Source organism: Micromesistius poutassou (assembly GCF_964030765.1).
Source record: "Micromesistius poutassou genome assembly, contig: SCAFFOLD_2330, whole genome shotgun sequence".
NCBI lineage: Eukaryota > Metazoa > Chordata > Actinopteri > Gadiformes > Gadidae > Micromesistius > Micromesistius poutassou.
This window is the reverse complement of record NW_028178305.1, coordinates 1-54223: the sequence shown is the minus strand read 5'-3', so window position 1 is coordinate 54223 and position 54223 is coordinate 1. Positions and strand designations below refer to the sequence as shown.

At 45.6% G+C, this 54223-nt stretch overlaps 4 protein-coding genes across 4 annotated transcripts; 2 read left to right on the top strand and 2 right to left on the bottom strand.

Annotated features, from left to right (window-relative positions):
• Positions 1–9321: 9321 nt before the first annotated feature.
• LOC311372723 (progesterone receptor-like) lies at positions 9322–21315 on the bottom strand. Its single transcript, XM_084489680.1, has 9 exons — positions 20164–21315; positions 19061–19203; positions 18302–18418; positions 16753–16866; positions 15981–16196; positions 14581–14725; positions 12971–13101; positions 12492–12643; positions 9322–11265 (listed from the first exon to the last, which is right to left on the bottom strand). The coding sequence occupies exons 1-9, from the start codon at positions 21000–21002 to the stop codon at positions 11101–11103; spliced, it is 2022 nt and encodes a 673-aa protein (XP_084345806.1). The 5' UTR covers positions 21003–21315; the 3' UTR covers positions 9322–11100.
• Positions 21316–21417: 102 nt separating this feature from the next.
• Positions 21418–27896, bottom strand: LOC311372724 (moesin-like). Its single transcript, XM_084489681.1, has 14 exons — positions 27725–27896; positions 27439–27522; positions 27225–27320; positions 26938–27060; positions 26496–26647; positions 26282–26365; positions 26021–26167; positions 25825–25921; positions 25466–25629; positions 25218–25348; positions 24749–24909; positions 24365–24457; positions 23560–23793; positions 21418–22407 (listed from the first exon to the last, which is right to left on the bottom strand). The coding sequence occupies exons 1-14, from the start codon at positions 27746–27748 to the stop codon at positions 22243–22245; spliced, it is 1755 nt and encodes a 584-aa protein (XP_084345807.1). The 5' UTR covers positions 27749–27896; the 3' UTR covers positions 21418–22242.
• Positions 27897–29996: 2100 nt separating this feature from the next.
• Positions 29997–40972, top strand: LOC311372727 (zinc finger C4H2 domain-containing protein). The gene is made up of 5 exons (XM_084489684.1): positions 29997–30150; positions 30868–31039; positions 33598–33770; positions 39664–39826; positions 40275–40972. Exons 1-5 carry the CDS (start codon positions 30098–30100, stop codon positions 40386–40388), a joined length of 675 nt encoding a protein of 224 aa, XP_084345810.1. The 5' UTR covers positions 29997–30097; the 3' UTR covers positions 40389–40972.
• A 2285-nt stretch (positions 40973–43257) lies between these two features.
• LOC311372715 (ankyrin repeat and SOCS box protein 12-like) lies at positions 43258–46200 on the top strand. The gene is made up of 4 exons (XM_084489673.1): positions 43258–43433; positions 44062–44438; positions 44892–45420; positions 45552–46200. The coding sequence occupies exons 2-4, from the start codon at positions 44172–44174 to the stop codon at positions 45692–45694; spliced, it is 939 nt and encodes a 312-aa protein (XP_084345799.1). The 5' UTR covers positions 43258–43433; positions 44062–44171; the 3' UTR covers positions 45695–46200.
• Positions 46201–54223: the final 8023 nt, after the last annotated feature.

Below are 54223 nucleotides of genomic sequence, written 5' to 3'. Positions count from 1 at the left end.
TTCAAGCGCACACACACACAAACAAATACACAAACAAATACACACACACACTAAAAACACAAATGGTTGCATTGCGGGTGAGGTCTGTGTGCCGCTCGCTGAGAGAGTTAACACGGCATTATACGACCCATGAGCCACCAGTGTGTGTGTGTGTGTGTACGAGAGTGAGGACAACTGCTGGGAGATGTCTCAGTGTATGTGCACCACAGGAATGTGTAAGTGAGTCTATAACTGCAGTTGTGCCCTTGTACGTGTGTGTGTGTGTGCTCATGTGTGTGAATTAACATGTTATTGCGTCTCTATGTATTTATGTGTGTGTGTGTGTGTATATTTATGTATGAGTGTGTGTATATGTGTGTGTGTATTTATGTGTGTGTGTATATTTATGTGTGAGTGTGTGTGTATATTTATGTGTGTGTGTGTGTGTGTGTGTGTATGTATATATTTATATGTGTGTGTGTGTGTGTGTGTGTATACGTGTGTGTGTGTGTGTGTGTATTTATGTGTGTGTGTGTGTGTGTGTGTGTGTGTGTGTGTATACGTGTGTGTGTGTGTGTGTGTGTGTGTGTATACGTGTGTGTGTGTGTATTTATGTATGAGTGTGTGTGTGTGTGTGTGTGTGTGTGTGTGTGTGTGTGTGTGTGTGTGTGTGTGGGAGACAGTACGTATGCAAGGGGATCCGTCCTCCAGGAGCCTCTACGGCCGTACTTTAATAAGAGTGTGTTGGATTATGTGCTGTGGGGCTGTAATATCACGCCGCCGGGGCCAGATCCCAAACACGTCGTCTGTGTGCTGGCCCTTAGCGGGGAAGAGAAAACAGACGCGCCCAAACATTGTTTTCAGTCCTGCAGCACTTGTGAAAATGTGAACTCCCACATGAATCCAGTTCAAAGGTACGCCTGTACCGTTCTGTCTGTCTCAGCAGGCTGCTCTCCTTCACCATCGCTCTCTGTATTTCGCTCCGTCTCTGTTTCCCCTCCCTCTCTCCTTCCCTCTCTCTCCCCCTCTCTCTACTCTCTGTATTTCGTTCCCTCCCTCCCTCTCTCGCTCTCTCCATCTCTCTTTCCCTCCCTATCTCTACCGACTACAGTGAACAGTGCTCCAGGTTTAATAGCCTTTTAAGTAACGCAGCCCTTCCACTGCCTTTGAAGAGCAAAGGCTCCAGCTCTATCACACACACACACACGCACACACACAGAAATCTCCCATACATGCACATTCTCACGATAACACACACACACACACACACACATAAATTCACACCATTACTTTAACATACTGAAAAACACACACACACACACACACACAAACGCACATACACAAATACACGTGCACACACACACACACGAATACACACATACACACACACTTTGCTGTGTGAGCAAAATCAAAAAATCAAAAAATGGGAACAGAGGGCCGGTTCTCTCTCTCTCACACATCAAACGAGGAGCTGAGGGAAGGATTGTGTGGAATGATGTGTGTGTGTGTGTGTGTGTGTGTGTGTGTGTGTGTGTGTGTGTGTGTGTGTGTGTGTGTGTGTGTGTTTGCGCACAACCAAGGCCAAGATGCAGTGTGTGCTCGTAGCGTTGTGGTTTTACGTGTACTGCCAGAGGAGTGGTGGGGGCCGGGGGGGGGGGGGGGGGATACTGTACGGCAGACCCTGATCCAGCTCGAGAGCGGTGATGAAGAGCTGCTATTTTACAATTTGCCGTGAAGTGTTAGTCATACGGCCGCCGTTATTACTCCTGCTAGGCTTTACTGCCGCTCCGCTGAACAACATCCAGGGAACGCAGCGTCCCCAAGAGTGTCACGGCAGTGGCTGCTATCAGCCCCTGGTTAGAGAGACCTCATTCAGCTTCATTATTATCATCGCTGTGTGTATATACAGTCGTCGGGACCATAAACAACATGGGGGGAGTAGCATATGGTTCCAATGAGAAACGGACGAAGAGGGAAATTTAGAAGGAGGAAAAAAAATGAAAGAAACGACAGGGGTGGGTTTGTACGCGGCGTAGGCCTACGTTGTGTTTGGGTAGCGGGTGTGTGTGTGCACGCAGTCGTGTGTGTGTGTGTGTGTGTGTGTGTGTGTGTGTGTGTGCGTGCGTGTGCGTGTGTGCGTGTGTGTGCGTGCTTGGCGGTATCTGCGTGGCTGTGAGCTATCACGTAACACGGGCACTGAAGGAGAAAGAAGAAAGTTACAATTAGCCGTCCGCTGGGAGCGTAGCCTCGAACACACGGAGCTTATGTTTATGTTTTGAGTCAGGCGGTAATTACATGTGTCGGCATTTGTTTTTCCGTCTTCCGCGGAGCAAAAAAAATAAAGGGAACGATGGACGCACGTAATGAAGTCGGAGCAACTTAAGACGCACGCACACACACACACACGCAACAAAACACAACACAACAGCCCATCTCTCGCCACGGTCATATCTGCTGCTCTGGCGATGTTCTAACGAGCTTTAACAAACGGCGGGGAGGCAGAGAGGCGAGCTGGAACGTGGCGCTGAGGCCCGTGGCGCTAGGGCCTGTCAGGGGGACTCCGCTATCCCCAGATGGAAAACTTCTGTTGGGGGCGGTAATAAGCGTGCATAATGACGTAGAGCAGCTTGATAGAGCTCCACGCCGGAGCCCCGCGTTCACAGAGGAAATCGGAAACCGAAAGCTATTATAACGTCTTTTTTTTTTTCTTTCTTCCTTCGACCCCTCTTTTTTTTTTGTTTTCATATCCACCCTGATATCCATTTCCGAGACCTAAACATAGTGAAGGAATGTCGGCATTAAATGTTTCAACAAACATGTTTCACTGTTTTTAATCCTGTAATCCTGCGTCTCCCACCGGGGACTGGAGGAAAAGGCTCGTACAAATGATAAAATAACAAAAGGGTTTGCAGCCGTTTCAGGCAGCTGCATTAACAGGCAGCAGGCCCGCCACAGCCCCCCTCCACGCAGCCCCTCCGCTCAGCGCCCACTTCGCTATATTTTGGGATGTCGAGGAAACCCGAAAAAAGGGGTTTGTGCTCTCTGGCACCCGGCGGTGATAAATGCTAAAGGGTGACCTTATGTCTCCGTCTGTGTGTTGCTCTACGGAACATTCTCAAAACATACCCAGAACCCGGGGTCGGGACTCAGTCAGTCAGCGGGGCTTTAACGATAATATATCTGAACATACCGACGACGTGAGAAAAGGGCCCGGAGCTGCAGTGAAGTCCGGGTCTGGTCACCTTCAGTAACACAAGCTGACCTAGATGTTTGACTTTCATTGCAGCCCTCCTTCTAAAAGGTACGGACCTCCACGTGTACATCAGCCAGCGCTGCTCCCCGCATTAAGCAAATGAGGGATGTTGTTTAATTTCTATGTGAACCCTGAATACATTTTGGATTTACCTGGTCGATTTCCAGTTATGGGTCGGAAAAACTAAATCCATATCTGGCAAGGTAAACGCGAGCGGGGATTATAGTTTTGTTTGGAATGATTGAACCGACACATATGCATGCACACACATGCATGCACGCACGCACGCACGCACACACACACACACACAGACTTCATCAAACACAAACACACACACACACACAGAATCCATCAAACACACACACACACACACACACTCAAAAACATACACACACACACACACACTCACAAATACATACACAAACACGCACACACACAAACACACACACACACACACTGCTATAGATTAGTTTATTGCGAAAGTGTCCTGTGATTGTGATTTAGTTTCTCATGAACATTCTGATGAAAACCTACTGCTGCGTCCTTGGGGCTGGGCTGAGCAGTCGATACGGCTCGCTAATATCATCCATTGTGAGGCTGCGAGCGTCTGGTAGCTCACAGATGAAACAATAGAGGAGGAGGAGGAGGAGGAGAAACAATATTTTGCAGAGTCGACGTTATTGGATTTGGATTGTAACATGGTAGTATCAAGTTAGGCTTAAATGGGCCAGAGAGTATCACGTCGGAATCACAATAGACATGACCAGATTGTTATTGCACTGCAGCTTCCATTAATAATTCAATCATTTGACCTGTGACATGAATTCCCGTAAAACAATCAGACCCTCTAAGGGCTGTCACGGATATTATTTGAAAATTGTGTAAAGGAGCGAGAGAGAGAGGAAGAGAGAGTGTGTCTGTGTGTGTGTGGTTGTGTGTGTGTGTGTGTGTGTGCTCTGTGTCTATTCACAAGTGTGCGTGTGTTGACCTTTGCGGTGTGTCACAAAAACCGAAGCCGGGAGCTATGGCTACAAGGACAATATTTAGAAAGGCGGAGAGGAGGGATGGCTGGAGAGGAGAGGAGATCAGATGAGGAGAGGAGGGATGGCTGGAGAGGAGAGGAGAGAGGAGACGATGGGAGATCAGATGAGGAGAGCGCAGATGAGGAGATAAGGAATAGGGGAAGAGGAGATGAGGGGAACAAAGAGGAGTAGCCATGCGCGAGGGGGAGTTTATGGAAGGGAAAAAGGAATGGAAAATACTGGATATTAGTGGTGAGGTGAGACAGGCCAGGGAAGAGAGACACGCAGCTGGCTTGACTTCTCCAGCAGTGTTTCTCTGAGTGTGTGTGCGTGCCCCGGCAGGGTTGCCCCCGACACGCAAGAAACACAACGATTGGACGGCGTTGCGCAAAGCATGCACTCAGAGAACTTAAGCAGCACTGGGGAGGAGGTACAAGGAGTGAAGCAGCGCCGTGTATGCAAAATGCATTAAGCAGGCGGAGCGGATAGGCCGGTAATCACATAACACATTGTTTCAAGGATCACTTCTGGCACCGAATAGAACCACGCTGTTCCTCATCTGAAGCCCTGCCCATCAGGGAGATACACAGGCCAACACATGCAGACACATACACACATACACACACACACACACAGTGATGCGCACATGCACACACACACACACACACACACACACACACACATCCGCATGCATGCACACAATCACACACACACACACACACACACACAGTGATGCGCACACACACACACACACACATCCGCATGCATGCACACAATCACACACACACACACACACACACACACACACAGTGATGCACACAATCACACACACGCAAACAAAACCACACAAACCATCTCCCATACATGTATATCCACACACAACAATGCAACAATCCCCCCCCCCACACACACACACACACACACACACACACAATCACAAAACAAGCACGCACGCACACACACAAGACCATGGGCGCCGTGTATCAGGCTGCAGACTGGACCCTGCGCTGGGGAAATCTGCCCTGCGATGGCTGTAAATGAGAGCTGTGGCTGGGCTGTCACATCGGGTTTGGCGGGCCCACAGAGGCTGGCGGGGTTAGGGACATGCCTCTTGCCATGGATATAATGAACTGGCCCATATCTGGAGGGAGGGTGGGGGGGTGGGGTTTGGTGGGGGGCGGGGGGGACAGGGGGGAGGGTTGTACCCCAATGAGCAGAACAACTCACAAAGGGAGCGGGGGAGACAGGCAGAGAGGAGAGAGAGGTGTGGGGGCGGTGGGGGGTGGGGGGTGGGGGGGGGGGGTGGAGAAAGAAACAAGAGTGGAAATTAGAGTAGAAAAGTAAGCAGAGAAAAAGACAAAGGTTGTGGTCAGCGTCAGGGGGCGGGAGAGGACAGAGAGAGAGAGAGAGAGAGAGAGAGAGAGAGAGAGAGAGAGAGAGAGAGAATGAAGCAGAGAGAGAGAAGAGAGAGAGGCAGTGAGAGAGAGACAGAGAGATAGTGAGTGAGAGAGAGAGAGAGAGAATGAAGCAGAGAGAGAGAAGAGAGAGAGAGGCAGAGTGAGAGAGAGAAGCAGGGAGAGAGAGAGAGAGAGAGAGAAAGAGAGAAAGGGTAACAGAGAACAATAGAGCGGGAGGGAGAGAGAGAAGAGAGAGAGAAAGAAAGCTAATCGCAGCTGTTTTCCGCAGTTCTGTTGACAGAGAGGAGAGCCGCTCTAATTAGAGCTGGCTAATGTGTCTCCAGGTATCCACAACCTAGCGGCTAGCTTACTGCAGAGTAATTGGGAGGGCAGAGAACAGGGAACTCACGCGTCGTCCACGGGAGCGCTGGGAACGCCTCGCTCTATTCCTTTGTACATCATTAAGTGGCGGACATCAAAAAGCTGAATTAATCGAACGCAATGTGGTGTCATCGCCCAGTAGTGTGTTCAAACGGCCATTAGTTCTGATGCCGAAAAAATTCTTTCAACCTCAAACACTCGCCTACTCACTTCCCTCCCATCCTTCCCCCTCCTCCCCTCGACTCTCTCCTCCTACCTCCGGATTTTTGGGGGTTCCGTCATTCTTTTTTTTCTCCCGCACTCTCTGTCTCCCGCTCTCTCTCTCTCTCTGTCTCTCTGGCTCTCTCTCTCTCTGTCCTCTCCCTCGCTCTCTCGGTCTCCTCTCTACCCCGGAGAAGGCCACGTCAACACTGTCCTACATAAACAGGATTCCGCAACGCAAGGCAATCATCAGTCTTCATAAAACACGCACACGCGTTCTTCCCTAAAATAATGAATGGCCTCTCTGAGACTAAGGCAAACGTATAGATTTACAATTCACCACTTTACCCCCCCCCCCCCACCTCCTCTCCCCCCCCATCCCCCCATCCCCCCACCTCCAACACACACACACCCCCCTCCCCCCCCCCCCCTGAGTTTTAATGCATCATAAACACTTGGTGTTTTTTGGTCTCAGTTCCAATAAAAACAGAGAGTGGCGGGGGTGTAATATCTGGAGCTGGGGGAAATTAAATTCTGAAGTTCCTCTCCTCCTCACTGCGCCCTGTGTGCCTGCATGCACACACACACGCATGGTAACACACATAACTGCACACACGCATGGCATGCATGCACACACACACACACACACACACACACACACACATACTCTCAGGCGAACATATATACAGGCATGCAGACATACACGCACAGGCAGACACACACAGGCACGCACGCAAACACACACACACGCAGGCATGCATGTACACACACACACACACACACACACAGGCATACACACACAAACAGGTAGAGACACATACCAACACAGAAACACAGGAATGCATGCACACACATAAAAGCATACAAATGTGCATGTGGAATACGCACGCACACATACAAGCGCTCTTTCACACACACACACACACACACACACACACACACACACACACACACACACACACACACACACACACACCAGTTAATCAGCAGCCCTGGGAGAAATCTAAGACCACATCTACACCCAGTGGAAGGAACTGGATATAACCGGCTTTTTTTTCTCCCCTTTTCTCTTAATCACCACCGCCACACACACGCGTGTTGATAAATTAGAGCAAATGTTTAGAGAGCTTATGATTCTACAAAAGTTAATAAATACTGAAATCGATCTTATACAAGGAGGCTGGGGGGGGGGGGGGGGGGGGGGGGGGGGGGCGACGACGACGACGACGACTGTATTAGAAAATCTCCAAGTGCCGCTTTTTTCCTTATTATTCTACTTTCACACACCGCTTTTCTGCCTCTGCTGCTGTTTTCAAGAGTCCTTTCCGTGTGCGGTGACAAACATAACCCTTCTGCCTGGTGGAAATATAAATCATACTTTAGAGTGAAGACAAATGCCTTATCCGTTGGGAGCAGCTCCGGGCTAGTCGTAATGGCCTCTCTCTCCGACTCCCCCCCAAGTCCTTCTCCCTTTCTCTCCCTCTCTCATGGCAGGGAGTTTCCCCCGGTCCGAGGTTTAAGTGTCCACCCAGCCGGGAACCGTTCGACAAACACCGCCAGACAGCTCAGAACATAACTACAGCCCGAACGGACATTCCTCTTCTAAGCCCTGTTCCATATTTATGTGACGAGCATGTAACTTAGAGGCAGGAGAGTCGAGGCCCAAAAAGGCCGACTGACATTAAACCTCCATTTTGGGTCAACAAAAAAAAAATCCTAATTATTCCCTGAGTCAGGGCCTTCTGCATACTGCAACGTGTGTCGAAACACAGAGCACATGGCTCGTATTCGTGTCAAGTCTTGTGACTGAGCTGTGTAACATGGATTTCCTAAATACAGCATACCATTTTACCTCGTCTACTTGGCCCAACTTGCCAAGGCTGGCTTAGCACGAAGCGGGCCAGCTGCAAAAGTCTGTCTCTCTCCCCCCCCCTCTCTCTCCTCCCTTTGCTTTCAGTCCTATCATGTTGCCACTCCTTCTCCTCCAGCCCATTACACAGACCTCTTTATGCTACGCTAAAAGCCGCTCATGTTCAAACACTCCTGGGAAAAGCCCCTTAAAACACGTCAGGATGAGGGCCCCCTGTCTGGTAAAATATTAATAGGGAGTTAATTGGTTGTTAATGGACTGCTTGGGTTAGGAGTCGTCGGCCATTAGACTGGCCACGGGAACAACCCATTCAACGAGTGTCAACTTACCACCACCTACGGTCTTAATTGTTTCCCGGTCACTGTAAGACATGCGTTATGCAAACGGGAGTGTTGGACTAATTATTGTCACTTGGCTTTTATATAACGTCCTGCGCGGCTGTATTGGCAGCATGCACCCACCCCCCACCCTGCCCTCTGCCCATATGCCAGCCCCTGTTCCATGTGAGGCTGGCCCGGTCGGTGTTCGGTTACCTCATTGAGAAAACCCATTGGAGGCGTGGACAATCAACGTCTGTGTCCCATTTCCCCCTTTGTGCGTCAAGGAAGTCTTGCGTATTGTTTACACAGAGAAGAAAACAGTTGTACTGTTTTGTTTGTGGGGACTGGAACTACAATTGAGTGTTTAGAAGCTCGGTGAGGTTTGTCGTTAGTTGCTACCCAACAGGGACCAAAAAAAGAAAAAAGTATTCTGGGCTAGCTGAATGTAATATTAATGCAGGAACGACAGAGAAATCAAATGGAATCTAAACCGAGTTCAAATGTTGACATCAACGCATACATTTTTGATTATTGCAAAGCTACCATGCCATTCCTTCTAAAAAAAACGGATAGACATGTGATGCAGAGTATTTTTAGAATAAGAAATATTTCATCCAGCCGCTCGCTTCATCTACAATTCCTTTATGAAAAGCGCAAATACTTCGTTTGGTCGGGAAATGGTACTTGAAATGGCCCTTGAAGTTAGCCAGACTGCCTTTGCCAGTTCAGGCTTTCATCACTATTCATAAAATAGCCATGGTTACAAACTGGCAGAGCACTGCTGTGTAAAAATACAAATGTCAACTTTTGTCAGTCGCTACAGAAGGTTGAATTTATTAGATCATTTGAGTTACGTTTTTTTTTTTTCAAATTAGTAATAATTAGTCATTACCATGTCCACGGTAGAACTCTCAGTTTAATGATGCATACAATTAAGTATTAACTTGGATGGCAGGACTTTATAGCAGGAAATATATTATATTATGCAATTATACCCCTGTACACCAATAATGAAATGGGGATTGTGTTCAGATGCTGTTTATTTGTCCAATTACATTAGGTGGCAAATGTCAGCAAACCCCACAGATGCTCGATTTTGATTTAAGTGTCAGTTTCAATAGCACCGCTAGATGGCAGTAAAACACAGGGAGACATTTAGAACCGGCAAGCAAGTCTTTGTCATGGACGTGACAAGGAAATCGATAAGATATGCTGGCTCTAGAGCCTAGGGTGTGATCGCAGGCTCTGAGGTCGTGGCCGGGCCTCCAGTGGAAACTATTTCATGGATCCTGCAGTTCTTATTTAATAGTCTACGGAGGAGTGTTTAAAGCACATCACTCCGCTACATCCGAAATACATTTTTAAAAAAAAGAGACGGGGTTCGTGGACATTGACTGTATTGACATTAGAAAGCATTCAAAAGATCTGCGAAGAATTTTGGAAAATTCTCGCTCCCACTCTACGGACAATTAACACTCATGCATCACATCGTGGTAGAACATAAAGCTGTACATAATCGGAACCATTTCGCAGTCAGGCGTCCGGTGAAGCCTTCGCCAAGGCGCGGTAACAAGACGGCACTGGTGACGGGGTCGTCCACCAGCAGTTGCAATATTTGCAAGCGTATACAGAATATTAGTAACACTTTTGTGAAAATGTAGAAAAATTAAAACCGTGACAAAAATGTCCATTCACATTAAGGGCAAGGCGTGCTGTAGTTGGCGATGACACCGTCATCAAAATACCACAAGCAGTACTAAACAAAGATAGCAAACCAATAATCCCCCTCCCTCAAGTCATTATGGATGACATTGGGATAAAGTGAGTGAGCGATTTTTTTTTTCTTTTATCATGATTAAAATTACAAATAGATTATCGACAGTATTTTGTAACAGTCAGTCAGCTTGACCCATGGAAAGCCTTCTGCATCGACCTTGCCCAGGGAGATTAATGAATTAAGAAATTCTGTTCTTGGGTAAGCGTCGATATTTGGGGGACCGGAGACATCCCCGTACAATCATCTACAAAATATGAGTTCTAAGAAAGTAGCCTAGGATGCGTCATACCTGGCTGGTGTGAAATGTATTCTCAGCATGCATAAATATTACAAGCTCTGTTCACCCTCCCCAGAGTCAACCACTATGTTTTCAATGGCCTAATAAAGTTATTTCCTCCAATGCTGTCTATCAATATCAAGAAGAGAAACGCTGTATGCCTGTTGCAAATACAGAGGAACATAAGTTAGACAGACGCAGGTGGAATGTGCTCCAAAAAGTTAAAGTTCTGCTTGTTACTGTAGGCCTACCATATTATTGTCAGTGTTTGTCTGTTTAAGAAACCTTTTCACGTGTGTATGAGTGACTAGGTAGCGAAAGTAATTAAGAGCATGTATCCGTTAGGTTATTGGTGTCCTTTTCTCATGGACCACACATAGCACGTAGTGATGGGTTGTCATAACACCATGAAAGCCAATGTCGTCATGTGAATTAAAAAATTCAAAGTTAAAGTTTTTTTTTTTTTTTTTAAACCCCTTACTACATTTTGTGCTGAATGGATTCATGGTCAGCAGTCTCAGAGCTTGTGTGAACCGTGTTTGCAAGGTTGAAGCCTGAGACTGTGGTGGGGTTGGTGGGGGTGGTGGGGTTGGTGGTGGGGGTTGGTGGGTTGGCTCAGGGTCCTAGCCCGCTTTATGGAACAGAATGGGCTTGACCATGCCCGTGAGGATCTTGGGCACATGGACGCTCACGATCTCCGAGATCATCTCGGGGAAGCTGACGCGGTTCTGCAGCGACTGCGCTTGCACGAAGAGGTCGTAGGTGAACTGGTGGAGCTTCCTGATGATCTGGAAGGACAAAGAACACAGCACACCAGAAGTGGCGCCATGAACGTCGTGTCGTAAGGGACCGCAGTATGCGTGATGAGATGTAATCGAGGAGTTAAATATTAATAAACTACCAGCGCGACTATGGAAGTATTCGCCGCACAAAGAACGATTTGATATATGAGCCGTCATGCATTTGGCAGCCAAATAAAAGTAGAGACTGACTCTCCCCAGCCTTCCCCTAAACGGGCTCTAGGGTTTATGGTGCCTGAAGCGCCATGAGGGGAGTGTGTGTATGTGTATGTGTGTGTGTGTGCATGCGTGCGTGTGCGCGTGTGTGTGTGTGTTCTCCTGTGATGTTCTCTTTAGAGGCAGTCTCCAACGGCACCCAAGGGTGCCCTGCCAGAAAACGCCCCCCCCCTTGGAACAGGAGCCACGATCCAAAACATTTAGGGATTACATTTTCATAAGATGTACTTACAACCTTTAGAAACTAAATCGGCCATATCTTCAATGGCGATCGCGCGGGTAAACAAGACGCAGGGCGGGTAATCTGACCCCGGGTGCTGTGTGTCCGTGAGGACTGGACCCGTGCCGACTTATTTTCAACACGGTGACGCAAGTACGCGTTTGTCAGCCAATCCTCCTGGACAGAGGGGTTTGCTAAACATTGACTTTCGAGTACGTCTCATCCTCGCAGACACATCCACTGTGGATGTGTGGATGTGCTTTCTCTATGTGGATGATCCACACAGAGAAAGCACACCACACACACTGCCCAAATAGAAGGGTATAAGATGACACACTTTTTTTTTTTACCACGGGGACGGGGCGGGAATGGGAAACCATGAGGGGCGGCAGTAGCTCAGGAGGTAGAGCGGGGTTGGCTGGCAACCGCAAGGTTGCTGGTTCGATCCCCGGCTCCTCCTAGCTGAGTGTGGAGGTGTCCCTGAGCGAGACGCCTCACCTGACTGCTCCTGACCCGCTGGCTGGCTGTCGCCCTGCGTGGCTGACTCCGCCGTCGGTGTGTGAATGTGTGCATGAATGGGTGAATGTCAGTCAACACTGTAAAGTGCTTTGGATAAAAGCGCTCTATAAATGAGGACCATTTACCGTTTACCATGACATCCTGGTGGGGCTGGCCCAGGCACAGTGTGACGACGGGGGATTTAAACAGAGGATAGGTGGGGTTGTGGTGGGGGGGGTGGTGGTGGTGGAGGGCGGCGTGGCTTTGAGCGATTCCTTACCGGGTGCAGATAGTCCAGCAGCTGGGTGAGTTGAAAGAGTCTCTGTGTGCGGGTGGTCTCGCCGTGGTGGCTGGCCAAGCGGTCCAGCTCGTTGATGTAGGCCGTCCGCAGCTTGTCAAAGCCCCGCTGGTTCTTCAGGCCCTCCACGGGTACTGGGGTGGCAGGGGAGGCAGAAACAGGACATTTATTCCCCCAACCAAACCCAAAACTCACTTTTTGGTTTTTAAAAAATTCACCCCACTCTGCTTTGGTCCTTCTCAGCACGGCTGGTCACTTATCCAGAGCAGTGAACCGTGAATTCTGATACGGATACATCATGAAGGTGCAGGTGTCTTGTTCAGGTGAGCCTACAGGTGCGGCGATTGCGAAAGACGGTTTAAGCGGTTAGGGGGAAACCCCCCCCCCACTCTCCAGCCAACAGCCGACCGCCGCGAGGTGTGTGCCGAGTGGCTGTGGAGACAACGGCGGTCGGGACTCACTGATGCTGAAGAGGAGCAGGGCCTTCATGCAGAGGTACTCCTCCTGGGTGACCCGCAGCATGCTGAAGCGCTGCGACAGGAGCTGCATCCTCACACAGTGCTCGTACATGCTGGACACCTGCATCCGCTGCCTGGGGGGGGGGGGCGGAGATGCATGGTGAGGGGGAGAGGGGGGATGGGAGGCAGGATGGGGGGGGGGGGGGGGGGGGTGACAGACGAAGACATCAGAACCGTGTGATGGGCAGTGGGAGATGGATGATGTGGTGTGTGTGTGTGTGTGTGTGTGTGTGTGTGTGTGTGTGTGTATGTGTGTGTGTGATGTGCACCCGATGGTCGTACAGAGAGGAGGGGGAGAGGGAAAGGAAAAATAAGAAAAAGAAGTAGCGGTATTGGTGAGAAAAATAAGCGAAGATGGATAATGGAAAATGAGAACGAGACGGAGAGGCAGAGAAAAATGAGGGTCAGATGCAAGGGCACGCGTATCCATTACCATTCAGGTCGGCTGCAGCCAGCTAGAGTGACAGAGGTCTAATGCAGACTGAATGAGCACTTTGCTGGCTGCATGAAACATCAGACAGACACGGGCAGCTCCAGGGGACCCTGGGCTCGCTTTAGGATTCCACACACACAGGCTGCCTCGCCGCCGCCGCCGCCGTGCCGACTCAACCCAGCTCTCTCATGGAGAGGAGGGCCAGGGTAGGGGGAACCCACCGTCTCCGTGTCACATTACGGCTGCTTCTCGTCTACACAATCACACTCTTCTTGCTATTTACTTGTTTCTCTTCCTGTTTATGTGTTCCTTTGTTTGACTCTAAACGAAACGCTCATGAGCTAATTCCGCCAACAGAATCGTCATTTCTGTTAATATATACACCGCTTATTAAATGTCAGTGTTTTTCCATGATATTTCTATAATGACAATAATGACATTGTCACAACTGAGGAGGCACCGATGATTCAAGTTCATAACAAAAAAAGAATTGGGATGACCAAAATCGTTTTTTTTTTAAATAGTATATATAGGTTTTGCATGGCTGATTTTATTTTAGTAATTCTGGATTCACGTACGGGAAATAATTCAAAATAAAAGCGTGCTTATGTGTCTCGATACCACCCCAAGATCTAAGACAGAGAGACAGTGTGAACAGTTAGAACGGGAGCTTTATGAAGGGAACTTAATAAAAGTGAAAGTTTTAAGATGAAAGCAAAAATAACTGATACATAGACAGAAGCTCTCTTCTTGGCTAAATTGACGAGGATGTTTAAATCTTGAAATGGAATAAATGATGAATTTGGGCGATTCCTCTCGGGGCTACGTGTATAGCAGGTGCAAGGGGGGAAAGGAGGGAAATAAAAAATATATACTTGTTTACTCCGCAATGAGTAAGTGGGCCCACTTTGGGAGTGTGTGCTCAGTTTGTGTTCCCAGTGACAGTTCAAACCCCCCGATGCATAAACAAACTATAATGGCAAATTTTTATGTGGGGGTGAGCAGACAGGCAATAGTTTATTCAATAGAGAGAACAAACTTAATAACGGAATAGGGAAACTTTTTCAGAACTCTTAAGGGAAACAGCTTCAGGTAATGCAATGTTTAGCGTTTGACATACTCATCAAAGATCAGGTCTGGAGCAAAGTACAGCCTGGAGCCATTAGTGAGGGTGTAAGACCGCCACCCAAGGGCAAACACCATCACCCCCATCCATGAAGACTGGATCACAAACATCTGGTCGTCCACGTGCATGTCGCGGAAACCTGCCCAGGTGAGGGGGAAACAGTCACCTGACCACTCTTTTCATGTGTATTACTACATTACTACATTCAATGAAAAACAATTCTTCATTCTTTAAACAAAGACATGGTTGGTGTGTATAGCGTGAGCTGGTGTTGCTTCTGTTATACACGTGAACAGATCGCCCTCTTGTGGTAGATATCAGAAATATGCCAATTCTGTTGGATTTTTCCTCAAATGTATTTCCAATCTTTGCTCTGCCACGGTATGCATTTAATAGAAAAATGAACGTGTATGACTGTATGTTAACCTTTATGGAAATATTAAATCTGGAAGAAGATTTTTGCCAGGTCTTGTTTAGCGTTTAACATTTGGCCTGGGCGACTTGACTTTGTAGGCATTGTATTTATTTGCATGTATTGCATCTATTTGTTAATTCTTCCAACATAATACACACACACACAGAAAGATGAACAAGAGACAGAAAGATAGAGATGGATAAGAGACAGAAAGATAGAGATAGACAAGAGACAGAACGAGAAAGTGACAAATTATAAAGATAAAGAGACATACAGAGAGAATCAGAAAGATAGAAATACAGATAGAGAGAGATATATACACAGAGAAAGATAGAGACACAGACAGACATACAGCAAGATAGAGAGAGATAGACATACATATATAAAGATAGAGACACATACAGACATACAGCAAGATAGAGAGATAGACATACACAGAGAAAGATAGAGACACAGACAGACATACAGCAAGATAGAGAGAGAGATAGACATACATATATAAAGATAGAGACACAGGGAAAGAGCTACAGTGAGATAGAAAGACAGGGTGCTAGATTTACACAAAGCAAGCAAGAGCAAGAGATGGATATACAGAGACTGAGATAGAGAGACAGAGCGATAGACAAGAGACAGATAGACAAGAGACAGAGGCAAGAGATGGATACACACACACACACACACACACACACTCACACACACACACAGATAGACAGTTAGGCCCCGTCCCAATACCTCCCCTAACCCTAGATTTTTGCCCTAACCCTAGATTTTGCGTGTTCTCGTATAGGGGTAGGGTGTCCCATTACTGTAGGGAGCAAGGGGGAGTGCTATTTTGCCCTTATAATCAACCCTCAAAAACGTAGTGAGGTCCGATGCAGGCTTAAAACAAAGTGGAAGATTTACTGTTGAGGGCACTCCAAACCAAAGTGGAAGTTTTAAGGGGTGGGGGGGGGGGGGGAGAAATGGGACAGAAGTGTACCTGGTATGGCTTTGGCCCAGTGCACCACGGTCACCAGCTGCCTCTCGCCCAGCTCGTTGAGGCTGGTGAGCAGCGAGCTGGAGCTGTCGGGCAGCGCGGGGTCATGGCCCGCGTTCACCACCGTGGGCTCAATGGTCTGCAGCTGGCTGAGCAGGGACAGACAGGAGTCCAGGCTTGGAGAGGGGCCGGGGGCCAGGCTCTGGGTGTAGGCTGCAGCTGGGGGGGGTGAAGACAAGGAGCAGAGCCTTAGCCGAAGCAGACAGGGGCGGAGGAGAGAGCGGGCCGGTGGATATACGGTGTGGCAGGATGGACGGGTCGATGTTAAGCGCAACCGCATAGCATTAGACAAGGAAGTGACCTGCCCCCCCCCCCAAACGTGCATACACACACACACACACACACACACACACACACACACACACACACACACTTTCCACCCGGTGATGACCCTCAGACATCTCTCTACACTCTAAATAATATTGATTATAATATGATAAGCCATTTCTTCAAACATAAAAAAAGTTTGATATAAATATTTGAACGAATTGCCCCCCTCGTGTTTTTTTTCCCGTACTGAAAGGCATTGCTGTGGAGGGACCGCGTCAGTAACACTGACGATATCCCTGCTGCTGCTGTCGAGTCGGCCTCGAGTCACTGTGGACAGAAACTAGGAACACTGACTGAATGTGAGGCACAGGGGAAGCACCTGGAGACGGACAGAATACCGATGGCTACAGAGCGACAGGACACAGACAGACAGCCTGAGCCTCACCTGCGTGGCTTGTGGGGGAGATCCCGCCGGCTTCCAACACTCCATCGCTCCCCAACGCCCGGGGCATCTCCTCATCCCTGCTTCGCGTTTGACTGGCGACCTTTAGCCTCCGACCTGAGAGGAAGGGTACAGAAGAGACCAGGATACAATAACACGGCCGATCGGAAAGGAAAGGACACTTCTCAAAATTCCAAAAACAACACTTTATTCAATAAAAAAATTGTACACAGCTATAAACAGAGTCAATTAAAGAGAACAGAACAAAGGAAACCGGTAAATAGTTCCAAATGCTTTGTGTCAAGCCAACCGTTTTATTTGCCATGCTTATTACACAAAAAAGGACAGGGCCAATAAAGGAAAACAGCTTGAGGAATGAGCCAACCTCCAATAAGAAAATTATGACAATAATATTGTTATTAATTTCCTTAAGGTTGTGGGCGAGCGCTTTTGTTTGGCTCTGTCCTCCTGGATTGAGACGTTGGCCTGCTCTGAAATCAAATGGTTACAGTATATCTGGGCCGAAGGACCATTTGAGGATAATTTAGACGTGTTAGAAGTGTCCACACGTCTTTGACTAAATTCTGCTGATATTTAGCACTCGTAACGAAAAGTCAAACTCAGTTCACTCACGGTGTGTTCCCGGAGACAGGGAGAGGGGGAGACAGGGAGAGGGGGAGACAGGGAGACAGGGAGAGAGGGAGACAGAGAGAGAGGGAGACAGGGAGAGAGGGAGAGAAGGAGAGAGAGAGACAGGGAGACGGAGACAGGGAGAGAGGGAGACGGAGACAGGGAGAGAGGGAGACAGGGAGAGAGGGAGACAGAGAGAGAGGGAGAGAAGGAGAGAGGGAGACAGGGAGAGAGGGAGACAGGGAGAGAGGGAGAGAAGGAGAGAGGGAGACAGGGAGAGAGGGAGACAGAGAGAGAGGGAGACAGGGAGAGAGGGAAAAAGGGAGACAGGGAGAGAGGGAGACAGGGAGACAGGGAGAGAGGGAGACAGGGAGAGAGGGAGACAGAGAGAGAGGGAGACAGGGAGAGAGGGAGAGAAGGAGACAGGGAGAGAGGGAGACAGGGAGACAGGGAGAGAGGGAGACAGGGAGAGAGGGAGACAGGGAGAAAGGGAGAGAGGGAGACAGGGAGAGAGGGAGAGAAGGAGAGAGGGAGAGAAGGAGAGAGGGAGACAGGGAGAGAGGGAGACAGGGAGAGAGGGAGAAAGGGAGACATGGCGAGAGGGAGACATGGCGAGAGGGAGACAGGGAGAGAGGGAGACAGGGAGAGAGGGAGAGAGGGAGACAGGGAGAGAGGGAGAGAGGGAGACAGGGAGAGAGGGAGAGAGGGAGACATGGAGTAAGGGAGAGAGGGAGACAGGGAGAGAGAGAGAGGGACAGAGGGAGAGAGGGAGACAGGGAGACAGGGAGAGGGAGACAGGGAAAGAGAGAGAGAGGGACAGAGGGAGAGAGGGAGACAGGGAGAGGGAGACAGGGAGAGAGGGAGTTGGGGAGACAGGGAGACAGGGAGTTGGGGAGACAGGGAGACAGGGAGAGAGGCTCACCTTTGAGGCTCATGCCAGACATGAAGCATCTCTTGAGACGACATGAGGCACAGTTCTTTCGCCTCAGCTTGTCGATGGTGCAGTCATTGCGACCGGCACAGAGGTGGTTCTGTTTACCTAGGGACACGCGAGCACACACACACGTACACACACACACACACACACACGTACACACACACACACACACACACACACACACACACACACACACACACACACACACACACACACACAACACACACAACACACACACAACACACACACAACACACACACACACACACACACACACACACACAGTACTTAAGCAATGCCCCCGCTACCGGTCGTAACAACAACATGTAGGCGTGAACAGATGACAAAAAAACGAGCTCTATCTCTCTGGCTGCTTCTCTCTACCGCTCACATCCAAGGTCACTCTGCCCCCACTCTGTGACAGAGTTGGTGGGCTTAATTGAACGGGATGGTAAATAATGGCCAATAGGCATTTGCGTGAGTGTATGTTTGTAACGTGTTTGTGTGTATATGTGTTTGCAGTATAACACACACACTACTTTGTATTTAGTACTTTGTGTGTGTGTGTGTGTGTGGGTTAAGGTGTAACTGTCTTGTATAACTACAGTTTGCTGTTAATGTTTAGAGGTGACACAAATTAACATTTGTGTGTACTTTCAGCTGTAACTGCTTTATAGTTGTTTCTTGTTGCTGTTTATTGTGCGTCAAAGTTGGTGTGTGTGTGTGTGTGTGTGTGTGTGTGTACCTGCTGCAGCCCTCTTGAAGAACACTTTGCAGCTTCCGCAGGTGACGGCCCCGTAATGACAACCTGAGGCATCGTCGCCACATACTTGACACACTCGACGGTCCGACAGGTGCATGCTCATTCCTGGGAAAATATCATCATATCTACACACACACACACACACACACACACACGCACACACAAACACAAACCGCCGAATTAAAGAGTAGAGTAGTACACCAGTATGTCTGTATGAAAGAAGAATAGATCACATATCACGGAAAGAGATGAAAGATTAATAGGTGTTAATGTGTCAGAGCCATTCAACCTTTGGCTCTTAGGCTGAATCACAAGACGGCAGTATTATCGTTGAAAATACATCCTGGCAAAGGGAAGCCAGGCAATGCAGACACGCGACGCCATGAACTGTGGTCGACCAGCGAAGTCAAGAGCTGCACAACACACACGAGTACAGCATGGCTATTCATAGAGTTGACAACGTGTGTAAAAGGTAGATTATCAGTAAATCCCATTAGCTAAGCACCTCAGAATGTAAGGCACTGCTCCACGAGTAAACGTAGGAAACTTTAGAAAGATCGGCAGCAGTAGGCTAAAACTCAATTACATTCGTTTTCTTCAGATTATTATTTTGGAGAAAGGTCTGGAAGGATATTTTCTACTAATATTATATCATATTTGTATGCATATAATAGGCCTATATTAATACAAACCAGAATGATATTTATTCGTAAAAAAAAAATGAAATAGCCGCCTTTTTAATGGCACTGATAAACGTCCGGTAATTTGAGCAGTATAATAAGACACCACAAAAACCGATCGTGGGGTTTAGAGGTTTAGGCTGAGTTGAACAACACCATTCATCAGAGTCATCACATTCTCATGAGTACAAAATAATACCATGCTGAAATGTTTATAGGTCACCAACGAAGACAGCTGCATCATCGTCCGCAAACCTTACTTTCACTCTACCACGGTTAAATAAAACTGCAATAACTGCAGTCAAATAGGCCCGATTTACGAAGACTAAAATTATTTGAAGGGTCACCAGAGGAAGGCCTTTGACCTATAGGACAGAATGTCTTTATTTAACTTGGGGAACATACCTGAAACTTGGATCTCTGTATTCCACCCAACTGGGAGATTCGGTCTTGATGTTGGAGTAATGTCCCAGGCGTTGTGGAACCGCAGTTTGGTAACTTCCCACCTGGCCGTACCCCTGAGCCATCACTGTCTGTACGCCACTGCTTGCATCCCCGTGGTCGTCGCCGGAGGGGGCACAATAGCAGTGCTGCCTCGGTCCAAAAGAGGGTTGCCCGTAGTAACAGTATTTGCAGGACAAATTATGGCCGCATGATCTACCGCGCTCCGGTTCGGTCCGACCGCTGTTTAGTACATGCTCACCGACGCACCACATCCCCGGTGTGTCCCTGAAAATTGGCGAGGTCGAGTCGTCCAGTCGGCGAGACGCGGACGGCTCGTCCACCGCGTTCATGATAAACAAGTTGGACTCCTTGACGACATATCGCGCTGTCGCGGGATGACCGCGCGTCTCGGCCAGCGCGAACTCTGCTTGACTGGATCCGAGCAGATCCATACTGCCCCGATACATGTCACCAGCAGACACCTGATCAAAGGTACCCTGCTGCTCCATCTCCTCCTCCGGGTCATTCGGCCGCCCCCTGATCACTTCGGGGGTCACGCGTCCACCTGGTCCGAACTCTGGCGCACTTTGCGTGCTGTTGGTGGCGGCAGATGGGACGCTTTCTCCGAAGCCGTTCTTGGAGCCATTATTCAGGTCGCTGGGCTGTGGAGCCGAATCCAAGCCCAGGGACACGGATACGGCGGTGCTGAGCTCAATGGTCGCCGGGCAGGGACACGGCTTTCCTGCGATATATTGCCGATCGCCTCCGTTCGCTGACGACGCTCCCGCGTGGAAAGACATTTGTGATCGTTTCTTTACGGTGGATGTGTAACTAGGCTACACAAGAGGAGAAGCAATGTTTCCGACAAGAGGGGACTGGCTTACCATGCGAAGACCCGTCATGTGCTAAGGTCACTCTCAACGCAGCTTCTTTTTCGTAGTGAATTAAAGTATTTTCCCATTTGCTCTCCGAAGCACAGCGGTCGTTAGGTTTCAATTCAAGTATGTGTGTTCTACTAAATGAAGTATCCAGCCATATCAAACGGTGAGGTTTTACCTAACTTGACAAGTGCGTTTTTTTCCCCCTTCCAAAAGTAAAACCACTCGATCGTTACTTCTCAACGCTTCTTTGACGTAGGGGGGTGGGGGGGGGGAGGCGGTGGATTAAAATTATGTCTGCAACTTCAGCTAGAAAAAATACAGACCGTCACGTCATTTGGTATCCAGCACCGTGCCTGCCCGGCCCGCCTCTAGATCTCGGCTGCCGAATGGTGGTGGTGAATCCGCGATAATCTCGCGTTGCCAATCACACGAGACAACCAACCAGATCAGTACAGGTGCGGCCGCCTCGGAGACACCCGCGTCTAGCGAGGGTTTGGAAAGTTTTTAATCATAGAAGTGGAGCGCTATGTTGTGGTTCTTCCTTTTCTATTCACTGTGCGGTAAATTGAAGGTTTGGTGGACTACTTGATCAAATTGATTTGTTGCATTTTATTATTGTTTTGCGATCATTGATCATCGATTACTGCCTGGTAACCACACACACACACACACACACACACACACACACACACACACACACACACACACACACACACACACACACACACACACACACACACACACACACACACACATTACAGGCAATTGTTGGCATACACATGAAAAATGTAGGATACATAAAAATACGATTGGTCTACTAGATATCATATTGACTTCCCTAGGCTATATAGTAACAATTTTAACATTGTAAATTATGCTCAGGTTTTGGCAATGCGATCTTGAAAATATTGATTGAATAGGCTACACGGACTATGCATATCGTGCGAACAACATATTTTTTTAAGTGGTCTACATTTTATGGAACTTCAAACATTAAGTCAAATCATTTAAATGCCACCGTGGAATGGGGTTAGGCTACATCCTGCGTTGGCGTTCTGACTCCGCAGGATGCATCATCAATAACGTCTGAAACTTTGTTATCTCGGTGTTTGTCAGTTTCTTTCTGCCTCATTATTACCGCTCATATGCCCCCCCCCCCTCACATGGACTCAAACTCGTCGATGCGCTGCTTTGTGTTGCCCTGTCGGATCTGGCGGAGGGTCTTGTATTTGTCCCGACCAGCCTTGACGTTCGCCGCGTGGATCAGGTCGTTCGGGGTCTTCTTCGTCTCATCTACGGCGCAAGCCAAGTCAGTGCTCAAGAACTGGAGGGAGCACCGGGCCATGCACACGCACACGCACACGAACACACACACACACACACACACACACACACACACACACACACACACACACACACACACACACACACACACACACACACACACACACACACACACACACACACACGCGTAAACCTCACACGAAAGACTGGGAAAACTGCAGCCCACCCCCCCAACACACACGCAAAACGTAGGCATACTAATCAAAAGCTTCTATTGTGTTTTTCTGTTATTTTTGGTAGGCTACCACACGACAATGCTTTTGTTGTTGGTGAGGACGGGATGCAATTTATTTTCTTCATAATAGAACTGGATGAAAACTGCAGATTCCTCCATACCTATTTGATAATGCAACATGGGTGGCATGATAAAATACTTTTTTTTATTCTGTGCAAATATATATTAATATTGTTACATTTGTAAAAAGATTGGTTGGAAAGCAGGCTGCAAGATGCCATTGACAAAGGCAATATTACTATGTATTTTACTACTATTACTGTGTATTTACTAGTATAATGGTAAAGGGCATGTGTTTACAATTCTAAGAGAAGGTCATGCATTTTGTATCTTTGCATTTACAGTTAATATATTAACTTCACTGTCGCCCTGCGTGGTTGACTCCGCCGTGAATGTGTGCATGAATGGGTGAATGTCAGTCAACACTGTAAAGCACTGAAACTTTATAAAAGCGCTATATAAATGAGGACCATTTACCATTTATAAATTAAAAAAAATATTTAAAATCTTTGCTAGTTATATTCTCATTCTCTTCTGTTCCACCTCCCATGCATTGGAAGTCTTATTTCCAGTTTCAATATGTATCATGTCCTACAATTGGCATCATATGCAATGCCTTATGAGCTCTCCTTAACGGATACAGCTATAGTTCCGTTCCATAATGTATTTTTTTTTTACCGGCCAATCAATAGTTTAATACACAGCCCTGAATCCTCTTTACCTGCCAAACAGCAGCCTATACATCTCTCCGCCATTGGCTCATGTCAGGTACTCATTTTCGACCCGGTTCCATTCTCTCTCACAAATAAATAATGTATAGGGCTTTGTCGTTTGAATATATCTGATGATGTGTGATTTACGGTATATACTTGTACGTGTACAGCCAACGGCACAGACCTTGAGATTCTTGCGCAGCCTCTTGTTCTTTTGGGCCTCGGTGACTCTCTCCTCCTCGCTGCGGTCCCGTACCATGTCCGGCGAGGTGAGCTCAGCGCTCGCCTCGGCGCTGCTCTCGTCCGTCTCGTCGTGCTCGTGCATGTGGCTGTGCACCGTGGCTTGGATGTGGACGCCCAGGAGTTTGCTCTTCAGATCCACTTTGGTTCGTTCAAGGTCACCCTCCACGGCCATTGCCTGTCAACGCGTGCACACGGGGAGTTCAGGAGAACTCCCATTGTGGACGCCACAGTGGTTTCCTAATGGAAGGTTCCTGCCTGGGAATGTTATGCAGAACTCCCACTGATCTACGCTCGTTGAGTGATATTGGAACTCACTCACAGTGACTCTTATTAACAAGTCAAACATGTGTAATGGAGATACAATAATGAAGAATAGTCAAATATTTTGTTTTAAGACAAAATTATGTTATAATATAATTATTAAACAACAAAAGCCGGATCTAAATGCCAAATGGACATGCGTTGCCACTTACTGGCAAACAGGCACACACTCTGCTGCCAACCTACTGAAGTTTCCAAGGTCTTCCTTGCCCCCTCCCCTTTTTTTTTTTCTTAACTTGACGTGAGCACTGTCGCCAGGTCCAACTTCTGAAGTTTTAGGAATTAGACAACACTGCGCTCAGTGACAGAAAACCGAACTTTTTTTTTCCGTAGTTTCTTTTCTTTTCTACCAAGGTCTCGCTGGAGTCACCGAGCTCATCTTTAATTCATTCATCATCACTTAACTTTTTTCCGCTGATGCTCACCCTTGTCTTCCACCTCTTTGCCTCCTCGTCCTTTTTTTTCTTGGCATCCTCCAGCCTGGATATCTTAGAGGTAAGCTCTGCGAGCTCCGTGGCCTGCACACATGCACACAAATGGGGGACAAGTGACAAGTTAAGAGATCAGGGATTTCCGATCAGGCTTCTGTTTGACAATGTGTTCATTTATATGCGAAAAAAACTTCAGAGCATTTTTTATTTGGGTGTGTGACTTTTTTTTTTTTATTTGCATGTGGACTCTATCTAAATGTATAAGTAATCTGTGATTTATGTGCGGAAAAAAAAGAGAAACATTTCTTCTGAGTCTTTTGGCTTCTTGATATCTTTTGAGTGTGTGCGTTTTAAGTTAAGTGAGTTGTGCAACAGCACCAGATTCTCCTGGTTCTTCAGCTGGTGCTCCGACTGGTTCATCAGCACTGCCTTGGCCTCCACCGCTGCCTTGCGGTCCTTATCAAGACGCTCAGCCTCCGCCTGAGCAATCTTTCTCTCTTTCTCCAACTCCAGGGCCCTCCGAGTCTGCTCCTCCAGCTCTGAAGAACACAAACCCTCCAAGGTTTCGTTACCACACACACACACACACACACACACACACACACACACACACACACACACAAAGGGAGTTGTGCGGACACATATGAACAAGAACTTATTGATTCTACCCAACAAGCAGATGTCGTTTCTAAACGACCATTCAGAGGTAATTACTACTGAAAAACTGACAATTCTGAAACCGAGAGATGTTCCAAAAAATAACAAGAAGCCTGCTTTGGGTCTTTGTATGACACTGGGGAAAGGAAGATGTGATTTAGACTCATTTGTATTTGGATTCTTGTCATACCGTCCTGAGCCCTCTTTGTCTGCTCCTCAATCTGTCTCAGTCTCTCCATCAACTCCATGGTCTCCCGGGCAATCTTCTCAGTTTCCTTCTCAGCGTTCTCACGCTTTTTTTTCTCACTCGCGAGCAGAGCCCTGACAAAAATAAAATAAAAACAAAAATAATTGCAGCCAAAACCTTTTCACAGCGCATGACGACTTTGTGCAAACAATTCCCTCATCGACAAACCGATAGCGCTCCCTCGTCCTCACCTCTCCATTTGCCTTTTGCTCTTCTCCTCCTTGGCCTGGGCTTTCATCTGCTGCACCTCGATGGTGTCCGGCTTCCTCCTCCTCATGTACAGGTCGTGGTTGCCCATGCACAAGGCCAGGATGCGCTTGTTGATGCGCAGGCGTGGAGCGTAAAATACAAAGTCCTTGGAACAAAGGCACAGATGAAATGACACAGGATTACAAACCTGATTGGTGCTCAAATACATCACCGGCAACACATCCTTTAAGTAACTTATTCAGACACTGTGGCCATTAAAGAGATGTATGCAAGACCTTATGTGGCCGGAGGAGTTTTTTAAGGTGGAGGCATAGCAGTAAACAAGAAAGGGTGGAAGTACCGGGGCTTTCTTGTCAATTGGCTTGATGACAAACTTCTTGTCATTAAAGGAGATGTTTCGAATTTCGCTCCATGGAAAGCCGATCTTTGGAGTCATCCTGGTGTTTTATGGAGACAGAGATAATGAGCTGAGAAGTCGGACACAATGGCTTTACCATGGACAACGCTGCTAAATGGCTTTGCCAAATTGTTCCTACTTGTCCATCTTGTCGTATATGTTGAGGCCGAGGGCGTCTACACCCAGCCACAGTTCGGATCCTTTCTTGTTCTTGATGTTGAAGTAGTTCACCCCGTACATCTCCAGGTCCTGGGCAATCTTCAGATACTCCACCATGCCATCTTCTCTGTGGAGTAAATTCTCCAGGACATAAGACCACAGGGATGTTTGTGTGTGCCAGGTGTGCGTGTGCCTGTGAGTGAGACAGTGTGTGCACGCAGGCTCTGCAGAGCTGTGTTACCTCAGCATGCCCTTGTGTTCCTGGTGCCAGACCTGGATCCGTTCCTCCCACTGACTGTTGTTGAGCTTGTGTTGCTCCAAAACCCTGGTTTCCATCACAAAAACAAACAGCGATCAGATCACTACAGCCCCAATTTAATGTTAAAAAATGGACAACACATGCTAAATGAATAAAAAACACACTAATTGATATCAATTAGCACGCGTGAGGTCACCTCTGCGGCAGTAGTTTCTCTTTTGCCAGGTACCCTGGGATGTGGTAGTCCTTTCTGTAATCCCCATGTTTGGTTTGAACGGCGTAAGAGGCAAGCAGTACTGCGGTCTCTGGTGGGCAGTAGATGTCATCATTCAGAATGCTTTCTTTAACCTGGAACACATTACAGTGGGTTGCGTTTTACACAGTGCATCACAGATACACTGAGTTTTATCAATTCCTACTTCAGCAAAACAAATGTGAGCACGAAGTGGCTGTCACAGCGGGCCTCTGCAATTGCAGTCCATTAAACGTTAAGCGAATACATCAAACACGGACACAGACACACACGTCTTGGCTTGTGTGTGTATGACGGCCGATTAAAATGTGAATGTGTTGTGGTTCTTTTGACAGTGGAGAGGGGAGTGTTCTTTGGTGCTCGCATGCAAGCTGTCACTCATAACCTGCAAGAAGAAGAGCCTCTGCGTGGCCTCCTGAATTAGCTCGTCGGCGACGTCTTCCGGGTAAAACTTGCCTCTGAACTTGATCAACAGCGGGTTCTCCCGCTTTACATCCTGCGCCGTCACCTGGGATGGGGATTCCCAGCAGGGCGACAGTGAAATTAAGATAAGCTCTAATGAGCCCCCATGGCGGTGACATTTACTAAGGGGGGTGGGGGGGGGCGATAATAAATAAAAGCATGATGTAAGATTTACAAACCAAGCGGACACAAACTTTCCCGTAGGCCTACCCGCTTGTTGAGTTTGAGCCAGGTGGAGAATCCTTTACTATCCTGGAACTGAAGGCCGAAGAACCAGGTCTCTCTCAGCCCGATTGTCTTCACTATCTGATGCCACAAAGAAAATCCATAATGAAATCCATGAAATGGATCTTGTTAAATGAGTATTATGGAGCGTTATTGGAGTCGGGCTTGTGCGCAGGCCCACGGAGCGGTGTAGGCCTACCTGGTCAAAGAGTTGCTTGCCGGTGGTGCTATGGAGGATAGCGAACTCCAGCTCGGCGTCCATGGTGGTAACGCGAACATTTATCTGGCAGAAACACATTGAGATACAGCAGGGGGAGGGTCCCCGAGTGGTCAGGCCTTCTGTGTCATGAGACACAAAAGATAACGGGTGCAGATGCAGAACTATTCTGTCACATTACAATGGCAATAAACAAACTTTGCCACATTCCTTTTAATGTATTTTTCACAGGTAAATGACCAAAAAAGCAATACAAGGGGTTCCTTACATTCTTCTGTTCAACCAGGAGCATCCAATCGCAAGAGGTTGGTGGGGACTACAATCAGAAAATGAAGCTCACAGTTTAATTGCGATACATTCACGACTGAAACCATGGTTCATGAAGTCATTTACGATTGGGTTCCAGTGATGAGACTATTTGTTTGGTGTTAATCTTACATAGGGCCTACATGTTTTTGAAACGCTGCTCGCTGTTGGTCATGTTAATGATATAGGACTAATCATTCCAAGGTGTGTGTTGAAATAGGCCTATGTGTTGAAGTAGGACTATATACACTTATACACAGGATTATATGCTTATTGCGTACTTTATCCTTTATACATGATTGCTACTTTAACTGTGGTTAAATGTAAAATTCCAGAGACCCAACACATTCTTTCTCTCTACTAATAATGTATGGTTTTAGTGTTTAATGTTATGTATATCCAAAACAAAGCAATATAAAATTAACAAATAAAGTATAATAAAGGTAAGTCAATTACGTCCAAAAACAAATACAATTCATGTATGATGGATGACAACTATAGCATGCAGATGACAATGCCTCTGGAAATGAAAGAATATACAATACTGTGAGCTATAGCTCTTTCATTGTTTCATTGTTGCTTGACAACATAAAAGTACTGGTGGAACTGGTGGAAACCACAATGACAACCAGGGCCAACTAGAATAACAGCTATCATGTTTCAAAACAGGAACTAGAGATTTTATGAGTCTGTTAACAAGCCTGCACAACTGCAAGTGGTACACAGCTGCATTAATGTTAAAGTAATTAATGTCCTCCTATGCAGCCATGATGGTTAGAATTTAATCAACCTAGGTATGAGATACTATTTCTGTTTGAAGTATAGTACAGCCCCGGGTTCATCTTGAGTTGGGAATTTCAAAGGAAATGTTATCATCCCTGGAAAGACCATGACCCTTTCTGTTGGGTAAAGCGAAACACTGTAGGGGATGGGACGATTCTTCTCACACATTGTGAAAGAGCATTAAGAGCTTTTAGATGGTTAAACAGTGCAAATTGTGATGGCCTGAGAATGGGACTGAAGATTGCCAAGAGTTCGGGATAATGTTTTAGCTTTGACATGTGACGACAACCCTCCACCAGGGTATTTGGTAAATGATGTGTTAAGCAACGTTAAAAAATGACTCACTCTTGTTATTAATGGTGTCAATCAATGAATAATAATAATTAGAGTAATAATATTATAATAATACCAATAGGCTACAATGGTAAAATAAATAAATGTGTGTACTACTAATAATGATACTAATACAGATGTTTGCGACGAGATGTTTGATGAAATTTGAGAAGCACTGTTTTTCCCAAATACTCTGCAACAAAGTCAATAGCTGTAGGGAACACTGTTTCACTTCAATGCCAACACAAAACAGATGCCAAGAGAAACCCTGTAAGCTTACACGACAACCACATGCTGTTTGTTCCAGCAATTTCCTCATAATACTAGAAAGAAAAGTGTAAAAAATATATATATTCATAGCCTTCGTTAGCGTGCAAGTTCGGCCGCCTCAGAGGCCTAAGAATTACTTCAGCCATGGCTCAGAATACCAGGTAAATGTCAAATACGGTAAAGATAAAGATTCTATTAGGAAACAGTATAAAAAACATACTTACAAACGACATTGTATAGCTTTTATCTTCTATAACTGAACTAAACAGGTTCCCAAAGTGGCCTTTACGCTGCAGAGTCATATGAAAGTGCTTGTGATGCCTGCAAGGATTATAGAACGGGTTCAAATGGACCATTGTATTGCCCCCAAGGCTTTCTCTTGGTTAATCCAGCAATGCCTGTGGACCTGGGGCCTGATCCTACACAAGTTTATCGTTAGCCATCCAAGAAGCCATGTGATCTCGTCGGACCACATAAACTATTGCTGAGTTCTGGAATCGGCTCTTGCCATTATATTTTCACCAACAACACGTCTAACCATAACCGGAATAAAAAGGTGTATTAAAAAAGAAATAGGCCTATTATAGGCCACATTACAATAATTGTATCATATATCATATACTCATATAATGGATGGTAGATTTATAAGGGCACACAAAGAAAATGTCTTCACAAAGCAACTCCATGTATGATTTAGTCATTAGGGTAATAACAGCCAGACCATCAATGGAAAAGTTATAGTTTCTGGCAAATAACAGAAGGAGGTGGAATCAAAGAGCCTGCGCGCTCCAACGTCCGCACGGAGGTCACTACGTGCACCACACGTAGCCCCGTTCCCCCTCGGGCGTGCGCGCCTCTATGCGCGCACACGCCAGCTATTGTGTTTTTATTAGGGCCATACCACGGCGAGTCTGAGTTTGACAATTTGAACAATTTAAGGTCTCAAATCATGGCGGAAGAGCAAGAAATCATGTGCAAATTAGAAAATATATTAGAGATAAGGTAAGGACGCTGCTATCGAATGCAATAGAATACGTGGAGGATTGCGGTGGGGTTGGATGTTTTAGGAGAAGAGCCAGGACCAGCTGCACGTCGCTAACCCGCCGGAGCAGCCTCTTGGCTCGGCTTTTGTTACTGGGGCTACTAGCTAACGTTAGCTGGGTTATAACCTCTCCGTTACCGCTAGAGCTCTGACTTCTTTAAAAAAAAATGGTTTGCCTGGGGCGACACCGGCAAACGACTGTTTGTATCGTTTAAGGAAGTGCAAAAGAATACATCTGAAACTGTAGCTGGATTCTTCTGGTCATGCTTGCCCCAGCGTTTCCAGATGTTTACCAACCAGTGCCAGATGCACTGCTCTGCTAATGTTGCTACGGGGTTAGCTTCGACCGCTCCGGCGACTGAGCCGTGTAGCAGCGCTTCGTGATCTAGTTATGAGCTAAACCTTTGTGCGAAGGTCTGCTCCCTGGACGTTCGCCGTGCAGCAATTGCACGACACAGTTGAAAAACAATAGTTTAACATGTTTAGAAAATGAATATCTCACGCGAAGGTGTCATTTCACCACGCAAGATACGGCGCAGTATATTAATACATCGTGTACAACTGCTGTATTACGTGTCCCAAAAAAACTAAAAACCCTAGTGTTTTCATTCCCTCCCCTATCAGTCGTATATTGCTTCAACGCTTTGTCTTGACTGCTGTCATCCTCTGCCCTCCAGGAACAAAACCATCCAAATGCAGAAGATCAAATCTCGCCTCAAGACAGAATTTGACTCTCTGGAGTCCGAGGAGAAGCACCTGAAGGAGTACAAGCAGGAGATGGACCTGCTGCTCCAGGAGAAGATGGCCCACGTTGAGGAATTGCGGCTCATCCACGCTGATATCAATGTGGTCGGTAACATACACGCAGATGACGTTTTAAGGAGTTAAAGATATTGACAATGCAGGATTTTCGAAATGTTTATCTCTTTCCGTCCTTTTTTTCTCCCCCAAAATATTACATTGTGTTACATTTTGAGTTTACTGCTTAAAAAAACAGTATGACCAAAAGGGCAATTTTGATATTGATATATTTTGAATGGAACAACCTGCACTTATTCTTTTAAACATTACTGAAATCTGCATGAGCAGACGTTTCGTCTTTGCCAAAAAAAAAGGCCAATATTTAAACAGAACATTTGGCCATGCTTTGGAATATATTGAGGTGTTGCATAAATGCCATAAGCGGATATAGGCGTCACTATATGAGGCTGGGGTCACTGGGGTTAAAAACTTAGTTTTAGTTAACTTTAGTTTTTACCTAAATGTGGACAATGGCAATTGTCACGTCAAGTCAAATGTCATTCATTGTTTCTGGGTTGATGAAGAGTCAAGAATCACCCCCTCCTGAACAACCTTGTTTGTTCCATCAACTCCTGGATGTTACGGTCACTCAACTCTCGTTTATAATAATGAAAGCAATGCATTTGTATATTACAATGATTTTTATAATTAGTGATGCACCGATTGATGATCGGTCTGTATATACACCATAATCACATGAAAAACGATGGTTCACAAGACATACCTTCATTAGGTTCAGTCACTGAGACCATAGTCATAAATCATTAACCATAGGAATAGCTTTTTGTTGAGCCTGCATCTATCTGGGCTTCCCTCTTCTGTAAAATACGTTCAACCATTTATTCTAGATACACACAGAATACAATAATGACCCATGGAACTGTCTGACTCATTATTTGTTATCCAAAGCTTAGTTACCAACATTAGGGGTGGGAATTGGCAAAAATTTAATGATTTTATAGTATTGCGATATTTGGGCCACGATTCAATATTATTACGATTTTGCTATACAGCAAGTATTGCGATTAGATTCTGCAATATATTGCGATTCATGTTTCCCATATTATTCAAAGGCATAATAAATGCATAATACATGCATACAAAAATGAGGAAAATAAGATCAACTCACTTAAAATGTCACATTTAATTCTGTGAACAACATTATCTTCTACACATTAACTGAAATGCAGAAACTTAGGAGGGTAGTGAAACAACTTTGTCCTTGAACATTTAGGACACAGGGCCATAGTAAGAGACCTCTCACATGAATGCTGAACTCCCAGCACATAACTTAAAATTATTTAATTACAAGAGAGTAACATAAAGCAGACATAATAGAGTAACAGTAAAATTGTTCAGAAAAAGGAGTTGGTCAACATGCTTCATGCTATCAAGAGTAAACGAAATAAAATATTAATATTGCAATACTTTGCGCTACTGTATTGCTATAATTGTGTGCTCTAAAATATCGCGATACTGAACAGAATCTTTTGTTTCCCCCACCACTAACCAACATACACATGGTTACGCTACTTCCCAGTAGCGAAGTAGAACTATAGAACTATTACATTTGATTATATGTGGGACTTTAGTCTGTGTTGTTTGTGTATTATCCATACTAGAGTCTATGGTATTATCTGTCCAAGCTCCTTTCCTTAGTGCGTGAGTGAGTGCGTAGCCTGACTCATTCCATTAAACACTTAAAGTAATGTTTAATTTATTCCACCTTCTTTGACATCTACATTTCTACACACGTTCAAAAAAAAAACCGTGTGGCTCCACCACGGTTAATTAGGCCAAACTAAACTCTGTAGTCCGATGTGTTTGTGTTTGTACGCAGTCATGTCAACAAACAAAGTTGCCTTCCGCTCAACAATGAACAATAACTCTCGCACCATGCAGCTCTGATATTGTGCCAACTAAGAAACTTGATATAATCGGCACACCGTGATTTTCATAAGAACGTCACAGTAATAAATATTTCACTAAGATAAAAAAAAAAATCGGGGGTCGGTATCGAATCGACAGATCATACATTACAAAGATCCTAAAAAAACTGATTGTGTATCCGTATCTATAATGATATTTATATAAATAGCAATAATAAAATAAAGAAGTGAGAGGGGCACTAGGGCTGTAAATCGGAGACTTCATGACGATTCGATATGATATTGATTTCTTAAGCCAACGATTCGATTATTTTCAATACGTCAGAATTCCCCACGATACGATTAGATTTGATACTCAATATTTTTTACATTATATCTATTAATATAATATCTATCTAATAAATCAACAAAAACAAAAATAATCATTTGCCTTTCATTAAGAATACAGAAACAGTATTCTATACGCACTTATGTGCTAAAAAAAAAAAAAAAAAATCGATACTCTCGCGGATGAATCGATGCATCAAATCGTCGGCTGTATGATCGATTCATCGATGCAAATCGATTAATATTCACACCCCTAAGGGGCACTCTAGCCAATGAGGGAAAGGGGTCATGGCCTGGGGGCCACCCCCGGTGCACTTGAGCGCCTTGACTCAATGAGGCAATATCCACTGGGCCCATGTCGGCATATGCTCACCATTCCTGTCGGTTCAGATGGAGAGCACCATCAAGCAGTCTGAGAACGACCTGAACAAGCTGCTGGAGACAACCCGGAGGCTGCACGATGAATACAAGCCCCTGAAGGAGCACGTGGACGCACTCAGAATGACCCTGGGCCTGCACAGACTGCCCAACCTCAACGAGGAAGAGGAGAAGCTCTCCCTTGAGTGAGTACACACACGTACATGAATACACGCACATGTACACACACATACATTAATACACGCACATGTACACACACATACATTAATACATGCACATGTACACACACATACATTAATACACGCACATGTACACACGTGTACATTAATACACGCACATGTACACACACAAACATTAATACACGCACATGTACACACACGTACATTAATACACGCACATGTACACACATACATTAATACAAGCACATGTACACACACATACATTAATACAAGCACATGTACACACACATACATTAATACATGCACATGTACACACACACATACATTAATACATGCACATGTACACACACATACATTAATACACGCACATGTACACACTAGGGCTGCGGTCAACCAAAGAAAGATCTTGTTTGACTGAAATTCAACCAACTCTAGGATTGGTCGAGAAATATCTAGACGTTATCTCTAGATCAACTTAATCGGCCACAGTGCACTCTGCTGTACCTGCTAGCATACATATCATGATATAATAACAATAAGCTGGGAGAAAGTCAGTGGGTTTCAGATACAATCTTGGCCCCGAGTCCAGCTGGGTCACGGCAGAGCTTCAATCATGGGGTCTGACTCCAGACGAGCCGGGAGGCGCCACGTCGGGCAGCGTAGACGATAGACGACACACGTCAGACCGTCGGATGTTTAGGTTTTGTTCTGTGTTTAATATATTGCGTCCCAATGGATCCCATGCGATTCGTGCTAAGGTACGAATTCTGATAAGTTCACATTCAGGCCTGTGAAGTGTTAAACACGAAAGTCGTCACAGACATCATGAAAAAAACTTTTAGACGATATACCTGCATACTTTTCTGCTTCCTTTTTGATAAAATGCTGCAGCACCGATGACTTCGGTGTAGGGATGCAACGATTATAAATTTTGGTGGTAAGATTATAGTCTGAGGAATAACCACGGTTTGACGATTATTATACAGTAATTAATGTCACAGCACTACAGATGTATAATATCTCATGAGCATTCTTTAATTAGAGATTCGCGATTAGCGGTTGTATTTTTCTCTACCACATTTCTATTTGATCTCATTTTAAAACGATTGATCTAATTTTACACGAAGCCTCGAGGCTTCATGTAAAAAAAAGCAGGTGTTAATAATCCCTGCCGTTTTGGATCCCATGGTATCAAGTTACTGCTGGGAGTCGGTGCTACAAGCAAACCTTTCCTTGAACCACAGGACGTGAATATACCATAGCCTGCTTTTGATAACACAAAGGTGTGCATTGTATTGTTGTAGAGTTTTGTTGTGGATACCAACCTTCTACGAAAGAGCGATGGCCTATTTTAGGGCTCTAAAAAACAACCACTCCGTCATAATCCCCCTCATCTGTGAAAAGCCATTCGCGTCACTATTTTATACGAGGATTAAAAAGTTAAACTCCAGTATAATTTAATCCTCTAAATAAAAAGGATATTTTGGTGAAAGGACGCAGTACAAGTCTTCACTAGGCTATATAGGTTGAGTAATATATACATGTATATAATACATCATGCATCCTGAATATAGTACATTAATGTAATCCTGCTAGATGTATGGGGCGGAATATTTTAAAAGTTAAGGTGCTTGATCGGACTCCAATGTCTACCCATACCAAAGGTCATGGATGCCCATGGCCTATATTCTAGTGGTCAGGGTCTTCCAGCAAAGCTTCTAGGTTTGACCCACATCACATGGCTGTTGCCTGCTCTCTGATTCAGCTGAATTAAATCAAAACATTCTACATTCTTTCAAGGTCCGATATTCATTTGCCGTAAACAAACATTGGAAAGTTGTATTCAATATTAGTTAGCGTGCCTGAGCAGGATATCTGTATGAGAAGCAGAAATTACACAATGGTGGAAAATACTTAAATAAGTTATGACACCAAGACCACTATCAAATTAGTTCTGATAGTCCTCTCAAGCGCAGAGCGAAAGCTGAATGGTCTTTTGTCTTTCAAAACAAAGGCATATTAAATAAACCCCGGGCCGGAAAAAAGGAGCTGCGCTCTGCAATGGACATCGGCTCGGCCTGCTGTGTGGTAGTGGGTTCTTGGGTTCGCATTGAAGCAGAATGAAAGCAGATGAGTTTGAGACTCTGTGCTCTGGGCTGGCGCGCCACCCCTTGAGCTTTGGTTTGTGCAGACACAGTCACACCTACCTGCTCATTTATTCCATGTGGTCCTGACTGAAAACCTTCCCACAGAGTCACTCTGGCTTACAGTGCTTAATGATTTCACTACATTCATCAGTTTTGATTAAATATTTTCTTGACTTTTTCCCTTCAGTGTTTTGACTGGAAGAAATCCTGGTTTGATTCAGCATTGGCTGGATTGGTTATTGTTTACACCATTTGAGTGGCTGTAAAAACTTTGGTTCCGTTTCAAATACAAAGCAATTCAAACCCACATCCAAATAATCAACAATCATTCCTCACATAACCATACATCAAACTGATTTACCCGTAGCAGTCAAACTGGTTACGCTAGACTGCAGAAACCTCCCACATACCCCTTGTACAAACGTGACCCGTGCATGCGTGTGTGTGTTCGCACAAAGTACAAAGTTACACAGCGTGACGAAGACACGCGGTTTAGGACATTGGGCAATACAACCTTAGCAAACACAAATAGCATGATTAATAGCAGCATAAAAAGTATGTTGTGCTGTGTCTGTGTTCTCTCGACATGTCTGACAGTCCTTCATATAAAACCCTCTAGATGTTTCCATTAGGGTAATACACCTCCAGTCCTACGATTGAATATAATTACCTAATAATATAGTTCTGGGGACCAACCCCCCCCAGAACTAATATATCTAATATATCTCATCTAATTCTAGTCTAGTTGTAATATATAGTTCTGGGGACCAACCCGCCCTGATGGGGTGGGGTGGGGTGGGGTTCTCTATTATTCAACCTTCACACAGTTCTTATTATAAAGGCATGACACACATCAGCAGGTTAACAGCATGGCACGCCGGGATGTGACACCTCCAATGTATAGCAGCATGGGGTCGAACCCTCTGCGGTGCAGAGGGTTGGACTTGTGAACTGTCATGAGCCAAACACACAAAAAGAACGCTCCCATTATTTACGACCTACTAGCCCACACCGGCGGAGGCTAGACCCGCTCCAGCACGCGGTGACGTGACACCCCGCTATCCTTCACGCCGCTGTCCTATGACCTAGCGTCGCCGTGAGTGAAAAAAGCCCTTTTTTAAAGCTGTTTTGTTGTACATAATTCCACAAAAAAAAAGAGTGTGTGTCATTGCTCAAAAGAATGAGCAATGACAGTAAATAAAGTGACTAAACCGCAAACAAAGTGCCCGAAAGGACATAAGTAACTATGAATTAATGTGACGATCATTGTAAGTGCAAACAGAGGATCATGGGCATCAGGGCCATGTATGTGGTCATAAAACAACTCGTATAACGTCATGGTAGCCTATAGCGACTATGTTTGTTGATCTGCTGCTTTCAAAAAAAACCACAACGGTGCCGCAGCGCGACGCTTTCTATTGGTGCTCGGGACGGCGTTTGACGCATGGGAGCTGCGCACCGTGGAGCTTCAGCCGAAAGATGGAGCGCATCTGGGGGAGAAGGTTCCAGAGGGTCGGGTACAGGGGTAATGGGGGGCGGAGGGCGCGTTCTGATTAAAAGCCTGGGGGTTGAATTTAGATCCAGCTGTATGAGCTTCAGAGCATCTTGACTGAGGCGCGTGAAGGGGCAATTACAATCATCCAGACGCGAGAAATATTTTTTAGCTTAATAAATCTGAATCATGACTGGGCGAGCTTAGTAACACGATGGACAAAAGTAATATTCTGATCTGATGATTAACAAGACTTCCAATCTTTGGTGGCGGCCTAGCAATCAGGGAGGACAGTGGATTCAGGTTATTGGGTTTGCCAGATAAATTCTATGAGGACCTGAGGACACATGATTATTAATGCAGACATTATAATCTCTATTTGCCGAGTAAGGCTGAAGCCAGTTCAACCCTCTACCAGAAACCCAGTAGTAGCTTCAAGGAGTGCTGGAGCAAGCTGAGACACAACGATTTTGTTGTTTCTCCTACTCTCCTTCTGAATTAGGATCAGGAGCAATAGGATGTACGATACCAATTTGGCTTCCTCAAGATAAAAAACACGTTTCATTTAAAGATATACACATACATAACACAAACATAACATATAAAGTATATGTGTGTATGTGTATATAGAATATATATTATATATACACACATTAGTGCTGTCAGTTAAACGTGTTATTAACGGCGTTAACGCAAACCCATTTTAACAGCGTCAACTTTTTAATCGCGACATTAATTTTTCTTTTTTTTCTTTCTTTTTTTTTTAACCCTTTTAGTGATGGACAGTGTTACATTGTGTGAGAGATTATTTGCTCCAAGGGTGAATGACTGCTGCTCCAAGTGAGAATATTAGTGTGAAATTGAACACTACAGTATATGCCAATGTTGTTTGAATAAAAAAACATTTGCACAAAGCAAGCCGATCCGCTTTTCCACGTTGATAAGAGTATTAAAATTAGAAAAAAAAGAATGGGATAAAAATAAATCAAGGGACATTTAGAATAGATGAAAATCTGGGATTAATTGAGAGTTAACTATGACATTAATGCGTTTAATCGCGATTAAATATTTGAATCGTTTGAAAGCACTAATATATACACACACACGCACACACACACACACACACACACACGTCAAGTAGGATGTCAACTAAAAACAGGGCCTTCTGTTTGGAACTCCACTTGACCGATTCGGTGGGGGAGGCAGGGGGGAAGTATCGTAATCTTCAGGGATTGTCCTTCCGCAGCTGGAGAGAAATAGATTTCCAGATGGTCCAGGGTAAACATTGGTTCACTGCAGTGTAAATGTTCCCAAGGGGGGTAGGCTGAGTTTGTCAGTGACACTTCCAAAAGGAATTGTAACTGCATTGCGCACGTAGTCAAAACATTTCAAAACATTTCAAAAAGGTTGGCCTGCACTGGCCGGCACTCCCCCAACGAAAAAATGGACAAGTGGTATTAAAGGTGATTTACACACGTTTGGGGAAAAGCCACTGATGGTTTTTATAGGAATATTTGAACCTTATCTGAAACTGGAAGATGGATATATCCAGTGTAACTGCTAAGCGTACAGTTTCCCTATATTTTCATTATTATACTGGGTCCCAACATTTTAATCGGTATTGACTGCGTAAGAGTTGTGTGGCTATGTCACATTTCAAACACATTTGTTCCAATCAGAAATTATTCCACAACACAAAAAAAAAAATTTTTTGTTCATTTTTAAAAATAAATTTTAAGGAAAAAACAATGCTTTGGTCAGACTTTAACCTTTACAGTGGGACCAGCCCCCTCACAGTTCTACTCTTTCTAGCTATACTTCCAGAGGCTGATGGGTGAGAGGACAATGGGTGAGCCGATCTGGCATAAAGTTCAAGGCTGCATTTCTTTCCCCAGGCTGCTTCTGTCAAAACACACACACACACACACACACACACACACACACACACACACACACACACACACACACACACACACACACACACACACACACACACACACACACACACACACACACACACACACACACACACACACACACAACTTTGATTCAAAATTGTATTTCAAAAAAGGGAATTCTGCAATAGGGACTATTGTGCGTCTGGTTTTTGCTCTCCTTTGTAGTCACGTCTCCCTCCTCCTGTGGTCTCTGTATGCAGCCCAGATGGGATAATATCAGCCTTGATGCGATTCTAAAACCTCTATTAGAATCACGCTCAACTCGGCCCCACTCTCTCTCTCCCTCTCTCTACTTTCAACAGTTACTTTGAAAAGCAGAAAGCCGAGTGGCAGAAGGAGCCACATGAGCCCGCCATCCCAGAATCCCTTGCAGCGGCGGCGGCCGCAGCCCAACAGCTACAGGTCTCCAGGAAGCAAGACGCCCGCCAGACGGCCACCTTCAGACAGCAGCCCCCCCCTATGAAGGTACGCACGCACACAAACCGTCGCCTACCGCCCATCAAGGCCGTCGTTAGAGAGAGCCTGCACCCCCACTTATCCAGCTTCTGGGCGGAAAATCAGTTTCCACTATCGCAAAATTCCTAGAGTTATTATTATCCCTGCTCCAAAGAAGTAAAAGCAATGTATCAACATACTGACGTCTTAAGAACGCTCATAACTCAGAAGGGCTTAGTTATGAGTGCAGAAGAGGAGTCCTCCCCACTAGGAGGGCCCAGAAGGTGGCTGCATGGAGGAAACCACACCAAGCGTGTTTGTTTGGGGAAAGTGTAGATGAGCTGCCTTTTTTTCCACAGTCCACAGTCACACGTCCACTTGCAATTCTTAGGAGGGCTCGATAACGCCAGGCCCAGAATTAAACCATCCACTTATTGACCGCCACACCCCACCACCTCCCATTTCCACCTCCCCACAGGCCTGCCTGTCGTGCCACCAGCAGATCCACCGGAACGCACCCATATGTCCCTTGTGCAAGGCCAAGAGTCGCTCCCGCAACCCAAAGAAGCCCAAGAGGAAACCGGACGAATAGGAGCGCCTCTCGTCTGGGTTTTCCGTTCATGTTCAAAGGCAACAGGTCTGGTACGCCGGTCAGCAATGGATATTTTCTATTTGTTTTTGTTTTTTAGGTGAAGCCTGACAGGCTCTAAAAAGCTTCCATATAAAGTTTTAGCAGTGAATATACCACATAACCTGTACTAACGACCTGTGTGAACTTATGTAATCATAACTGTGTATTAGGTTTACTTGCCATGGACCGAACTGCTGCCAAAATTAAAGAAAGAAGGAAAAAATAACTGTTGTAGTAGTTGTGAAGTAGTGCTCATATTGTTGTTCATTCACTTTAAATATCTTTTTCAACTTTTTAATTTAACTGTTATTGCAAAGCATGTTTCCGTGGATTACTGTCTTGTGTTTCTGTGACCATAGAAGGACCTCAGTAGGTTTATTGGACATGTTGAATTAACTGTAATGTTGTTTAAATGTTTACAGCGTACACGTGACTAAATACTGGAACGTGAGGTAAAAAAAAAGGGACTTATATGCTTTGAATGGTGTTGTGTGTTAAAACTTTAATACAATACAAAAAAAATAAATGGCTGTTTTGTACTCAAATGATATTGTAGATGACGTTTGTTGACATTCCACAGTGTAACAATTATATCTCCAGCAGCTGTAGAGGTTACATTTAAATCCCAGATTTGATATACGTACAACTATTCATTCTCTATGTGCCTCCAATAAAATAAAGTAAAGTGCTTTGTCGGATTCCCTCCTCCTCACCGACCCACCCCTCATCGTATTAGTAGTAGTACTACTGTGCCTGTGATGTCTGCAGCTATCTGAAAAGGACAGCAAGGTCTCGCAAAATGAGTTCCTGTTGCGATTTTTGTCAGGGTCACCCCTCATCTCATCTGTTGTCAGGGCAACCCTGTGTTCCTGATTTGTTGCCATGACAACCACAGGTTGCTGTGACCTGCATATCACTGCCTAGTACTCCCTCCCCAAAACCCGATGAGTGGCATAGACAGGTTTGGGGAAGGCTCTGCGCCAACTCTGACAAATGAGCACATTCTGTTCTGTAACACAATGGCGAAATGCCTTAAGTTCATTCATTAAAAATAATTAATTGCAAAGGATATGATTAGCTGGATTAACTGCCACGCCCCATTAGTGAGTAATGCTGACTGTTGCACAAGTGTAGTCTGTCGTCCTTCGGCGTCAAGTTGTGTCTTCTTTCTCCTGATAAAAGCGTCCAAGGCCAGCGAGGCCCGGGCCTCCTCACATGCAGTACAGAGAGAAGGGCAGTGCAGTTCCACCTCCAAAGCCTGTCAACACACACACACACACACACACACACACACACACACACACACACAAAAAGAAAGATTAGGGCCGCATTATGCAGAGAAAGGTCATTGACTTGCTAAGGTGGCTGAATTTCATTGCCGCAAAATGTAAACGAGCTGTCTCACCCGTCTCATCTCCTGCATCAACCTCTTGTGCCTCAGCAAGGAAACGAGTCGAGGGGGGACCAGCTGGTTGTCGGGGCCTTGAGACACTGTGAGATTGTGGGAGGTTAGGTCACTCTTCCCTGCATATCTCTCTCGTTTTTTCGGCTGTCCACTAGAAAGTGGGCCGCGGTCCCGTGTGTGATCACTGGCCATATCCTCCACTCTTACAACTCGTTTGCCAAATCCTATCGGGTCTCCGTCGGTCCGGTCTTGCGTGTCGGGCTGGGAGACGGGGCTTGTGTCCTCCTCTCTGCGCTTCGTGTGTTTCTCTCTCTTCTCTCTGTCTCGGCGTGGGGAGCATTGTGGAGCGCTGTTGGGAAGCTTGCTCCGGACACTTGAAACCATTCTGGTATAAAAGGTTCGAAGGGCCTCCTCCTCGTCCATCTTTTAATCTGTTTCCGAGGGGCGGGAAGTTCCGGGAACCCCGTCGGGAGCCCCGGTTCACGCAAGATGTGTTGCCATTTCTTCTTTTATTGTTTATTTATAGTAGATAAGTCACTAGCGCCCCCTGGCGGTGACAGCATCAATACAAAACCAACATCAGTTCTTCAAGACATTTATTTGAAAACCCTTTTGTTCATTCTGAGTCCCTCCCTCATATATGCAGTCAGTCATGTTTATACCTCCTAACAATGTAATGAGGGTGTTCTATTATAATGTACAACAAAATATAGCAAACAACATAACAATTGGCCAAGAAAAGTAGCCTGTGAAACTAATATTTTACCAGGATTCTTTGGGCCATCTGCTGAGAGAATGTAGTCTGGCACAATCCACACCTTGGGACGGAAGGACGGAATAAGCTTAAGTGGGCGGGGCAGGGAGAACAGCTGATGGCGAACTCCTCCTGAGCGGGTCTATAAGGGAGCCACAGACAGCTGACACCTCCAGAAACGGCTTCCAAATATTCCTAGTGTGAATGAGGCCTGAGCGATGCCATTTCCCCAAACTCTCCATAAATATATAACTTTCACAAGATGCCATCATCTCATGTTTGCGTCCGCCTCGATGGCTCCTGCAAGCCGGATACTTTCCAAGGCATTGTTTCACCTGACAATAATTGGGTCTGAGCTGTTTGCATATGCATTGTGATGACCTATGTCACCCCTATTTTATTTTCAGTTGTTCAACTTATTCTCGTGTCTCACAGTGAACATTGTGAGTCATGTTGTACTCAGCGCTGCTATCTAACAGGCCACAGAGTGAAACAGTGGCACAAGTTTTTATCACCTTTTCTAATTTTAACCCCCATAGCCCCGACTCTCCAAGAATGGAAATCTAGCCAGGCCCATCTGTGACCTAAAATTAGACCCCAACCCCCCTAACTCCCTGCCCTTTCTGGCTCTCTCACACTCACACACACACACACACACACACATACACAGACACACACACACACACACAGTGTCCTGATATCCCCAGTAGTCTCACACCCTGTGGGAGAATCACCTAGAGGACTCTTGGTTACTTTCACGTTCCAAATTATGGAGTGACAAAATAAATGATTACTCCCCATCTGATTAACACCGCTGGCAGAGACACTGGACACCTAGGAGGCCGAGGTATGTAACGGACACATTGACACACTACAATTGTATCGAGCGATTTGGTCCCACTGGTTCACCCCTTTTTGTTCTCTGGAGCTTGGAGGATCTGGACTCAGCATGTGGAAAATTCTTTGTGAAAGTTTATCCATTAGAAGTGTTACACTTAGTTCAGGGATTGTGGTGTTTTTAAGCAGAGACATTGTTTTGAGTAACATATAGAGCTGTCTACTGATATGATAAAAGAGTCGCAGTTAAAGTTATATGAAGCAAAGGTTGGTCTGCGATTAAACAGTGGAAGAGGTAAAGAATAACTTTCTTCCCAACCAAAACGACAGGAATGTTTGTGATGATGAACCTAGTGTCATTACTTTATATTTGGATTCTATTTCGGGCATTTTTGGGATTTTTTTTTTCCGACAAACAATGACTGCTGCTGTCCTTTTATTTGTCACATGGCATTGATCAGCAGATAGGAGGAAGGCATCTATTTGAGGATGTAACCATCGGGGTTCAAACTCACAACCTTTCGAATGGACATCAAACCCCCTAACCCAACTAGACTAGACTATCCTGTGTGTGTATGTGTGTATGTGCGCGCGTGCTGCTCTATCTCAACAAAATACACATCTGTCTTCCACTGCAGATGGGACAGCGTTAACGTGCCTATAGGCGTCCCACCCTATCGCCCCCCACCACGTCCCCACGTCTCCCCCCCTCGCCCCCCGGGGGGTACCTATCGGCGCTACGGCCGCCATGAGTCTGATGGACATCTCCAAGATCTTCTCCCTGCTGCAGCCCAGGGAGGACGACGACGAGGAGGAGGCCCGGCTGTGCGAGGAGCTGAACCAGGCGGTGAGCGCCGACGACGCGGCCCAGCTGGCCCGCCTCCTGTCCCAGGACAGCTACAGGAGGTGCATCAACTGCCGCAGCGGATGGGGGATTCCCCTGACGCCGCTGAGGGCGGCGGCTTCCCGAGGACACCTGGGCTGCCTGGAAGTGTTGCTGCAGCACGGGGCGGAGGTGAGATGCACCAGGCTGCACCCCCTAGGGAGGCGGAGGCGGCGGCGGTGGTGGTTACTGGGGGTTGTTATTGTTATGCATGTGGTTAGGCGTAACCTGTTTTGAAGAGGCTCACCTTGAGCCCGGCTTGTGTAATTGCCACAACAACAATCAAAAGACAATAGGGCTGTTCCAGGGACGATTAGGACATTATCTATTAGGACGGTTGTGTCACTTGGTAAATACTGACTCCCCATCTGAAGTGGACGTATTCACATTATGTTGTACAGATTTTGACACGATATTGTAAATGATAGCTCTGAAAATAAAGCTAAAACATACGAGTATATATGAACAACGGATGAACACACAGACAGCAAAGGGTTGGTCTGCTTGCTGAGCCAACAACAACATTGTGGAAGGAAATCAGCCACAACACATTGTGGCTCACACAGCATTGTTTGCCCCCTGCAGGTGGACAGCCTGGATGTGAAGGCCCAGACGCCGCTATTCACAGCGGTGAGCGGGAAGCACCTGGACTGCGTGGCGGCCCTGCTCAAGGCGGGCGCCGACCCCAACGGCAGCCCGTACAACAACTGCTCCCCGGTGCTGACCGCCGCCCGCGAGGGCGACGTGGAGGTGCTCCAGGAGCTGCTGAACTACGGCGCCGAGGTGGACGCGAGGTCGAAGGTCCCCGAGTGGGCGACCAACGCCACGGCATGCAGGGGGCCCCTGTACATCTCGGCCGTGTACGGCCACCTGGACTGCTTCAAGCTACTGCTGCTTCACGGGGCCAACCCCGACTACAACTGCACGGACGAGAAGATGCTGGGCCGGATCAAGCAGCCAAAGACGGTGGCGGAGATGTGTCTCCGGTACGGTTGCGGCGTGGAGTACGTACAGCTGCTGGTGGACTTTGGAGCCGACGTGTATTTGCCCACGCTGATCGTGGACAAGACGACGAAGCAGAACGAAGCCCTGGGGTTGCTCCTTAAGGAAAGAGGTAAAAGACGTCGGGTTTCTTTGTTTTGTGAGTAGGCCTACCACAGAAAGTTAGACTTTTCACGGTTGAGTGGACAGGCTAAGCTACTGTATTAACGATCATGGTTTAACATGTTTTTTTTTTTGTTACAGTTCACCCCAAAACGCTGATGTCACAGACCCGGATAGCGATCCGAAGACACCTGCCTTTCGCCAATAAAGAGCCAGTCGTTGGAAGCTTGGACATTCCTCAGATACTCAGGAAATATCTGAACCATGTCGTCTTGAATATATGAAGTGTGTTCCCGTCGTTTTGAACATGGCTGGATTGGACTGTATTTGTTTTTATGTGTCTGTCATGAATGATGTGGATATTTACACATGGATGTCACAAATTTGTTGCAAAGGGACAGACGAAATGAAATTATGTTTACATCTGTATTAGTGGCCTATTATTATTGCCTTCTATATTTATTAACATTTATATTTATTTTTGCTGTGTTCTCTATGAATTGAGTGTTTTTTTCTTAGTGTTCTTGCAATAATACAAATCGACGCTTGGAGGTGCCAGATCTAGATCAAATACCTGTAACACCATGATCTACCACTAGAGATCGGAATAGCACTAGCAATTATGGGCTTCTGGTCAAAAATGACACTCTACCTATAAAATACCCTCCTGGCGGTGATATTGCACTTTCCCACAATTTTTCACTGTTCAAAAAATGTATGCATTTTTTTTTTGACTTCAGATTGACTATCAGATAAATAAAATATCAATATCATTGTTTTTTACATTTTACATTGCCTCTGTTTGTAGCGGGCATCATTGTTTTTGTAAATTGTTGACCACTTGTTTGTGATTTAACTGTTTTGATGTGCCTTTCATAATGTATAATAGGTAGCAGCTGTACGCTGTAAATAGCCATGTAGAGCGGATATGATGTCAAACAACAGGAAACCGGGACAATATGTCCTGTCCACCAGTCTTATCTAAACCCATGCTACATACAAAGCTAATACAGAAGCTTGTATGGGCCTTGGCCTACTTTATGGTTTATGGCTTTTTTTATTGTGATACTTACTTCAGGCTATAATACCAAAACAGCTATGTATATAGAGGTTTTATTTTCAACAAAAGTACAGCTATATCAGATATGGTTTCATTTTTTTCAGCGGAATACAACATATTCCCAGTGCTTTTGATTACATCAAAACATATAATGTACATACAGTAGACATCTCCACTCCCCCATTCACAGTTTCTCGATTGAATAGACAATATTCTTAAGGTTTTAAATTTATACAACAAATAAACTTAAATGCCAGCAAGAAATAAAATACAAATGTTTGCATATGGTGACATTTCCTAAGGATAAAACTTGCAAGTAAATGTGCTGTGGTGGTCAAAAATCGAAACCTTAAACTAGATGGTAATATACAAATGGTTAGAGTTCCAAAAGCGGGCCCTCTGTTACCTTGCGGCCGTTAAAAACCACATTAAATTACCTTTTGAAGATAGTGACCCTGCTGTACCTTGACTATTCCGTAATAACACAGGACTGCCATAACTGCAAGAAATAGCTATCAAATATGTTGCTATGCTCAGGTTTGTGATTGTAATTACTTGCTAATATGTCCCTTGGAAAAAAACACACACACAACAAAACATAGAAATAGGTGAGGAAAAATATATAACACTGATGCATTTATAATTAAAAAGGTCATTAAATAATATAAGCAGGACAGACACGCTTTGATGCATGGCAACAAATATGTCCTAACTTTGCTTCAGATAAATCTACTTAAAGCTGTTTCTGTATTGGGTAACCAAATAAAAACAGTTTAACATTGTAACACAAATTGTAAAATGAGGACACAGAATTTCAAAGAAGGTAGTGAGAAATTGATTGGTAGTGTCAGACCATTGTTCTTAAGAATGTCAGTAAAAGGAGAGAGTACTGGGATATTGGAATGAAGTTCTATGTAATTGTGTCTTCAGGATTTCTGGTCGATATATATTGTTTTGTTAATCCAAAGAGGTTTTTCTTGTTTTATCTCTGCTTGACTTGAAATCTATACTCCGAAAAGAAACCTGAATCGGGCCGTTGTACATCCCTGTTTGGTTCACTGACAAAAAAACGAAACATGATACCCGTTTCAGTCACAGCCGTTAATGGCACTGGACAGTTAGTGTGGTGTTAAGATGACGTGAGAATGTAGAGAGAGTTGTGTTCATAGTTCCACGTAGACAAGGCAGCATCAGTGCTCTTCACTTCAGTGTTATCGTTGATTCCCAATGACGATGACAAACACCAGTTTGACAATAAATAAATAAAGTGTTAAAAGCCACAACAGGGGGAGTTAAATAATCGTTCTTTCAGTGAGCTGGTATCGGTCTACTCAGCGATGGTTTTTTGTATTTAAGTGATGAAGGGGGTTTGTAAATGAAGCTAAAACAATCTGGTTAAAGAGTTCTGGTTAAATTGCATGCAAAATATTTGGATGCCACAAGCATGCATCTATCTGGTGCAGTGTGTTAGCGCACGCTAGAACTGGTACAACATTCGTCTCCAACGCAAAATACTAATATCCAAATATATGATCTGTTCTTTTGTACAGTATTTACAGTGTGTAGCTGCTAAGTGTAAAATAGATGATTGTTCCTTCAATTTACAACTCCCCATAATTTGTATATATATACTTCAAGTTACTTCTAATACACGAACCGAGAAAGGAAAAAAAAACAAAATAAAAACAGTATCCTACTGCAGCGGTTTTTGAGCTTTAAATATTATGTTTTTAAATGTGCAACAAAGGAAGTAAATGTTTGAAAGTAGAATATACTTAATGTTTAGTCAGTTTGTGCAACACTATATTGAACACTTCTATGCTAATGTGTGATAATACCGTGTCATTGTGTTTTCAAGTCCTGCGACCCGGCGCCTACTCCTGTTCAGGGAGGAAGGTCCTGATCGCTATACTCTGGTCGGACGGGGTCTCATGCACTGGGGAATGGGATTCCCAGTCAGAGAGATAGAGATAGAGACAGAAAGAGAAAGAGAAGGTTCCGGGGGATTGAGAGAAGAAAGGAGACATAAAGAGAGAAAAAATGGACAGATATATATATATATATATATCTATATATATATACACATAGAGAGAGACATAGAGAGAGTGTGAGAGTGTGAGGGAGAAACAAAGAAAAAAAGAGCAGTAGAGTAGATTGAAACGGTGAAGAGACGAGGAGGAAGAGAGAAAAATAATGATAGAAAAACAAACCCACAGAGGCAAAATGAGGGGAGGGAGAGAAAGAAAAAAAAGATAGAAAAATAGAACTATTAAGTACGAGAGAGAGCCTAGTCCCACGCCCAGGGTGAATGACACGACTACCTCCGATTGGCCTGTGAAACTTAAGATATCATCATCACTAGTGGAATGCTGGAAGGCACTGGTAGATCGCATCTCTCTTTCCAGCAGCACAACGGGCCGATAAGCCTGCAGGAGTGTGTGTTTGCGGTGTGCAGGTGTGCATGTGTGTACCTGTGTGTGACGGTGCGCCAGCTACCTGCATACACACGTGTGTGTGTGTGTGTGTGTGTGTGTGTGTGTGTGTGTGTGTGCATGTGCATGCATGTGTGTGGTTGTGTGTCTGTAGGGGTTTTGAATGGTGGGGTGAGGGGTTACGGCACTGGACCTGAGGTTATGGTCTAGGAATCATATCTGTGCTAGAGGAAGGACGTGGACGACCACCTCGTACTACTACCACTACTACTGCTGCTCCAGTGTGGCGACACCACCAACCAACTCAGTGTTTACACTCGGCTTTTCTTCACTGAAACCAAAAAAGATCAATTACACAGCAGACTAGAGACAAGTCTCAGGTCTCTTTTTAATTCTTCCTCCACCAATAGGTTATAAGGCCTTTAAGAAGGCAAAGCAAATGACATATTACGGCACATACACCCCCCCTTATGTACGGTGAACGCTGAGGCTGTAGAATGGTTCATCACGCCGCACAAGTCGCCATACTGTATGTTATGTATGATGGTTTAACTCCAACACAGAGAAATGTACTGTATGCATCTGAGGTCCACAGCAAACATGATCACATAACCATATATCAACAGACATGTCTCGTAACATTCCAATCGTAGAACAACAAAAAAAAAAAAACACCTTCATGAAACACAGATCAGCAGGTGGAGTGTGTCTGAAAGGCTGCCGGCGGGGCCCTGCTCCCAGGGGTCGCGACCTCTGTGTCCACATGGGACAGCTGTTGGTCGTCGTCGTTGGTTAAACAAACAGTTCGGGACCGGACCCCCGCCCCCCCCCCCCCCCCGGCATGGAGGACACACTGTAGTGCGGAGAAAGACGCTGAAAGAATTTAAATGTGCACCAGGAAGTGTGCATTGCTGCAGATTAGAGACAATATCCGGCATCCATCCCAGCCACCCGGCGCTCACCTTCCACCCCGCCCACAATGCATCCTGGCTTTCATTTTGTTACGTTCATGTTCACCTCGCCGTTGACTCGACCCGTTTCGAGTGGATCCTATTCCTCAATGAATGGGGCTTCACTCTTTAACTCACTCTTGCACTCTTTCTGTCCTACCCTATCATTTTCTTTTGTGCTGAAAAAGTAGGCTTGATTCCAGCTTGAGGAACAGCAATTATACCCGGGTACACAGCTCCGTGCCACACTCTGCTAGGTACTACTCAGCACCAAACGGGGGCTGGCTCTGGGTGGATTTGGCTGTGCTTTTCATAGCAGGAGACAAAACAGGTCGTGAATCACTCGACACAGAGAGTTCCCTTCCGCAGCCAAAACACGTGCAAGAAACACCCTATGAGAGCCTCGCACCGCCACCCCTCATGAAAGCCTTCGTAGCCTCTGGGTGCAGAGCTCCTCCTGCACCACACGAACCAGACGCCGGCCCAGACAGTACGGGTTGGGATCCGTGTGAGAGGGAAGGTGCGCTCCAGCATTTGGCAGCTAAGACTCTCATTCTACTGGGCTGTACCCCCGACCACACCACCCCATAAACCACAGCCCCCCCCCCCCCACCTCCCCGCGGCCAGGAAACAGGATATTAATGTCCTGTTGAAAATGGCTGAGCAAAAAGCGTGTAGATGGTGTGAGGGTTGTTGAGGAGGCCATCGATTGGTCTCCCTGGCCCGATGCAACGCGGCCCCGTGGCAGACTGAGAGGCTCCCAGCTCGCCAGTTCCTCGTGGGAAAACCAACCGCTGGGAGGGCGAGGGAGAGAGCGAGAGAGATGGAGAGGGAGGGGGTGAGAGAGAGAGAGAGGGATGGAGAGGGAGAGGGAGAGAGAGAGAGGGATGGAGAGGGAGAAGGTGAGGGTGAAGGTGAGAGAGAGATAGAGAGGGTGAGAGAGAGAGAGAGAGGGTGAGGGTGAGAGAGAGAAAGAGAGAGAGAGGGAGAGGGTGAGAGAGTGAGAGAGAGATGGAGGGGGAGAGAGAGAGAGCGAGAGAGAGCGAAAGCGAGATGGAGAGGGAGAGAGAGAGAGTGAGAGCGAGAGGGAGAGAGAGATGGAGAGGGAGAGAGCCGGTTGACAGCTTGGATAGATCAGAGAAAGATGGAGAGAATGAAAGAGAAGAAAAAGGAAAAGGATGGAGGGAGGGGTATAGAAAGGTCTCAATGGTCGGGGTACTGATCAGAGGAGAGAGCTAGAGGAACGCAGAGAGTGTGAGCGAGAACAAGAGAGAAACTAAGATGGTCTATCACAGAGCAAGAGAGAGAACATGGAGGATGCAGCCTAGAACGATGACAGACCTCTGTAGAGCAGCGTAGTCGCTCTGTGATCACTGGATCTGAGTCGACGTTAATGCCGACAGCAAGGTTGTGGGGGGGGGGAAAGATGCTACAGCCTGTAGATGACACATATCGTTATTCCACCTCCACCACAGTGAACGTACACAAGGTTCTCACCAGACACACACTCACAGAGCAGCACAGCAACAACAACTCACTTTTGTTTTTCGAATACGAATCACACGGCCAAATGACGCAGCCTCCACCTTTTGAACGGAGGGTTGAACACAGGTTTGGGGTTAGGATGGTGGCTCCCCCGAGGAACGGGTTTGGACAGAAAACACTTGATTAAGAAACCCCCCCCCCCCCCCATGAAAAACATCTCGTGGACAACTTGTGGACAATCAGAGAGCGTGGTCGTCGTAGTGACGGTGCGGGTTCGAGGGGGGGGGGGGGGGGGGCGGAGTTTGTGGAGGTGTGTCGCGGTGGGAGAAGCTTGACCAATAAAAAAACAGAACAGAACAACAAAACCAAGAATGGTGCCGATAACATACATGAAATGCAAAGTCTATTTTCTTTTCTTCAGTCCTCCTTGGTGCTACCAACTCCTCTGGTCACGAAAATATTAACACAGGTCCTTCTTCTTCAAAAGTCTCTCTCTCGTCGAACATGTGTGTGTGTGTGTGTGTTTTTTTTCCTGTTTTTTTTTTTGAATATATTCTTCATCGTTTCGGATGTTAATCACCCGACGTTTTTTTTTGTTTTAGTGCTTCTAAGAAAAATAGCTGGTCCTTTCCGGAAGAGTCTCTCTCAAGTGTCTTATTTCTTAAATGGAGCTAATCTACTAAAATTCTGCCAGAAGGGAGCCTGGCCGCGTTTGGATTGACTTAATTCAAAAACCTCCGATTGCGTCATGTCCTCCGTGACCTCAAAGTGTCCCGCCGACAGGGGGTCCGGGGGGGGCGGGTACGAGGGCGGCGTGCACCTGTTCACACCTGGGAAACGCAGGTGCAATAGAGCGGGGGGGTGGGGGGGGGGGGGAGGGAGGGAGGAGGGGGGGAGGGGGGGGCGGGGCAACAAAGCGTAAAAAAATAAAAAGAGGGGCAGGAGGAAGATAACAGAAGAAGAAGAGGAAGAACGGTTATCAGCGGTGCGTCCGAACGAGCGACACAACGACACGACATCGATTCATGCGTCTACCGATAAAGCAAAGAAAACACCCCGCCGACGACACACACACACACACACACACACACACACACACACACACACACACACGCACGCGCGCGCACACAAGACTGAACTACTGAAAGCACAAACGGGCACATACCGATATAAACTATTATGAGTACTATGTACTATGAGTACTATTAATATACGTTCTGTGTCTTTTAATCACAGATATATATGTATATATATATATATATATATATATATATAACGATATATATGGTGCGGTATCCTTATGGGCACTAGAATGATAGCGGAGATGGAATTAAGTGAAGACCAGCCTAAGTTATGACACAAGGGAGACCAAAGACACTATTCAAACCAACCTGGTGGTGAGACGCAAACAAGAGAACCCATTGATGACGTGAAGGGACACACTGATAGGACGGGGCGTTTTGACAGGGGACGCGGTTCGTCTTTGTTTATCCGACCGCTTGTTTGTTTGAATAGTTCTCTCAAGACTTCAAAAAACACCAAAGTGCCAAAAATAGATTGAACAAATAAGCTGGGCTACGGCCTACTAAAGTAATATTTCTACAGCCTACAAGCATCACAGCTACTGTATGCTAGTGTTATCAAAAACTACGAGTACAATCAATATTTGGAGATGAAATAATATTAAAAAAAAAAAAAAGTTGCCATGGCATCTTGGAGGTAAAATAAGAATAAGGATTTTGTTTTTTTCATCCCAAACACTGTTCAGCAGTTTGATAGCTTTGTCAGTGAGACCTATTCTATGTTGAACAGTCAAGATAAGGCTTGACAGCAGATTGGTCAGCGACCTGCATGCGCTTATGCCGATGCTAATCACAACAGCTTCCAATACTGCATGAGCAGTTGCCATGGCATCTTGTTGCGCTAGCGCTAGGGTAGTAACTCTAATGCATATACCTTTATCATTCTCAAACCATGTCCATATAACATGGCCCTCTTTCTCAAGATGAAATCTATAAATGAATCTGAAATTCAAGAGAGTACTTCACCTTGTGCCAGAGCCAATGTGTACACATACAACACTAAGTTAAACACACACAACAACATGTCTGACAGAACATATACCGCCGGAAGCCTAACGTTAGAGAGAACATTCCAGCATGTCATTAGTTAATTCAGATCCCAAACGGATTGTCATGCTTGTTATGGAACTCACAATAGCAACGCGTTAGCCTCGGTAAATGTAAATGGTCAATGCATTGTGTACATCAGATGTGCATCTAGCCTGCTGTTAAACTAGCTTATCCAGTAGCTCCTAGGTAGCAGCAGTTTGGGCATGTGGGTCATTTGTCTTTCATGCCCTGATGAATTGCTTCGTAAATGTGTTTCTTTTGTTATGAATTTTTTTTTCTTTTTAAATGTATACTAATTGATCACGTTTGTTCATAATTAAAAGCAATGGACTAATTGTTATTAGCAAGTTGTTGCATGGTAAAAATGTATCCGAACCATAGGTTATTTAAGACTAAATGTAAAAAACAGTTCATGATGCATCAGATGTTTGGGTTAAGTTCAGGAATAGATTTGTTTCATGTATGCTATAATAGCATCAGGACAGGATAGTGATGGGCCACACATGGCTGAAACAGTGGTGTCGCTCTCTGAACTCATACGTCATGCAACAGTCCTCTGTCTTTTCATTGGTGCTTACTTCACAGAATAGGACGGAAAGCCGTCGTATCATATAGCGCATGATGCCAGGGATATTTACCGTAACTCGACAACGGACAGAATATATACAACGCATATAGTAATAATAATAAGAGAAATGTTCCTAGCTTGAAAAAAAACTAGTATAAGTAGAGAGCTTGTCAAAGTACAGTCATA

Coding starts and splice junctions, on each gene's coding strand:
- LOC311372723 (XM_084489680.1), bottom strand. CDS start 21,002: ATGTCTTTCCACGCGGGAGCGTCGTCAGCGAACGGAGGCGATCGGCAA. Junction 18,419..19,060: donor CTTCAAGAGGGCTGCAGCAG/GTACACACACAC, acceptor GCGTGTCCCTAG/GTAAACAGAACCACCTCTGT. Junction 14,726..15,980: donor CTGGGCCAAAGCCATACCAG/GTACACTTCTGT, acceptor TCACCTGGGCAG/GTTTCCGCGACATGCACGTG.
- LOC311372724 (XM_084489681.1), bottom strand. CDS start 27,748: ATGCTCCTGGTTGAACAGAAGAAT. Junction 27,523..27,724: donor TCCTGGTTGAACAGAAGAAT/GTAAGGAACCCC, acceptor TGTTTCTGCCAG/ATAAATGTTCGCGTTACCAC. Junction 25,630..25,824: donor CAATTGACAAGAAAGCCCCG/GTACTTCCACCC, acceptor CTTTGTTCCAAG/GACTTTGTATTTTACGCTCC.
- LOC311372727 (XM_084489684.1), top strand. CDS start 30,098: ATGGCGGAAGAGCAAGAAATCATGTGCAAATTAGAAAATATATTAGAG. Junction 30,151..30,867: donor GAAAATATATTAGAGATAAG/GTAAGGACGCTG, acceptor TCTGCCCTCCAG/GAACAAAACCATCCAAATGC. Junction 33,771..39,663: donor GAGGAGAAGCTCTCCCTTGA/GTGAGTACACAC, acceptor TACTTTCAACAG/TTACTTTGAAAAGCAGAAAG.
- LOC311372715 (XM_084489673.1), top strand. CDS start 44,172: ATGAGTCTGATGGACATCTCCAAGATCTTCTCCCTGCTGCAGCCCAGG. Junction 44,439..44,891: donor TGCTGCAGCACGGGGCGGAG/GTGAGATGCACC, acceptor TGCCCCCTGCAG/GTGGACAGCCTGGATGTGAA. Junction 45,421..45,551: donor GTTGCTCCTTAAGGAAAGAG/GTAAAAGACGTC, acceptor TTTTTGTTACAG/TTCACCCCAAAACGCTGATG.